This window comes from Cynocephalus volans, chromosome 10, assembly GCF_027409185.1.
Source record: "Cynocephalus volans isolate mCynVol1 chromosome 10, mCynVol1.pri, whole genome shotgun sequence".
Lineage (NCBI taxonomy): Eukaryota > Metazoa > Chordata > Mammalia > Dermoptera > Cynocephalidae > Cynocephalus > Cynocephalus volans.
The window spans coordinates 14,345,667-14,406,614 of record NC_084469.1 but is presented as its reverse complement, the minus strand read 5'-3'; the positions used below and the strand labels follow the sequence as shown (position 1 = coordinate 14,406,614).

The 60,948-nt window shown below is 45.2% G+C and overlaps 1 protein-coding gene across 1 annotated transcript; it reads left to right on the top strand.

Annotated features, from left to right (window-relative positions):
* The first annotated feature begins 3,780 nt into the window (after positions 1 to 3,780).
* On the top strand, positions 3,781 to 28,170 carry C10H17orf67 (chromosome 10 C17orf67 homolog). Its single transcript, XM_063109765.1, has 4 exons — positions 3,781 to 3,835; positions 4,670 to 4,770; positions 24,082 to 24,218; positions 28,090 to 28,170. Exons 1-3 carry the CDS (start codon positions 3,781 to 3,783, stop codon positions 24,196 to 24,198), a joined length of 273 nt encoding a protein of 90 aa, XP_062965835.1. The 3' UTR covers positions 24,199 to 24,218; positions 28,090 to 28,170.
* The last annotated feature ends 32,778 nt before the right edge of the window (positions 28,171 to 60,948 follow it).

The window sequence follows — 60,948 nt, the reverse complement described above, 5'->3', positions numbered from 1 at the left end:
TACAGGGTGGTAGTGAAGAATTGATGCTAATAATTTGGTCTACTACACCTGCCCAAACCTAACATATACCTGCACAGTGTGCCTCTAAATTAATGTGTATATTTGTGTACATGCAAGTTATGGAGTTACTATCATTGCTTTAAAAATTATAATTATTTGTACCTTTAAAAAATATAGAGTTTATAGTTTAGTTGGAAAGGTAGATAATAAAAAAGATGAAAACAACTATGGGAAGGACTGTTAGAATTTGTTTAATTGACCCTGGGCCTAAAGAATGTGGACACATTATAATTCTCTTGGTGGGACAGATTCAGCATCTTTCTGTAGTCAAAAAGAAGTGTTGGTCCCTAGCCTCTGAAGTTTCTTTAGCTCATAGAATTTGAAATCACTGTCTTTTCTTGTTGAAAACAATGTCCAGTGTGATGATGTTGAGAACCTTATAGTGTTGACTTTATCAATGATCCTTAAATATCTGTGTAATTTGAGAATTCCTTCTAAAAAGATATGGGAAGATCACACAAATTAAAATATTAGTTACGTTCAGGAGCTGTGAATATGGGCGATAGCATTCTTCCTTCATATGTTCTTAAATGTTGTCAAATTGGTAATACAGCTTTCCTAGGCCTCAGCGCCTGATGAAGACCTTCAAATGGTGCACCAAGTAAAATAATAGGGAAATAGTCTCAGGAAATGCAGCACTCTCTCTCTCCACCCCTTCTCCACCTCCAGTAGATTCACTGGGACCCCCGGCAACTTCTTACATGGTTAACCTTGGTGGCCTTGAGTTTCTTTCCACAGTCCTCGGTTGCCCCTGGTTCTGCTCTCTATTCTCCCACCTTGTGGATTTATTGGGAATTGCATCTTCTTCTGAGAGCCTGACCTAGTTTTCTGATTACTGCTTTCATTTGGAATGGGGCATAGGATAGAAGAGAATTCTTCCTACCAGAGCGACACACAAAAAGGGACCTTGCTCTTTCATTCTTCTTATAGAAACCCCCCAAACCCCACCCACTTTGGGGACTATATCTCCAGATGCCAAACCGCAGGGCATTTGAATGTCTCTGCCATTGTCACACCCGAAGGGCTCTCTCTGCCTGAGACTGAGCACCAGCATTCAGGATTTGATACAGGCCCAGAATCTCTCCGGCCTACCAGATGTTCCTGTGTCTTTTAAGAAAAAATTTATAAAAGTAATACAAGCTTACTCAGAGTTTGCAGTGCAGTGGAGGAGACAGATTTTAAAAAGTAAAAAAATAAATACAATATTTACACATTATGGTGAGTGCTATGAGATGGAGACTAACGGCAGTGGTGGAGGGTAGGGAACTATTATTAAGTAGGCTGGTAATGGCAGGCCTGCCTGAGCTGGAGAAATTTCAAATTGAAACCTGAAGAACGAGAAGGAGCCAGTCATTAAAAGAGCACGTGCAAAGGTCCTGAGGTGGGAAAGAGCTTGTTAGGTTGAAGGTGACTGCATGTAGCTTGATTGCAGCATGCTGGAGGGGAGTGGTCAGAGTGGGGTTGGAAAGAGCAGGAGGCACAGATAACTCAGGGTCCTATAGTGCTTGGTAAGGATTCTGATTTTGTTCTCAGTCCAGTGAAAAGATAATGAAGGTTCTTAAGCAGAGATATATAACAAGGTCCAACTTATATTGTCTATTTCTGTTTTACAAAGATCATCTATCATTGCTGCTGCACGGATAATGGATTGAAGCGAATGGGAGGGAAGCTGGGAGACCAGTTGGGAGCCTGGTGCAGGAAGCTGGGAGAGAGACAGCTTGGGTGAGACAGAGCTGGGTGGTGGCAATAGAGATAGAAGGATCTAGATCCATACTGTTTAATATGGGAAGCACTAGCCACAAATGGCTACTGAACATCTGAAATGTATAAGTGTAAAATATACACCAGATATTAAAGACTTGGATGAAAAAATGTAAAATATCTCATTAATAATTTGTTCATATGGATTACATGTTGAAATAATATTTTGGATATTTCATTGTATTAAATAAAAAATAATATTAAAATTTTAACTTTTTTTAGTCTTTTTTTTTTACTTTTAAAAAATGTGGCTACTAGAGAAATTTAAATTACATATATGCTTGCATCTGTGGCTCATATTTTGTTTTTATTGGACAGTGCCGATATAGACAAAAGTTACTAAAGTAAAAATATTTTTTCGTAGTAAATTTACATTGGACATGTTGGAAATTTCTACCAAGGTCTAGATTTTTTTTTCCTCTGGGCCATGGAGGATGTTTGTTTGACATAACAAAACAATACAGTTAGTGTTCTATCTAACCACAAAGAGCAGAAGGAATAAAAAATTTGAGAGTCCACATAAAACCCCCAAGATGTTTAATGTGACAAATACATATTCCTAAAATAATACTCTTAAAATTCCTCAATTATTGAAAACTACATGAAAACAGAAGGATGTTAATGGCAACAGAGTACATAAAACCAAACGTCAAAATCTGAGACAATTAACACACGAGGCAGCTTTGCTAACAATGCATGATTTTTTTTCCTTGTTTACAATCTGCTCAAAATATCTTTATACCAACTGAGTGGGCAGAACATTTAGCTTTAATATCAGTTACACAGTATTAGCATAAACTTGGACAACTACAGATAGGGTATTGTTTTGAGCTGGCAAAGTGACCACGGGAACATCAGATCATTTCTCTGAATTGAGAATTTTATTCAAACAAATGCCAGATGCCTTCCAGTCATACTTAAAATTTAATAATTTTAAGAATTAAAAATTAATTAAGTAATTAAAATTTCATAATTTCTTCCTGTGATATTTATGGATGGTTTCAATTGAAAAGGTCTTCAGCTTGTTGGGATTTTGTTGTCTTTATAAAAATAATCTTAAGACTGGAGTAAGGCTGGTTGGTCTTAGTGACAGCATACAGCACGAGGCCTTTTATCAGGGATGCCCCTGAGGTCATGGAGCACACATTCTGGGTTTGAAGACAGAAGACTTAGACTCTCCCCCAGCATTCATAATGTGTAAACGTGAACTTGATTTCACATCTCTGAATCTCACTTCTCTTATTTGTAAAATGGAGGTGGGTAATGGTCATTGGTACTAGCTGCCATGACGTTCGTAGCTTATCCCTCATTGTATCACACCCCGTGAGTTAGGTACTGTTACCTCTTTTTTACAGAGGAGGAAACTGAGGTTCAGAAAGGGTAAGTGACTTACTTAAGGTTATGTTGCTAAAAAGAGGAGAAAGCCAGGATTTGAACCCTGGTCTTTCTGACTCCAAATTCAGCTGACAAAAAATTTTTTTCCCCTTATCTTGCCCCTTGTTAATCTCCCTGCCTACCTCTGAAATTACTGGGAGGGTCAATATCATCCGATTAGATTGGCGAAAGGGCTTTGGAAAAAATGTCATAAAATATGCAAATGTAAGATTATTAATTCTTGATGAAACGAACATAAACTGAAGCTACAGATAAAACTCATACATGAGTCTGTGGTGCACACATACATCTGTGTAACCGAAATGAACATTGCATGTTGCTTTCTCAAATTCAAGCTCTGAAAATCGTATTAGAGAGAATTTCCTTCCTTAGGATGAACATTTACAGGAATTCAGAGGAAAATATTTTAGCGGTCATTACTAAAAACTCGGAGTCAGATGCGTTTAGCGTCATACCGTAAGTCCTGTTAGTCACAGCGTAAACAAGTGCTGGGCCTGACTTGGCTTCCTTCAAGTGGGCTGGCTCAGTCTGGGAGAACTCACTCTGCTGAGGAACCGAGGCAGGATGAAGAAGTCGCTTGTGCTTGTGCTGTGTCCAATCCTCCTGGCTCTCTTCTTAGGTGGGCATTCAATCCAGAAGCACAGCCTCTTTCTGTGCTGACATGATAAGCTGGAATAACTGTCTGTTTGAATTTTTCAGTTTTTTTTCATTTCAAATGATATATAGTATATAATGTATAGATATTTCAATGCTTTTTCTTTTTCTTTTTTTTCTGTAAGAGCAGGCTTCTAGAATTACTGTTAGAGATATATTACTTTAAAAAACCAAAAAAAATCTTTAAATGTATTTGAGCACTAAATCTCTGATAAATCGTCAACATCCCTTCTTTTAGAGTTCATATGAGATCGCCAACATTTGATGTACTTTTATTAGGATACTATCTTTTACAATTTGCGTGTGATTATCAAAACAGTATAATAATTTTATTATCATCATATCTTCTTTGAGGGGTTAATGGGATTATCAAGTGTAACATAATCTTATTGTCACTGGGCATCTTCCAGTAACAACTTTAAACTTTATTTAGTTATTGAGGATTAAAAAAAAATCCCACTAAAGCAAACCTAAAGGATTAGAGACACAGACCAGAGAACTAAAGAAACTGTGTTTTAAAAAACATATTCATTAAATTAATACCCACTTTTAAAGGAATGGGTCATTGCAATAGGTAAATATATTTAAGTTATGCAGTTTTTGCTTTGAGGTTAACCATATTAGAAACAATTTGAAATTTATCTCTGAGCCCTCTGGCAGACCGTGTCCTTTGGGACAGGTCCCTGGGAAAGAACTTTTGTGTTTTAACCAAAATTGAACTTGCAAATACTTTGCTTTGGATGGTGTAGATGGAGTCCTGTGTCTGAGAGTCCCTAAGGAACCTTCCTGACTGTTTCAGAGGCCTCCCCAATTCTGATGGAAAAGCAGGCCAAACAGCTCCTGAGATCCCGGAGACAGGACAGGCCAAGCAAACCTGGATTCCCCGACGAGCCAATGCGGGTGAGTGTGTGGCTTTGGCAATTTTAAAGAAAACGTGGTCATTTGAATGCTCACTCATTGTGAAACTAAACTAGGTGCTGGTGTCAACTATGTGGGCTGCTAGTTGGGGCTTCTGTTAGTGTCTCAGGTATGGGATATGTGTAATTGCAAGCCTTTACCTACATGTCTTCTCTGGAGGTGCCAGCTCGACTCACCTATTATGAACAGGGTATTTAAAATAGAAATAGTGGGGCCGACAGTAGGAGTCCCAGAATTCTGAGTGGGCTACTGAGCATCACCCCTGAACGGGTTGCCAGGGAGCTGTTCCTATTAGCCAATGATGCCAACCCCATCTTCCTTCTTGGGCTTGGAAGGGCTGGACCAGCTTCCTCAGCTAATGCTGCTCTGTTTAGGCCTGCATAATCTCTGCCCCAGCTGCCTGTGGGGTCTGCCCTGATCTCATCTCTTGGATTTTGGTCTTTGACCTCAGCTGTGGGTTCATGGTGTCCACCTACCTAGTCTTTCTGAACCAGGGCACCCTTTCCTGCCTTTATTTTGTGAGTTTAGTGGATGCTACTAGACCCTGCCATGCTGGCCCAGATGCAGATCAGGCCGGGCTTGGCTCCTCCCACGGCTGAAGCAGCACTGACATTCGTGGTGTTTCTGCCCCACCCAGGTAAGTAGCAGTGACCCCACAAAGGTGGAATGTGGAGCTCCCGCCCTGTGCCCCTTAAGCTGGGTGCCATGCTCATCTCTTCCCACCTCATCTCCACGTGGAGGCCCAGAAGGGTCTGCAGTGAATTTCCCTTCACTCACTACAGAATTATGAGCATAATTCGATTATTTCACTGAAAAGTCTCTTATTAAGAAGTGGTATCGCACAGTGATAAAGAGTGCTGGCTCTGGGGTCAGATTGGGTTTGAATCTCCCCATTTTCTAACTTTGTAAACCTGGGGAAATTTCCTCACATTTCTGCCCTTAGTACTCTCATCTGTAAAATGGGGATGATAATGAATATTATTACTTATATTACTGTAATATTATTGTTATAAATAATACTGTAAAAGAACGATGTCAGGAGGATAAAATAAAGTAAATAGTAAAGCACATAGAACAGCACTCAGCAGACGGTGTCTACTCCTCTGAGCATTATGTAGCAGCTGCAGGTCAGGCATTGAGGCCGCAGAGAGGATTCACCCAGGTTTCTGCTCAGAGTCTGTGGTGCAGACTGAGAAGTAAGCAAAAAGCTGTTACGCAGAGTGGCTTAAAAACAAACAAGTTCTCCAGGCTGTTAAGGGTGGCTCAGAATATCTAGGTGTGGGGTGGGAGGGGACGGGAGGTGGACCAAGATCAAGAAAGGTTTGAGTACCTTGGGCTTTATCTTATGTTCAGCAGAGAGCAACTGAAGGATTTTTCAGTGCAGATCCAGGCTTTAGATAGATGCTTCTAGAAGCAGTTAGATGAGAAGAGGTGTGGGTTTGAGGACTGGAGACACCAACCCCCAGAGATGGGCAGAGGAACTGCGAAGGGGCTGAGACGTTTGTGGAGAGACGTAGAGGGAAGCCAGGAGAGTGGGGGTCGCAGAGCAGCGGGGAGAGGGTCAGGAAGCAGGAACCTCTCACTGGCCCCTGTGCTTCTGGCATGATGTCTGGAGGAGCCATTCTGAAGGCCTTTCTTCAGAGACCCAGGGATGCTGGGGAAAGCTGGTCACAGGGAAAGCTGATTAGAGAGCTTGCTGCTGCTCCCAGTGCTCAGGTTGCAGGCAACAGTGGACTCCAAAGTCTGCCCCTTGATGTCTTCTCTACCAGTGGGCCCACCTGTCCCTCTGAACTCTGACTGGAGTAATGGCCTTTGCCCTCCCTAAGGGTATTTTAGACATCAGACAGCAGGTGGGCTGGGACTGTTGCTGCCTGGCTTCCTGCTCCCGTCCCCTCCTCATCCTGTCCCAGTCCAGACTACACACCATCCTAGACATGTGTCCCTAAAACTCTGCTTTGTGGGGTCCTTCCCCTGTGCTAAACTTCCGAGAGCTCCTTCTTTGACTGTTTGCCTTTTCCCAGCTTTGGTTACCACCTTCGTCAATCCTTGACAATCCTCTGCTTGCCTCCAATTTTGTAATTTTACTGAGGGTCTGGCTTTCTTCTTGTTTTGGTTATCTTCACAGGTTTGCCCACCACCTACTCCTCTAAACTGCCTTGAGCCCACCTGACCCAGTTTCTTTGCGACCCCTTCCTGCTTCAGAACCTCCTGCAAATCTCACCCATTGCTTCCCATCCCACCCTGTGTGTAGTCAGTCCCATATGTCCCTCGCCAAGACACTTGACCCCAATGTTCACAATCCTCAGGCACTCAGTCCAGTTTGGAGAAGTGGTCTTGTGACTTATGACTGAAATGTGAAATAAATGTGCAATCAATTACTTGGTGGCTAGTCTGCACTAGTAATTCTTATGCAGGTCTGATTTGCTCCCTTATCCCCAGGGACATTTGACAATGTCTGGAGACATTTTTGGTTGTCACAACTGTGGCAGGCGCGCTATTGGCATCTGGCAGGTGGAGCCCATGGATGCTACTAAATATCCTGCAGTGCACAGGGCAGCCTCCACAGCACAGAATCATCTGGCCCAAAGTGTCAGTAGTGCCGAGGATGAGGGACCCAGCCTACACATACCGAGTAGCCTCTTTCTCGTTTCCTCTGTCTTACCGTGTGTCTCTCTCATTTTTGTTCACACTCACTCGTATGCACACAGAATTGGCTGAATCAACAAACAGCTTCTGGCATATTTTTCTAGGAATGTGTTCCTTAACCTTGGCTGCATACTGGAATTATCTGGGGAATTAAAAAATCTGATGTCTGGATCCCACTCCCAGAAGGGCAGCCTGGGGTGTAGCCTTGACATGGGGGGATGGGATTAAAGCCCCCAGTGGCACCAACATGCAGCCAAAGCTGGGCCTTCAGGAGAACTAAGCCATGTGTGGTGCCAGCTGCTGGGGTCTAGCCGGCAACACAAAAGAATTCAGAACACAGCTAAAGGTTGAACTGAGTGGTATGGAGAGTGAGCATCTTAGTCATTTAGACGCAGTTTGGACAGAGACAGTCAGAGGGTCAAGTGGTGGGTGCTGATCAGAACATGCATTTCATTCAATTATACAAGGACTGTGCCCTACCACGCACCAGGCACTGAGAATGCATGATGAACTAGACATTCCTCCCTCATTCGAGTATGGAGATGGAGCCAGAACATTCCAGCCTGACTCAAGTCCTCTAATGACATTATCTGGGACAAGGGACTGTGGGCTCTGAGAGGAGAGAGACTTGAGCTCTAACTGGAGGGAGGAGGGAGGCCAGGAAGGCTTCCCAGAGGAGGTGTCCACCCAGCTGAGGCTTGAAGGGTGAGAAGGAGTTTTCAGGCAGTGCAGGGGTGGAGGTGAGGTGGGAGGAGTATTCCACCCAGTGCTATTCCTGTCCATATTCTGCCACTAACTCGTTTGGACTTTGAGCTTTGGACTTTGGGTGAATCATTTCCTCTTTTGGGATCCCAGTTTTCTCATCTGTAAAATGCGGTTTGGCCCAGAACCTGGCCTAGAAGGTTCATTCCAGGTCTCATATTCTAGGGTTCTAGTTGGTGCATTGGGAGTGACACAGGTTTCCTGGTGCCAGTCTGCAACTTGGAGGAAGAACGGCGGGCAGCAGGACATCAACTTGGGGAAGGGGCCAGGGTGGTCTATTTAGAGGCTCCTGGAGGGGTCTGTCTAAAAAGCCAGGGCCTCCTCTCCTCCCACAGCCCAGACGCCTGCAGTATTCAGCACCCGAGACTCACTGCTCAACCTGTTCCCTCCCCTTGGGTCTTGTTGACTCTTCCTCTTTATGGATTTACTGAAAGCAAAATTAATAATACCGATCACTGGCATCATATATAAACAGGTGACTCACTCCCTTGAGTTGAGCAGGCGACAGGCAAAGTGATCCCAGCCAAGCACTCACAGTTGGATCTGAGGGTATGGTATGGTGGCTGCCTTTGTGAGCAGGTTGTGAAGAGCTGGCGAGGCTGGACCTTTGGCCGGGGGAGGCCAGGGCTGGCCGTTAGAACAGGCTTACATTTGGGCCGACCCCGTGGCTCACTCGGGAGAGTGCGGCGCTGGGAGCGCAGCGGTGCTTCCGCCGCGGGTTCGGATCCCATATAGGGATGGCTGGTGCGCTCACTGGCTGAGCGTGGTGCGCGTGACACCAAGCCAAGGGTTGCAATCCCCTTACTGGTCACACACACACACACACACACACACACACACACACACACACACACAAAGAACAGGTTTACATTTAAGAGCATGGGAACGAAGGAGTTAAAAGTCTTTGGACCCATGGTTTGTGGAGAACCACACCTGCCTGCTCTGCCTTTAGCCAAGACCTCTTCCTTTTCCTTTGTGTAAGCTGAGAATTATCTGCTTGCAGATGTCCCTTTTCTAGGGAAAATGGCAGCATTATGCACCACCCTGTATATTTGGGATTGTTAATATAGTGTATGTGTGTGTGTGTGTGATGGTGTGTGTATGTGAGGGCCATGTGTGTGTTTTGAAAAAGACCTTGTAGAATATACTTTTCAGAAGGTTAGAATTCCACTTTGACCTTGACTCGAGTACCTGGACTATACAGAGTAATGGGAGATGGCAATGGAAGGTTGTCTTGGGGCTGGGCTGGAAGACCCTTGGATGTCACAGCAGGATTGGATTTCACTCCATACACAGTAGGGAGCCATCAGGGGATTTTAAGCAGGGGAATGATGTGATTAGATCTGGTTCACAGGAGCCATTTAGAGGTTCAGGACACAGAGCTTCTTAAATGCTGGCCTTCAGACACTGTTATACATGGGAAATGGGAAGTGACATTTCTGGACACATTATTGCACCTGCTCGCCATGCATGCAGGAGACAAACAAGTAGACTTGGGCCAATGAGTGAGGTTATGATCTTTGGGGAATGCATCTGCCCTTGGGAACTGAATCTTGAGACTCATGTACTCACTGCTGACTCTAAATCAACAAGAAATGACTGGTCGTGTTATTTTATTTTGCTTCTCCCCTCCAAGGGACTGTGCAAAAGAAAACCCTTTCACAGAGGGGAGAGGCTATTGGTGAGGGTAAACAGTGGTGTTTCAGGAGGTATGAAGAATTCAAAACGACAACAAGTATGAAGTCTTGCAGTAGTCTCTCCCCATGAAGAACTATTAAGCCATTCTTATAATCTTAACACTTGGCTTAAATATTGGCAGAAGTTGGCTTCTGTGGAATTACAAGCTTTTTGGAAATAGATTCAGACAAGCTGTGCCCATGCACACATGGGGCTTGACTGACATAGATTAGGCTTATTCACTGCAGCATGGGTTGTTTTCTTACTTGTGGTAGGAAGGACCATGTGCTATTGAAAAGATCACCGGTGTGCTTCTGTAGTGTGGGGAGGGCCAGCATCCATCCCAGAAGAGCAGGAACACCTTGCCTAAATAGAGAAAGGTATTTCCCCAGATGGGACGGAGAGACAGAGTAGAAGGGAGATAGATGGCTCTGGATAAGAAAGTAGGAGGAATTTAGAATGTACAGAGGCAGCTGGGGAGGAAGAGGATGAAAGGCCTGGGGGGGAGGGCAGGGATGTAAAGAGGGGTCAGAGAGAGTGGCAGGTGGGAAGGTGGCACCTAAGGAGGACACCCCACTGAAATGCCAGCAGTATAAAAAGAGCTGATACATTTATTTTATGATAACGCTTGACGTTGACTTTGAAGTTTCCTGTTCTGTGCTGTTTTCTGCTCTGCTAGCTGTAAACCTTATGAAAAGTCTGCTACACACAGCACTTGTGTTAGTGGTTGTTTGTGGGAATGGCGGATGGCAGGTTTTGTGTCCTGTGGGGTGTTGGTGGCTGACAAGAGAGGAAGGTGATCGCTAGAATCTGGAAGCCACAGTGGTAGAGAAACTGGTTATGAGACCAATTCAGGATAAACCCAGCCCCAAATCTTGAGATTTTGTTCACCTTTTAAATTTTTAATTTTTTTTCCAGCAGCTGGCCTGTATGGGGATCTGAACCCTTGACCTTGGTATTATAACCAACTGAGCTAAATGGCCAGCCCTTCAGAGATTTTAGAGAGCAGGGTTCTAGACTTCGCAGAAATGGGATGAGCACTCCCCTAAGGCTGGAATTTGCTTGGGGACATCCTATCTGGAGACATTTATAGACAATTGACTTTGTACTTTAGGTAAAGTGGCCTATAGTGTTAGACAGTTCATAGGTGTAATGAAGCCTCAGGATCTTAATGGAGAAAAAAATACCTGCTTGGGGAGAAATTGATAAAGATATGGCTCTGTGAAAAGAAGGGCTGGGTTTGTGTTTAGAGGAAAGAAGGTGGAAAAATATTCTGAGTTTTCTTTGGAATGTTTCCTCAGTTATGAGTGTGCTTGCGTTGATTTTCACAGTTTTAGTTTTAAACTCTTGCTACTCAAAATGTGGTCCCTAGCCAGGCAGCCTGAGCTTCACCTGGTAGCGATGGGATGTGCAGAACTCAGGCTCCTCCTGCACCTTCTGAGAGAGAATCTGCCTCCACAGGACCCCAGGTGGTCCCTTTGCACATTCAAGTTAAGAAGCGCTGCCCCAGGGAACTGCAGACGTGGCCCAGCCTCTGTTTCCAGAGTCCTGGGACTAGGAATCAGCCCAGTGCGCTGTTTTGACTCAGCTGATCTCCCTTCCCTCCTCCTGGGTGCTCTGATCGCTTGGTATCCAGTCTTCCAGGATGCCTCACCCAGCTTTCCTCCCACTTCGTGGTCCCTGCTGTTAGGTTTCCCATGCCGGATTCTTAGCTTCTGACAGTCTTTAGATGCTGGAGCATCCCAGGGCTCTGCCCTCCAGCCTCCTCCTGTCCCCTAGTTTTATGTCTCGCCTCTGTGCTGAAGGCTGCACATGACCTCTTCCTGGGAGCCCCAGACTCACTGACATGACTGTGCACTCCACTGTTTGTACTTGATACTTAACAGGTATCTCTGATCTAACAGCCCAAACAGAATTCCTGATTTTACCCTCACAATGGCTCCTGCCTTTGCCTTCCATATGGGGGTAAATGGGACCACCCCCAAATCTGGAACCTGACCACTTCTCACCCTCCACTGCCACCGCTATTGCCCCTACAGGGGACTAAGCAATAATCTTTTAACCGGTCTCTCTGCTTCCTGTCTTGCTCTGTCTGCATCTGTTCTCAGCAGAGTCATTTCTTAAAAGTGTAAACCAGATACCATCCCTTCCCTGCTCAAAACCTGCCAATGATTTCCTATCTTAATCTGCACAAAATCCACAAGTCCTTCAAGGATCTGCAGGCCCCGGAGGTCTGTCTATTCCCTTGCCCCTGCTTTGGTGAGCTCATCCTTCCTCACACGGCTCCAGCCATGCTGGCTTCCCCATGGTGCTTTGAATGTGTCAAGCACAAGGAGCTCCTCTCCCTGGCTTTCCTGCCTGTATGGATGAAGTGCAGGCTGTGTGCAAAGAAAGCAGGGTTGCTTTATGTTTATTCTGCACCTTGGTTTTTTCCATTCAATGCTTATTCTAGCTCTTTTTTTTTTTTCTTTCTTTCTTTCCTTTTTTCTTGGTGGCTGGCCAGTACCGGGATCTGAACCCTTCATCTTGGTGTTCTCAGCACCATGCTCTACCCAAATGAACTAAACTAGTCAGGCCCTCTAGCTCATTTTTAACTGATGCATAGTATAAATGTATCACAGCTTATTTATTTAGCCTTTTCCTGAGCAATGGGCATTTTGGCTCTTTCCCATGTGTGATGAAAATTCTCATACACGTGTGTTTTGCTGAGTTTGATGATAAAAATGAAATTGCTGACTCAGATGGTTTATGCACTTTCAATTGTAATAGTTACCACCAAATTGATTGTATCAACTCCTGCCAGCAGTAGCTATATCTGTTGTCTATACTCTTGCCAATTACTTGATATTATCAAACTGCGTGTACAACTTTCAAAATGAAAAGAAATAAAGTTTTAAAAGAAAACTCACTATCCACTGTTCTCTACGTCTATATGTGTATAGAGACATGTTGCCAAACAAAATGGAAATATTTTCTGGGTGATAAGATCAGGGGCAAACTTTTAGATTCATCTTTATGCTTTTTGCTGTTACTCAGTATGTGTTTCCTAGTGCTGCCATAACAAAGCATCACAAACTGTCTGGCTTGAAACAATAGAAATGTATTCTCTCAGTTTGGGAGGCTAGAAGTTTGAAATCAAAGTATTGGCAAGGTTGATTCCTTCTAGGGGCGCTGAAGGAGACTCTGTTCATCTGTTCCATACCTCTTTCCTAGTTTTGGCAATGTTTGAGGTTTCTTGACTTGTAGCTGCATTACTCCAATCTCTGCGTCTGTCACCACACGGCCTTCTTCTTTGTGCATCCCTGTGTCTGAATTTTTATTTTCTTATAATGACACCAGCCATTGGATTTAGGACCCACCCTTATCCAGTATGACCTTATTTTAACTTGATAACATCTGCAAAGACCCTATTTCCAACTAAGGTCACGTTCGTAGGTTCTAAGTGGACATAGATTTTTGGGGGACACTATTCAAACACTCAGTTTTTTATTTTTAATAACCTTATGTCTGATTTTCACGTAAATAGCACAGGAGAGTGGTTAAGAGCAGGGCAGCAGATAGCCTCATCTGAACCCCAGCTCGCCACTTAGTGACTGTCACATCTTGACCAACTTGCTTCAGCTCTCTGAGTATCGACATTCTCATCTATAAAATGCAGTATGATAGCAATACCTGCCTGCTAGGCTTCCTGTGAGGATGAAATGAAAGAATTATGCAAAGTGCTTAGCACAGTGGCTGCCATTTAGTAATGGCGTTAGCTCTCATTCTTCCTTTTAAAAAAGTAGCAGCTTAATACGTACCTCTTAAATACAACAAAATAAAAACGTCCATGGCTTCTCACTGCTTGTAGGATAAAGGCCAAGTGTCCTGGCCTGGAGACACACTAGCCCCAAGCCCTCCCTGGGTTTACTGCCGCTCCTCAAGGCAATTTATGCTTCAATCACACAGAACTTCTCATTGCTTTTCAAATGAGATCTCTTTCTGGTCTCAGCACCTTTTCACAAATGGTTCTCATTTCCTGCAATACCCTTCTCCCTTCTCTCTGCCTGGTACCCTCCTCTTCATTCTTAAAGTCACCGTCCTTATCTTTCGAGTTGGTCCCACCCTCCTCGTATTCACACACAAAACAACACAATATATTTGTATAGGTACATGTATATGCATGTAAATTTCTAGAAAAAGGTCTAGAGAGATAATCAGTTGGCTGCTAACTGTTTCATCTCATTGAGGAAACTGGGATTGCAGGTGATAATCTTAGCAACCTTTATATTTGACGTTTGAATTTTAAATACCAATAAGGTGTTTGTGTATTACTTGTGCAAATAAAAAACTTAAACCATTCACATTTATTATCAAAAAATTGGAAACCAAGAAAGAGTCAAAAGAAAAAAGGAAAATAAGCTGTAGTTCAACTCCCCCTCCCCAGAGACAGCTGTGGCACTTTAAAATGTATCTCTTTTTAGTCTTTTTGTATATATTTAGAAAAAAGTGTACCTACGATTTTGTATCCTGGTTTTTCTCTTCGTAGGGTAGCATACACATTTCCTCATATTATTATAAATTGTTTGTAGCCATACTGAATTATCCTCTTTTGTTAGACAGTTGGATTATTTCCAATATTTTTCTATTATAAACAACACTGAACATTTTTGTGTGTAAAGTGCTTTTAATATTTTAAATTATTTGCTATGGCTATATTCTCAAAAAATAAATTGCTGGGTCCGAGGATATGAATATTTTAAAAGCTTTTAGTATGTATTATGAAGTTGCTTTCCAAAAGAGTTGTAACAGTTTATGTTCCTCTGTTCCGACAGAGTATGCCAGTAGAGGTTATAAGGTAAACGTATTATGGGAGCATGATTATGGTCCCTTAAATTGGAAACCAGTTGGCTGTTGCTGGGGCCGGAAGAGCTGATGCAGTGAGGGAAGACTAGGAATAAGAAATGAGGAGGGTTCTGATGGACAACTTAGTGCCATGCATTGGCATTAGAAGTCTATGAGGAGAAGCAGCTTCTGTGGGAGAGATGGTGTGTTTCAAGTTCTTCTTTCATGGCATCTGCCTTTGTATTTGTTTCTTCTGCCCCCTCCCCCCCCCTTTCTTTTGCAGCTGGCCAGTATGGGGATCAGAACCCTTGATGTCGGTGTTACCAGCACCACCCTCTAACAAAGTGAGCTAACCGGCCAGCCCTGTTTCTTCTGCTCTTGTCTACCTGGTTAGCTCTTATTCAGCTGGAGAAACCCACCTTAAATGATGCCTTGTTTGAGAGGGCTTCCTGATGTCTCTTCTCACCTAATGGATCAGAACATCCCTCTAGAACAGCACATGTAGCACAAGATGGCTATTTTTGGCTTTTTTTTTTTTATGTCTCCCTTACTATACCATTCTAAATTGCTTGAGAAGATGGACTATTTCACTTCTGGGTCTGCAGCACCAAACACAGTATTTGTATTTACTAAATATTCATTATACTTAATTCCATTTCTTTCTTTGCTTCTCTTTAGGGGAGAAATTTTATGGGACATAACTGCTATAGAACCTGAAGGTTATTTCAAAGAAATCTTTTTTATTGCCTTGCTTAAACTCATTAAAATTCTCTTAATCTTCCCAAATTGAAGGAACAAATTGTTTGCCAATTGCTAGAGTGAACCATGGAAATTCTTGAAAGAGGTGACATGCAAGCTCAAATGATGTCTTTTGTGATTGTATTCATAAGTGCTTGTGTACCCTGGGGATACGCCTTCCTAGGAAGCTTTCCATTCTGGCTTGTGTTCCTTTAAAGAATGTTCTCGCCGGGCAAGTATAAATCATATTAGCTTTATTGCAAGTAGTCTTTATAAAATATGCTTTCATGTCTAGCCCCTTGACAAATGCATGTGTTAACTCCATTACTCTTTTGTTTGCTATGATCTCAAAGACCAGTTTGGAGTGACTGAGATGTAAATTGTACACATCACTGATCATTTTCTTTAGGACTGAGCTTTCAGTTAAGTTCTGAGCCACCTTCTCTGTGTGATTACCTTTTTTTTTTTACTAATAAGTGAAATAATTCTTCCAAGTGTTGACGGACCTTTAATTCCATGAAAATGTCACAGGAAGGATTTTGCCTTCTTTTAAAAAGTTCCTGCCTTGATAGATTAACTGTCCACTTTATGATTCTCAGCTTAGATCAGGTTCCAGTGAATATTTAATTTCATTATCACTCCAGTGCTATAATAAAGGACGACTTCCAGTTTCTGCTTTAATTACTAGGAAAATATTTACTTAAATCATTACAGTTAGCATTTGACATGGGACACAGATATTGGTTTTTGTTTTCATTTTCTTCCCTCCTTGAAGAAAGGAATCTTAAGAAATTAAAACCTATTTTCCATCTACTGCTTCTTTCTCGATCCAAGAACATTTGAGGTGATCATTAATGCTGGGTCGTTTTTAACTCAGCCAATGTAATTGTTGAATTTGTGGTTTTGAGCAGATTTGCAGTTTGACTTTTCATCTTTGACTAATGATTCCTTTTAGGCCTTTGTGGCATATTCATTTCCCTAACATTTTAAATAAATAGTGGAATGTCATGGAAACCGGTGCTGGTTTCTTTCTTGTGTTATGTGTGTGTCTGTTCTGGTTGTTTTTTCTTCAATGATGATTTCAGCTGGTGTTTAGGAGTGTGAAGTATATATTACTTTTTGATGCTTTTTATAGACGTCTGTCTTGGGCCATTATAATGAGCAGGTTGACACAGATGTTGCGGAGCTTTCCAAGGATGATGTAGGAAGATCACGGAAAAAGAAAGAACAGTCATTTCACTTCTTCATTTGCTCATTTATACATTTCTCCAATGATTTTTACTGAGGTCCTACTGAGTGCCAAACACTAAGCTGTTTACTACATATACCTTGCTCACCGCTAGCAAAAAACCCACTGAATATTTGGCTGAGAGGGATAGGGATGAAATGAGCAAGGATGCAAATAAGCATTTAATTATAAAAGGTACTGTGTATCAGTGGTGACATTTGTTAATACCACCAATGATTTCCTTAGCAAAATCTTCAAGTATCAGGATGCTGTCAGCCTCAGGGCAGCAGATGCAAGTTTTCCAAAATTTTAATTTTCCCTTGAAAGCTCAAATTGTATCATTTAGCATCAAATACGAGGGCACTTCAGAAAGTTCACAGAAAGATTGGTATTATCTTCTAATTCTATTTTTCCACCAACTTTCTGAAGTACCCTGTACTGTCTATTATTTCCCTTGAGGTGAGAGGCTCACTTCGTTCATTTTGGAGACATCTGCCAAACGCCCCCATAAAACACAGCTAGTTCCACCCTTGACTTTGACTACTGCAGAAATGCTTTTCCTTGTGAAAACGCTGCACTCTGCCTTGCTGCACAAGTGCTGTCTGCACACTCCCTGCTGGGTCACTCTCTGCTGCTTTATCAGAAAATCTGCAGTGACACCGACATTGTGAGAATATCTTATTTTGGTTTTGTAACTGTGAGTGTGTGGTGGTGAGGGATAGAATGGCCACGTGTACAGTCGGGCACTGTTGCCTAGATTCCTGCCAAGGCTCCAGTATTTTACCCACCACTGCCTCAGCACCATCAGTGCAAATGCCAGTCCAGTGAGAAGGCAAGACTTCTGTGTATTATTCTAAAAATAATGCTATTCTAAAAATAGCTTTGACCTCATGGACCCCTGAGGGGAGCACGGATCACACTTTGAGAAATGCTGCTCTAGTCTTTTATTTGACAAGCCTTTACTGAAGGTTTCCTGTATGCCAGTTCCTGGGAGAGATGCTAGACTCTGCAGCCTCACAGTGTGCTCAGATCTTTCCTATTGGATGGTAACCAACATTAACGGTGACATTTACTGGATTCCTCCTGTGTGCCAGCTGTGGTGAACCAAGCCCCTGTAGCCTCTGGGTCCCAATGGGAAACTGGGTAACTCAGGAGAGTTTAATAAAGAGACTTTTAAACAAAAGTGTGGGCAGGATTCAGGTAAACCAACAGGAAATGATAGAGGTTCGAGGGCTAACAACCCCTATAGGCATGGAGGGGTCAGGAAACAGAGTGGGCCCCTAGGAGCTGTGGCCTTCAGGAGAGGGGTGCACCAACCTGATGCGACTCCTCTGGGAGGAGCCAAGGGAATAAATACTCCAGACTCTCTCTGCCCCTACTCTCTAATACGCTGCTGGTGCCTACTAGTCAAACCCAACTGGAAGCCTCAGGACAAGGGAGTCTCTGGTTACAGTTCATCTGGGTCACAGGGCCTGGTGAAAAAGGGGAGAGAATGGATCTGGAGGGACAACTGCAGGCTACTTATCTGGTACAGAACTTTATTTGTGTCATCTCATTTAATCTTACTAACCCGATGAGGTAAGCACTAGTGCAGTCCCCATCTTATGGATGGGCAAATTGAGGCTGGAGAGGTAAAGCAATATTGACAGGGTCTGAATTTGAAGAGAGGCAGGCCTCTTAGCCCCTACACCACACCACCTGGCAAACAGGTAGGCAAGAAAAGGCAACATAGTTTTCCTCAAGCATGTGGCTCCCATGAATATTTGGACAAGTAAAGCTATGTGCTGGGGAATTGTTGTTCCTTATTTATAAGACTCTATACTACCTTCCTGTTTTTCCTAATTACTCTTCTTCTGGCCAAGGACTCCCTGGACAGGGCAGGAACTCAGCTCCAAACTCGCAAACATGTCCAGCAAGCAGCCAGCGAATCACTGTTAGGTCCCACAAGGAGCCCTCTCACTGTCCACCCCCACCCCAGCTGACCCACACTCCTTTCCAGGATACGGAGTGTATTTTGTTCAGTTAAAGAAAAACGATGACAATAACCAAAACAAATTCAAACTACATGGGTCCTGGGAGAAAGAAAAAAAATTCAGGAAAGTTGGACACTTTGTAATTTATTTTTTTGTACATCCTTTTTTTTGGATGACTATTTTTAATACAGGATGCAGAGTTTCTAGAGAATGTTCTAGAAACTATAAAACTTAAAGTTCTAAACTGGATTCTGTTAAAGCTTTATCAATGACGTAGGAGGGTTTCCATGATTTAAGATTTTTTATGGGCTGGCCCTGTGGCTCACTAGGGAGTGTGTGGAGCTGATGGCGCTGAGGCCGCGGGTTTGGATCCTATATAGGGGTGGACGGTGCGCTCACTGGCTGAGCGTGGTGTGGACGACACCGAGCCAAGGGTTGTGGTCCCCTTACCGGTCAAAAAAAAAAAAAAGAAAAAAAAAAAGATTTTTTATGGTATCAATACGCACCAAAATAATTTAATCTTGACACAAATATTACCGAATATGTCTGCTGTCTTCCGAGGTGAAATGCCACTTCTCTACTAATGGACTGCTGTTTTGGGTTACTTAAATATGTTTCTATGGGTCCACTTCATGCGTACTTTGCAATGACTCACATCCTATAATTACAGCACCCAGACTTCTTTCATGGCAACGTCAACAGCATACATCCTCCTACTTAAAAATCATTTCCATCTCTATCTGCTGTCTTTTGGAGGGAGCATCACGTTCATATGCCAATGTGTGAATCTACCCACATTCCACCTCTGCTAAAAAATAGGAAGGAGGCCTGTCAAGTCCCTAATCTCAGGGAAGGGTCACTGCCAAACAGAGTGACCAGAGCTATGCTGGGAGAAGCCCAGGGAGCTCTGGGGACCCAGAGAGGTGGGTCACAGGGAATCTGAGAAGACTTCCTGGAGGGAGAAACATATAAGCTGAGGCCTGAAAAGTCAGATAAGAGTGAGACAGGAAAAAGAGAAGGCACTGGGTGTTCTAGGTAGAGGAGACAGCAGGTGCTAAGAAAGGAACAGAGAGGCAAGCAAGCATGGCCCGTTCAGGGAAAGATGGAGAACAAAGCTCAATTGGGTTGATGGTGAGAGAAGAGGCTCAGGAGATGGGTGAGGCCGGACCTGTAAGCCACATGAAGGAATTGGAGCTTTCTTCTGAGCCCAATGGGAGGCATTCAAGTATTTTAAGTGAAGAAATGAAAAGGGTAAATTTCTTTCTTTTTTTTAAACATCACTTTGCAACAGCATAAAGAGATAGACAAAAAAATCAAGAGAGGTTTTTCAGCCTCTTCTTTATAACTTCATATTTTTACATAACCAGAGAAGTAATATGTATCACTTGTAATAAAAATAAAATCAGTGAAGACATTTCCATTTTTCTTATTTTAAAAACCCACCGTTGCAAAAGATCTGAACAGACACCTCACCAAAGAAGAGGAAGATGGCAAAAAAGCATATGGGAAGATGCTCAACATCACATGTTGTTAGGTAGAAAAATGCAAAAATGAGATATGAATACACACTTATTAGAATGGCCAAAATCCAGACCATTGACAACCCCAAATGCTGGGGAGAATGTGGAGCAACAGGAATTCTCACTCACTGTTGGCAGGAATGCAAAATGGTACAGCCACTTTGGAAGACAGTTCGGCAGTTTCTTATGAACTAAACACGCTCTTAGTATATGATCTAGCAATTGTGCTTCTTGGTATTGATCCAAAGGAGTTGAAAGTTATGTCCACACAAAAACCTGCACACAGATGTTTATAGCAGCTTTTTTCATAATTGCCCAAACTTGGAAGCAGCCAAGATGTCCTTTAGTAGGCGAATGAATAAATACACTGGGGTACATCCAGATTACGGAATATAATTCAGTGCTAAAAAGAAAGGACCTACTATGCCATGAAAAGACATGGAGGAAACTAATATGCATATTAATAAGTGAAAGAAGCCATTCTGAAAAGGCTACATATCTATGACTCCAACCATACAACATTCTGGAAAAGGCAAAATAATGGAGGAGGTAGAAGATCAGTGGTTGCCAGGGGTCAGGTAGATGAACAGGCAGAGCAGAGAGGGTTTTGGGGGCAGTGAAACTATCTGTATGATACTACAATGGTAGGTACATGTCAATAAATGTTTGGACCCATAGAATGTACAACACCAAGAGAGAGCCCTAGTGTCAACTACAGACTCTGGGTGATAATGCTGAGTCAGTGTAGGACTGTAACGAATGTGCCATGCTGGTGGGGGATGTTGATAGTGGGGGAGGCTGTGCATGTGTGGGGGCAGAGGGTGTATGGGAACTCTCTACTTTGTTCTGAATTTTGCTGTGAACCTAAAACTGCCCTAAGAATAGTCTACTAAGAATAAAGCAAACAAACAAAAACTCCCATTAGAGGGAGGAGGTAAGACAAGAGGCAGGGAGAGCCCTCCGGAGGCCATGGCAGAGATCTAGCCCGAGAGATGGGGCCTGAGCCAGAGCAGAGGCAGTGGGAGTTGGTGGCTGCTTGGATGGTGGGGTGGAGGGTAAGGAAGAGGCACACGCTGAAGCTTCTGGTTAACCAGCTCTGTGGTGCTATGAACAGAGATTTGATGAACCACCTCTTATAGTCTGGGCAGTGCCCATGGGCCAGAGATTGCACCAGAAGATGGAGAGACAAGATGGAGAGGGAAGGAAGAGAATTTGTAACTGATTAAGACAAGAGAAGTAATACTTCATTCTCTTATTTAAGAAGCATCTTGTTAATTTATCATTTTTCTGTTTCATGCATCATTTATATGAGATAATGCAACCAGTGACAATATACAGAAAACTCAGCCTGAACTAGCTTTGCAGAAGACCAAGGCACATTTGGGATGAGAAAGCCTGCCCTAAGGCTGGAAGTGACATTCACGCTGATAAAAGGCAGAGCATGAGCAAACTTGAGAGAGAGGAGCAGAAAATACAACAATTGCATGCAAAGGAAACAATTGTCCCTTCCCCGGGCGCATCAATGCATTCAGTGGCTGATGAGCTGCAGGTTGCAGAGGAGCCGAGTGGCAGTCACGGCCATCTGTTGGGGGTGTTGTCTGCTCCTTCTGGCAACAGTACATGCCTCACTCCTGATTGTCCTGGAATGGATGCTGGTTTTCTCGCTTGGACCCAGCCCATGGCCATTCTGCTGTGCCCTCTCTGTGCTCTAGGAGGCTGAGCCCTGTGGACAGCATCACCCAGATCCCTGGCCGGCTAGCTTCTGACTGGGTTCTGCAAGGAGGGACCCAAGCAGCCTGCCCCCACAGCTCTAGCTCTAACGGGCTCCTCCAACACAGTCTGCCCTTGGCCCTGCAGGCCTAGGCATGGTCATGGTTTCCCTCTGTTGCTAGCCCCTGGATGCCAGAATATTCTTGGATGGTTCCCTTGACCCTGCTCACCTGGCTATGAATGGTCTGTCCCTTCATTAAAGTCCCTTCAGGTGAACTATCTGAGGGAGGAACCGGGGTTCTAGAGAAGCTCAAAGATTAACAAAGGCCAAATGACAGCCGTGGACGAGGTGGGGGGCAGGGCCTCTCCCTAATGTTGTGAGGAGAGGGGGAAGGTGCTAGAACCTACAAGGGGCTGCCCTCACCTGTGGGCTTACATCATCTGCTCTATTATCAAGAGCTGCAGACAAATGCAAGGGCCACAGGTATTTGCCACCTCTCCTCTGTGCAGGAGAACAGTGGCCCTTTTGGGAGTGCATTTGGGACAGATCACTCTGGGTTGGGGGAAAGGGCAAGGGGTGGGTGGAATGTGAGACAGAGTGACGGATGGAGGTGTGAGGAGGTGCTGTAGGCTTAGTGGACAATGGCAAAGACCTGAGCTACAGAAGTGGCAGGGACGGAGGGAGGGCATTTGAGAACTATCCAGGAGGTTGACTCTAAGTGACGATTCTCATGCTTATGTTGAGCTGGGGGGTGAGGGAGACAAGGACAGTCATGTTCTGTCTTGGGTTCCTGAGTACGTGGAGATGCTGGTCACAGAGATGGGCAGGATGGGGCAAGGAGCTCCTTTCTGTTGCAGACACTTCAACGTGTAGGGTTGGCTTCATTATCATACAATATGTGGCCTTTTGCTGGCCTCTTTCACTTAGCATAACGTTTTCAAGGTCCATCCGTGTTGTAGCACATGTCGTACTTCATTCCTTTTAGTTGCCACATTATATTCCACTGTAGGGAAGTACCACATTTTATTTACCCGTTCATCCATTGATGGACATTTGGGTTCTTTCTGCTTTTCATCTATAATTAGCAACACTGCTGTGAACATCTGTGTACCAGCTTTTGTGTGGACGTCCATTTCATGCCTCTTGGGTATATACCCACGAGTACAAATGGCAACTCTGTTTAACATTTTGAAGAACTGCCAGACTCTTTTTACAAAATGCTCCTCTATCTCTAGTAACATTTTTTTTAAAAAAGTTATTTTATTTAATATTAGTAGGCGACTCTAGCTTTCTTCTGCGTATCCCTTGCCTTTTATTTTATTTTTTTTGTCAGCTGGCCAGTATTCCCTTGCCTTTTAAAAAAGATGATTTTTATCATAAATGCATGCAACCATAAGTACTACATTATTTAGTTATGCATGTTTTGAGCTTTACAAAAATGATGTCACACTATAAATGCAGTCTACGTGGATTTGCTCTTTTCACTCAACATGTTTCTAAGACCCACCTGTGTCGTTGTGTGTAGGTATAATTAATGTTGTATGATATTCTACTGTGTGCCCTTACCATAACCTATTCATCCATTCTCCTGCCAGTGGACATTTGGCATGTTTCCAGTGTTTTGCTCCTACAGGTTTATTGTTGCTATGAACATTCTCATGCACCTCTCCTGGTATAAGAGTTTCTCTTGTTCTCAAAGTGACTAGCAGCATCAGCATCAGCTGGGAACTTGTCAGAAATACAAATTCCTGGTCCCCACCCCTGACCCAGTGAGTCAGAAACTGTAGGGGTGGGCCTAGCAGTCTGTGTTTAAATAAGTCCTCCAGGTAACTCTGATACCTGATAAAGTCTCAGGTCCACTGCTTTAGAGTATAATAAAGGAATGAAATCTATGGATTGCAGCAATCAATTGTTTTCCAAAGGGGTTGTTCCATGTTACGCTCACCCGCAGTGTATATGGGCTCCCATGGAGACACACCTCTTAGCACGTTGTGTTGCCGGACTTTATTTTGCCCCCCGAGTGGGTGGGTCTGACTGGCTTTTCCTACAGAGAAACATGGGTGTGACAGTTGGTTTCTCCACCTCGTCTGTCCTCCCACATTACCTCGGCCAGGCTGAACCCTGTCTCGGGAACCAGTGACACACACACCATGCACACGGCAGCTCGGCTGCCGTGGGATAAAGCCTCTCTTCAGTGTGGGTTTGTTTCCACAGGAGTACATGCACCACCTGCTTGCCCTGGAGCACCGCGCTGAGGAGCAGTTCCTGGAGCACTGGCTGAACCCTCACTGCAAGCCCCACTGTGACAGGAATGGGGTCCATCCTGTGTAGGGGGATTGGGACCAGCCTCGGTATGTTTTCTTCTCCTAGGCCTTCTGTCCAAGGATGATGGTGGTGGACAGAATATGCATGGGCTGGTATCAGACATGGTATCAGGGGACCAGCTGATTAGCTGGGTATGGATTGGGGGATGACAAGAGCAAGGCAGGAGAGATGGTGGGAGACAGGCTATAAGGAGCACTGGGGGACACTGTTGCTGAACAGTGATGACTCAACACCGAAGCCTGTTGAGTCATCACGAGATCCCTCTGGAATCCAAATCTGTGATCACTCTGGAATCCAAATCTGGAGAAGCATGGCTTGTTGAGATTTGTGTCTCTCTAGCTGGGGTCAGCATCCATAGCCTTGATTTGTGACATCCACCCAATCATCACTATTGTCACCAGGATCAGAAACTCCTCTCCTGGGTCTCACTTCCACTGCCCACTGCCTTCCCACAGCTTTGAGGCTGGGGTCTGCCCTGCCACCCTTCTGTCTTCCCTCTTGCCCTGGGCTTACTCTTTTTGTCCACCTGCAGGGGCTGCGCAGGCTCCTCCTCTGCTCCTAGATGAGGCTCTTTGCTTTTCCCTGCCTGTCTGTCTGTCTGTCCTCATCACCTTTCCCCCTTTCCAAATTCTGTCGGATAACCTCCTTCAGAGGCCAGCGAATTTCATTCCTCCTCTGTAACTTTTATGGACCAAGCAGGACAGCATATAATCAGGTAGTTTATCATCTGTGGTTAAGAGAAATCTCATGTTTTTGTTGCTGTTATTGTTGATTTTGTGCTACTGTGAATTGACATAGGGACATTGCCTTTAGAATAGTGCTCCTTATAATTTTCAGGGTGCTGCTGTCATATAAATTCTCTCATTTGATCCTCTGAACACCCCGTGTCATTGCAGGGCATGCATTTTAACCCCATTTTATAGAGGAGCTGACTGAGCACGATTAAGCTACTAACTCATGCTAGAGGGTGGTGGGTGTGCCAGTCTTCTGACAACTCTGAAGCCGGCCAGCTTTACAGGGACTGTACTGCTCAGTCCTGTGGGGAGTGGGGGGGTGGGAGTGGGGGCAGAGGACATAGAACCGCTCTGAGGGAGCTGTCACAGATAGTGAGAGGATCATTTACTGGGAGTGAGGTAAAAGTTCTACTTTTGAGGGGTAGAGGGTGGGCTGACATCCCTCCTCTGGTCCTTCCAGCCTCGGAGGCCCTGTTCTAGGTTAGGGTGCATGTGTGCCTGGGACCAGCTCCCGATTCCCAGACTGCTGGCCTCCCCTGCACTGAGGACCTTGGTATTCCAGCCCTGGAAGCCCACACATGGCTTCTTCCAGAAAACAGAACCGTGAAGTAGTTAGATACTCAGACTCTTGATTCTCTGTGTTCCAGCTCTTTGGCCATGGGCAAGCTGCCTAATCTTTCCAAGTTTCTGTTTCTGCATCTGTAAATTGGGGGTAATAATGATGTCTATGGATCCTGGTACATAGTAAATGACTCCATAAATTGAAGCACTTACTACCGTTCTGTAGACCAGGCAAGAGGAGAGATATGTGGGTTACGTGAGCCCCATGGCAGCACCCTCCAAGGGGTGACTGAGGCCTTGGCCTCCTGGTAGGACAGGCCCTCCTGACAAGCCAGAGGCCTGGCTCCTACAAACACAGGGTTCCACAGGAGACCTCAGTCCAGGCAGCTCCCGCTTCATGAAGACAAGGAAGAGTGGCTGGAAAGATGTGTCAACTGGGAATTTGGAGTCAGACACCTTTCAGATCCTGAGTCCACCAGTCACCAGTCAAATAATCTTGGGGAAAAAATGCTAACTACTCTCTCAGTTTTTTTTAATCTGTAAAATGAGGACAGTAATAGCTACTACTTCATGGTTATACTGAGGATTAAAAAAAGTCAGTGTGTGGAAAATAGTTAGTGTTACCCTGGCATACACTCAGAAAGTACTCAGGAAATAATAGCCAGATGGATGTTTCCTCCTCCCTAATCTCCTCCTTTTCCCCCTTAGTTTCCTTCTTCTACCCTCTTCTCTTCTTCCTTCTTGTTCTTCATCATCTTCATCATCATTACCACCACCACCACCACCACCACCACCACCGCCACCACGACCACCACCGCCACCATCACAATCACCACCACCACCATCACCACTACCACCATCACGACCACCACCACCACCACCACTACCACCATCGCCACCACCACCACCACCACCACGACCACCACCACCACCACCACCACCACCACCATCACCAACATCACCATCACTACCACCACCATCACAATCACCACGACCATCACCACCACCACCACCATCGCCACCACCATCACCAACATCACCATCACTACCACTACCATCACAATCACCACCACCACCACCACCATCACCACCGCCACCACCACCACCACCACCACCACTACCAACATCACCATCACTACCACCACCATCACAATCACTACCACCACCATCACAATCACCACCACCACCACCACCACCACCACCAGCATCACCATCACCATCACCAACATCATCACCACCACCATCACAATCACCACCACCATCACCATCACCACCACCATCACCATCACCAACATCATCACCACCACCATCATCACCACCACCATCACAATCACCACCACCATCACCACCATCACCATCGCCACCACCACCACCACCACCATCATCACCACCACCATCACAATCACCACCACCATCACCACCATCACCATCGCCGCCGCCACCACCACCACCACCATCACCATCACTAACATCATCACCACCACCATCACAATCACCATCACCACCATCACAATCACCACCACCACCATCACCATCGCCACCACCACCACCACCATCACCACCACCACCATCACTACCACTACCACCGCCACCACGACCACCACCACCACCACCACCATAGCCACCACCATCACCAACATCACCATCACTACCACTACCATCACAATCACCACCACCACCACCACCACCATCACCGCCGCCACCAACATCACCATCACTACCACCACCATCACAATCACTACCGCCACCACCATCGCCACCATCACCACCACCACCACCACCACCACCATCACCACCACCACCAGCATCACCACCACCATCGCCACCATCACCACCACCACCACCACCACCACCACCACCACCACCATCACAATTGCCAACACCACCACCACTACCACCATCGCCGCCACCACCACCACCACCACCACCACCACCATCACCACCACCATCACAATCACCACCACCATCACCACCATCACCATCGCCACCACCACCACCACCACCACCACCCTCACCATCACCAACATCATCACCACCACCATCACAATCACCACCACCATCACCATCGCCGCCACCACCACCACCACCATCACCACCACCATCACAATCACCACCACCATCACCACCATCACCATCGCCACCACCACCACCACCACCATCACAATCACCAACATCATCACCACCACCACCACCATCACCGCCACCACCACCACCACCACCACCACCACCACCACCACCACCACCATCATCACCACCACCATCACAATCACCACCACCACCACCACCATCACCATCGCCACCACCACCACCACCATCATCACCACCACCACCACAATCACCACCACCATCACCACCATCACCATCACCACCACCACCACCACCACCACCATCACCACCACCATCACCATCACCACCACCATCACCACCATCACCATCGCCACCACCAACATCATCATCACCAACATCACCATCACCACCACCACCATCACAATCACCATCACCACCACCACCACCACTGCCACCACCACCACCACCATCAGCACCACCACCATTATCACCACCACCATCATCATCCTAACCTTATTTTCTTGTTCTTTTCCAGGAAGCATTTTGTTGGCAATGACCCGGAGAATGGCAAAACAGAATGAGATTCCTTCTTTCATTTGTTTTTAAACTGCGGAAATGGATATCCTCAGACCTTATGAACTGTGGGCATGCCAAAAGCTATCTTGGGAATTGATGGCAAATATTTATGTTGCTTCATTTTACTAACTTGCAGAAATCATTAAAACCAATAGCTTAAAGTATAGAGCTCCCAAATGGCCTTCCTATTAGTTTGTAAGGGGTGGGCAGAACCAGAATCTTAGCTGGTGCTGATGGAGCTGGGACTTCCAGACCAGGAACTGGGGCAGGCCACCTGCCCTAAGGACTTTGGGGAAGTCTTGTTCAGAGTAGTGAAGCACACCACTTGGGGTCACTTAGTTTTCTGATCATCTGTTTTTTTTCCCCCGTGTTTTCTGCCATAATAAACATTGGTGTTAAATTTGTTTTCTGCAGTGTCCACTTTTCTTTCCCTACAAAAAAGAAGAGATTTCCTTTCTTTTATGATCTTTATGAATTCAGCATGAGAAAACTTACTGTTCTTTGAATAAATGAATGGATGAAAATACAAACACCCAGCAATTTTGCACAAGAGCCATCTTTTTTTGTAAAGAGTTGATTTGCCCAAGGCCAACTCTGGAAATGAGGTCATAACTCAATATCAGGTGCACACCCTGGTCTTCTAGCAAAGGAGACATTTCTTGTGGAAAGTGGGTTGCAGGTGCTGTGTTTCAGCACCCCTCACCTGCCACACAACCTTAGAATCCCCAGAGTGGACAACCAAAGACCAACAAAAGCAGAAATTCAGAGGGCAAGAGAAGAGAACTGAATGATTCTATGGAAATGAGAATCTAGTATCCTCAAAAAAAAGGTAAGGAAGGTTGCCCATACACTCTGGGCATGGATCAGGGCCTGTCTCAAGGGAGGCTGGGAGAGGCTTGTCTAGGGAGAAAGTTACTGCGCCTCTCTATAATAATGACACCAACCTTTACTTTATGCTCAGTATGTGCCAAATCCTATGCTAAGTTTTTTACATATTATATACCTCACTTAATCATCACACCTAATGTATGCAGGGATATGGTCATTATCCCCACTTTATAGATGAGGAAACTGAGGTTTATAAAATATAGGTTGTGTATTAGTTTTCTCCCTTGGTTATAACAGGTTACAGTCCTGACAGTGGGAGAGAGCAGTGGTTTAGAATCCAGGCATGGAGCCAGGCTTCCCATGTTCAAATCTTGGCTCCACCACTGACTAGCTGTGTGCCCTTGGGTAAGCTGATTAACCTCTCTGGGTCTCAATTCTCTTACCTGTAAAATGGGAATAATAGTAATGTTTAATTCAAAATGTTGTGATAATTACTTTATTGAGTAACCACTCCATAAAGCTAGCTCTTACTATTTTTTAAAAATCTTGGGCATAATTATATTAATCAAGATAAAGTCTCTCTCTCTCCATCTATATATATTTATAATTTTTTATTTAGAAAAGAGTTTGGAGAGGTGGGGAATAAATATTCTTGTCATTTTCTAGGCTATTTTTTTTTATGTCCATCATTACAATTTCTTTGTAAAGATCACGCATATCTTTTGTTAGCATTAATTCTAGATACCTTATAGGACTTTTAAAATTATAACTGGAATATTCTCATAATTACATTTTCTAGTTGGTTATTCTGGTGTGTATGGGAAAAATATTGATTTTTTGTATATTGATTGTATCCAGAAGCATCCCTCCTAGGAAGGTTCCACAGACAACTTTACTGACGTTATTTCCAATGGGAGGCAGCTCATAGGCCTCCCAGCTACCTGAAGGAGGAGCAGAGACCCATGTCTGGTGTCTGATGGCCTGGGTTTGGGGTCAGAAAGATGGATGTAAGGGTTTCCAGAGGGAATTGCATTTCATATTTCATTTAACCAGCACCGAGCCCCTTGCAGTGAAGTGTGCTTATTCCTTTTAGAGGTTCAAAGATGAATAAGATCCCAGTTTAAATGAACTCCCCATCCATCGGCGGAGACAGACATAAGAGCAGGCAGCTGCACTGTAAATCAGGGGTTGGCAAACTTTTTCTGTAAAGGGCCTGATAGTAAGCATTTCTGTCTTGTGGGCCATATAGTCTCTGTCTTATATAGTCTCTATCTACTATTGTACTCATAAAGCAGCCATAGAGAGTAAATAAATGAATGGGTGTGGCTGGCTTTGGCCCATGGGCTATAGCTTAAGGACCCTACTGTAGACTGATAAGAGCCGTGGGACAAGATGGGGACAAGGTGGTGGGAAGAAACCTCGTTTTGGAGTGAGACAGATTCTAATTGCAACTTAACCTTGTTCTGAGTTGCGTGACTAGGTGAGCCTGTTAGTCTCCTGTCTTTATTTGGGATAACAACATGGACCTCTAGATTGCTGGCAGTATCACATGAGGTAGCCACTAACGTATTAACGCGCACTTCAAATATGCCAGGCACCATGCTGAATGCTTTCACTGCATTGAAATTCAATCATTTAGTCTTCAAAATAACCCTGTGAGGTAAGTACCATTGTTATCTACATTTTACAGATGTGGCCCCTTGAGGTTTAGTTATGTGCCCAAAGTCAGAAAGTCACAAAATTCTGCAGAGACTTGCCCCAGAGCCCACAGTGTGAACCCCACGCTGGGTTCTTCCCTAAGGCCTGTGGGAAGTGCCCACACCAGGGCCTGGCTCTGGGAGCTGGTGGAGAGGTACAGCTGTGCTGGAGCCACAGCCCGGGGGTGCGGGTGATTCTGTGCATTGGGTCTCCATGCCTTGCTCAGTGCTCGGCCAGGTGATGGGGCGGGAGGGTGAACACTCAACGAGTATCCACTTGCTGGGGGCTGAATTCTCTCCCTGCCTTGCCTAACACAGGAGGTACCTGTCTCTCTGAGGGGAGGTTGGGGATGGCTTCGAGGGGAGGTGCCACTTGCAGCGGAGGCAGAAAGGGTAACAAGCCGAGAACCAGGTGGAAAAGGGGAGGAAAGGCATTTCAGGCCAAGGGAAAAGCTCTATGCAAATATGTCTTGCATTGCACTTTGCTCTGAATCCCTGCTCCTTCTTCCTGCAGCTTTCTGTCGCAGACAGTGCCCCGATGCCAGATGCTGGCCTTTATTGCTCTTGGTTTCTGGACCCAGTTCACTTTTGCTCATTTATTCCCTGTGTCAGGCACTGTGCTAGGCACTGGGGACTCTGTGGACTAGACAGACCCAGTCCTGACCTTGTGGAACTTCCACTCGAGCAGAAGCCGGCTGTGGAAGAACACATAGTGTGCTGCAAGCTATGAAGAAGTCAAGATGCCCAGGTGTGTGTGGCATCAATGGGTACCCCACCTAGTGAGGCTTGCCAGGGAAAGCTTCCTGCAGGGGGCATCTTTGATGACGGTGAAGGAATTAGCTTGAAAAGGAGATGGAAGTGGGGATGAAAGGTGGGGTGGGATGGATAGAGTTGTGGCAGCAGGGGTAGCAGCAGGTGCAGAGGCCCTGAGGTGGGGAAGGAGCTGGAATGTTCTAGGAGCTTCCGGAAGGCCCTCATGGCCTCACCTGAAGAATGAGGACAGAGTGTCTGCAACAAGGCTGGGAGGCAGGCAGGGGCCAGGTTGATGGGCCTCGCAAACCTCAGTAAGAAATTTGGATGTTATCACAGGGACACAGAGAAACAGATGGGAATGGGGGCAGAAAGCCACATCCAGGACCCTTAACTTCAAATCAGAATGTGGGCAGCCCCACGGAGCTAGCCAGCAAGTCTCACAAAGCCCAGTTACCATCCCTCCAAACCTGTAAACTCACCTATTCGAAAACAAGTCCCTGCTTCAGGGATTTTTCAATTGATTAAAATTGACAACTCATTTTTGTGTGTGGTTCAATTTTTTGGGTGGTTCAAATCTTGCTTTCTTTTTAACTAGATGGGGCCCTGCCTTTCCTCTGTCCTGCTCATGTCAAAGGTTTTCTCTTCCTCTCTTTTGGTTTAATGGACAAAATACAGCTGTCTTCTCAAAGTGTGGCCCTGGGGGCCACCAGGCCATGTGTTAGATATGCAAATTCTCAGGCCCCACTCAGACCTTCTGAATCAGAAACTCTGGTCCTGAAGCCCAGTGATCTGTGTTTTAGCAAGGCCTCCCAGTGATTCTGATGCATGCTGGAGTTCGGGAACCACTGGCCTAGAGCTTCCTGAAACTTCATGGTGTTGTAGGAAGAACCTGAGATCAGGACCTGGGAGACCTCAGTTCCTGTCCACTTTACTAATTTCTCCAGTAAATATGTTCTGAGGGCCTACTGTGTTCCTTGCCCTGTTCTAGGCCCTGGGGATGCAGAGATGAACAAGATAGACATGGCTGACTTTTTAAAAAAGTGTTGCGGTAAGATTCATATAATATAAAATTCACCATTTTAAAGTATACAATTCAGTGGTGTTTAGTACATTCACAATGTTGTGCAACCACCACCACTGTCTAGTTCCAGAACATTTTGTTACCCCCCAGATAAGACCCTGTAGCCATTAATCAGTCACTCCCTATTTCTCCCTCCTTCCAGCCCCTGGCAACCACCAGTCTGCTTTCTGTCTCTATGGATTTGCCTATATGTAGGCTTTTGTATCTGGCTTCTTTCACTTAGCAGATGTTTTTAAGTGTATCAGTGTAGCATGTATCAGTACTTCATTCCTATTTTTTTTTTTTTTTTTTTTACTTTATATTTATTAATATTTTGGCTGGCTGGTATAGGGATCCAAACCCTTGACCTTGGTGGCACTCTAACCAACTGAGCTAACTGGCCAGCCAGCATTTCATTCCTTCTTATGGCTAAATAACATTCCACTGTGTGGATAACCACATTTTCTTCATCCATTCATCAGTTGATGAACATTTGGGTTGCTTCTACCTTCTGGTTGTCGTGAGTAGTGCTGCTATGAACATTCATGTACAAGTTTTTGTTTGAACACCTGTTTTCGATTCCTTTGGGTGTATACCTAGAAGTATGTTTTAGTCTGTTTTGTGTTGCTATAACAGAATACCTGAACTGGGTAATTTATAAAGAACAGAGGTTTATCTGGCTTATGATTCTGGGACAGCTACATCTGGCACGGGCCTCAGGCTGCTTCTACTCATGGCAGAAAGTGGCAGGCAGCTGGCAGGTACAAGCAGATCACATGGTGACAGGAAGCGAGGGAGAGAGGGGAGGTGCCAGGGTCTTTTAAACAACCAGCTCTTGCAGGAACTAATAGAGCGAGAACTCACTCATGACTCCCCCGACCTAGGGAGAGAACCAATCCATTCATGAGGGATCCGCCCCCATGACTCAATCAGTTCCCAACACTGCCACGTTGGGGATCACATTTCCACATGCGTTCTGGGAGGACAATACATCCAAACTCCATCAGAGTAGACCTGCCAGATCATATTGTTAATTCTGTTGAACTTTTTGAGGAACCAGCAAACTTTTTTGCATAGTGGCTTCCCCATTTAACATCCCCACCAACAATGTACAATCTTTCTCCACATCCTTGCCAACAACTCATTATTCTCCATTAAAAAAAAAAATTAAGCTATTCTACTGGGTGTGAAGCAGTAGCTTATTGTGGTTTTGATTTGCATTTCCCTAATGACTAATAACGTTGAGCACCTTTTCATGTTCTTGTTGGCTGTTTATATAGCTCCTTTGGAGAAATGTCTAAGTCCTTTTCCCATTTAAAAATTTGGTTGTCTTTTTGTTGTTGAAGGGCTGATGTTTTTGCAGTGACTAGAACACAGCTTACTAAGGGTAAAATTTTGTACAAGTTACTGAACCTCTCCTGCCTCAGTTTCCTCTTCTGTGCAGTGGGGATAATGGTAGAACATATGATAAAGGGTGATTGTGAAGATGAAATGATTTACTGTGAAGCTTCTGGATTGCTTGGCACACGGTAGGTCTCTGCTGTGTAACTGATAGTCCTCATTATACGTGGGATGAGGCTAACAATAGTAACTAAACAAGAAATTAGCAGAGCTTAATAACTGCTGGGAAGTAAATAAAACCGTGATGCAATAGAGGGTGACTGGAAGGCTATTTTAGGTTGGGTGGACAAGGAAGGCTTTTCGGAGGAGGTGACACTTGAGCTGACACCGGAATGACAGGAAGGAGCCAACCGCGTGAAGATCCATGTACAGGAAGGGCATTCCAGGCTGCGAATGGCTAGGGTAAAGGTCTAAGGCAGGAACAAGCCCAGCCAATTCAAGGAACTGCTGGAGGGAAGTCCAGCTGCTTGGGCAGGGGTGGGGAAGGCTGAGCTTTCCCTGTGTGAGGATCCAGGCTGACAGTGACAGTGTGAGAAGTGATAGCCTTTGGAATCAGGAAGCCAGGATGTGTGGGTCTCTGCTTATTAGCTAAGAAACATAAGACAACTCACTGAGCCCCCTTGAAAAGGCCTCCGTTTTCTTATGTTAAAATTGAGGCTGGTTATACCTACTTCTTAGGGCTACTCCAAAACTCAAATGAGATAAAGTAAGGCGGAGGGGCATACATTTGAGGCAGTATTAATTGCATCAGTGTGGGTAGGGGGTGCTCAGTTGCAGCTCAGCTAATCCCCTGGTATGGGCTAAAGAAGAGGACGTGCAGAGTGGGTGCGTTTGAAAATACCTTTTTGTAAGGGTGGTCGTGGAGAACATGACCTAGGTTCTTCTACCTCAGTGTCATGGTTCCTGCAACCTTCTTAGCCTCCCTCCTGCCTTCCCACCTTCCTTGAATCATCCTTCAAGGTCCAGTCCAGTTGAACTCCTATTGAGCACCTCCCACGTGCCAGGCACGAATGACACGGTCCGTGTCTTCAAGGAGCTTACAGTACCACCAACCCCACAAGGTTTCTTCCTTTTGTGGTAGCTAGAATCCTTGCTCCCTCTCCTGCATTGCTGTAGCACTTCGTCCTGAGGGCATAGAGGAGGTCCACAGAGAGGAGCTTGGGTTTTGGAGCTCATTGCGTGTGGAGTAGAATCCTGGTCTCCTTACTAGTATCCATTGTCCATACAGCCCGGTGCAGTGGCTGAGAGCACGCTGAAGACAGACTGCCTGGTTTAATGCCAGGCTCACCAATCACTTGTCACTTAAACCTCTCTGTGCCTCGGTGTTCTCAACATGGAGTGGTACTTACCTCATAGGGTTGTGATGAGGGTTTCACAGAGGTAATTTTACTTTGGTAAAGTGCTAGAAGAATGCCTGGCAGACAAGTGCTATGTAAATATTTATCTATTAAAATTAATAAAATTATTAAAAACATCAGCTTTGCGACCTAGCCGTTTGGGGGTCAGAGCCTCAGTTTCCAAATCTGCACATTGGGGCTATTGTGAGGCTCCAGTGGGATAACTGCGTGCACGATGTCTGGCACTAAGAGTCTCCCCATTAACGCCAGCTCCCTTATTCTCTCTCAGCCGTGTGTCACGCTGGGACCCTGTCTGCCTTTCCCAAGAACGTCCCCAGAGCAGGGAAACATACCTTCTCTGTGGCCCAGGGGTGCACCACTTAAAGTTCTTAGGAATCTGTGCTCTTTGGAATTGGAAAAGGAGAGGAGAAATCACTTCCCTGGTTTGGAAAAGAAAATGGACATGGTGTGTGCGCGCGCGTGTGTGGCAGGGCCGGCGGTGGGACACTGCACCGGCCACACCCCCGCCAGCCCACACAGAGCTGCTCTGTGGCGGGAGCGATTTATGGAGACTCGGGCCGCCCGGAGCCAGGGCAGGGCACTGGGGCTGCGAGGGCCCGACCGGCCACTAGGGGCCAGTGTGTCCCCGCCGCAGGAGCCAGCGGACCGCTGATTGGGGCAGGAGCCCGCTGACAGTTCCTGACAGTTTGCAACATCTCCTGCCTAACATTAAAAAAAAAAAAAAAGTTAATGTATCTTTCTCCGTAGCAGAGAAGGGAGCCCAGACAACCGAAATAACAAGCCGACTCTCCTCGCAGGAAATGCAGAAGGTGGTTAAACCGTCCCGTCCTCTGCATTCCCGGACTGAAGGAGTAAGGATCTAATTGTGGTTTCTGCTCTGGTTATCTTGGTGCCGCCGAGGGTGCCACGGGGAAAATCTGCTGAATTCTTCCTTTTCTATTTTCTGCCTCGGCGAGCAGGAGGGCGTTAATGCCGGCTGGCAGCTACATGAAACTGAGATGAGTGGTAACGGGCTGTGTTAACAAACAAGGGCAGGAAATAGAGTGTCATATTTTCTGGAGGGCGAACCGCTCCCCGGAGACAGATCTGCAGGATTTTACTGAGGAGACACTTGGAAGAAGGAAAAAGCCCTGCATAATCTCCCCTCCCTCTGTCTCTCCCCAGGCCTTCACTTTCTGATGCCTCTTTGGTGAGACATAAATTCAGTTTCAGCCCCAGTCTGGCTAACAGGCAAATAACTGGTCACAAAAGAGAATAAAAGAGAAAAGAACCCACTTAGATTCCCATTCAATGTGTAGTTACTCTTTTGTCTCCAGTGTAGTCTGGAGATAGAGAACTGGACTTGCAGGTACACTTTACATCAGAGCTACCTGCTTGGGACTTGGAACGGAATCCCATCTGTGCACCGTCAGCACCGTCCTTAAACCCACCACCCTGGCAGATCAGATGTCCTGATGCTGCCTCCTTGCTGGTGCTTTGCACATGCTGGAAACATCCTCACCCTCTTCCGAATCCTTGTTATCCTCCTCCAAAGCAGTTTCTCTGATGCCTGCTTCAAGGACCTGGAACTGCCACCTGCCTGGCAGCCCGCCTCCCCCACTGTCTTTCTCTGAACCTATATCACAGCTTTCCTCAAACAACGAGCTCTTTGAAAGCCTTGGCTGCTGTCTCATTCTTCTTTATCTCCCTAGCACCTGGCACGGTGCCTGGGTACATTGTTAGGTGCTTGATATATGTTGGTGAATGAATAAACGATGATATCCTGACCTCCTCTGCTAGAAATATTAATGGCCAATGTATACTGAAAACACCCCCTGAACTAATGCTTTGCTTCTCTGTGAGACCGGAACTAGCATGACATCATCCCCATTTTACAGATTTGAAGTTGAACCTCAGTGGGGGTAATGGGCTCTCCTGAAGTCACAGAACCTGGCAGCTGGAGAGCAGGGGTGTGGATCTGGTGATCCACACTTCAGGACATCTCCCTCCTTGGACAGCCTACTCGACAGCACCTGGATCCCTCGCACGGCATTTCACACTTGCTAACTTGTGTTACTATAAATCATGTATGCTCTTGTGTGATCTCCCTGCAAAAGTGTAAGCTCCCTGGAAGCTAGGACTGTGCCTGCAGCTTCTCTGTAGCCCTCAAGAGAGAAAAGACTAGTTCAGGGCGGGGGCCCAAGTCCTCTGGAAGCAGGCCTCTGGGTTTGGTTTTGGTTTGGACTGAATGGATCCCATGGGGCCTGACTACTTCTGGACTCTGGAACCTGGCTGCCTGGGTTCAAATTCCAGCTCTGCTGCTTACTTACTGGGCCAGTCACTTAACCTGTCTGGACCTTGGTTTCCTCACTTGCAAAATAAGTTTAATAGTAGCACTCATCTCACAGATCTGTCATGAAGATTAAATGAGTTAACATATTTGCTTTGAATGATGCTTGGCACAAATATCCACTAAGTGTCTGTGGTTCTAATTTTGAGACACTGGACACAGAATCTGTACTCTTTGATGCTACTTCTGAAATGTATGTTGATCCCTACAGAGCTCATTAAATGACTGTGGGCCTTATAACTTCCTACTTTTCATTTAAAAAGTAACCATTCCAATAAAAACAATATACCAAATCAGCAACCTTGCGCCTTTGAGAAGACATGGGAAGATAAACATTTGGCATTCCATCTTAGCCATCTACTGCATGTCACTTGTTAACAACTATAAATCCACGAGAGATGCCCATATAAGGCCTGGTATTCAATACATTTGGTGTATGGCAGCTTTGGGTGGACATACGCTCACAATTAATGAAGCCAGCCGCTTCTCCGGATGGATATAAATACTCTAGGAAGAGAAACCCAAGACCAAAGGCCTGGGACACCCTGCTCTGTCGGCACCAGCTCACTCTCTTCCTGTGTGTGATGCAGCATGACTCGATACTTATTCCTTCCTGAGAGCTGGTGAGCCCACTACGGCCACATTTTTGTCAGTGTTCCCAGTGGTGTCACCAGATACCACGTTCTCTAAGACCAGAATGCATACTATTGAGTTCTCTTCAGAAGGTGGATAGCGAGGAGGACACAGATCTCTGTGTGGGTGGGGGACTCAGACTGCTTGCGAGTGATTCTTGTAGAATCATTCTCACTCAGACTCCAAATATTAATGGAGCACTCGCTCCATATCCTTGGGCACAGTACTAGGTGTGGGGATACTGGTGGGTCCCTGTCTCCACGGAGGGTGCAGCCTACTAGGAAACAAGAATTATTGTTATGCTGATTGTTGTGAAGGAGGAGGTCAGGGTGCGCAGGGTGCTTTGGAGTTTGTATGTGGGTGAGGAGGCCCTACCTTGGCTTCGGGATCAGGGAAGTCTTCCCAGAGGAGTGCTGTCTAAGCTGAGCAATGAAGAATGAATAGGAGGTAGTTGGGCAGAGAGAGGTGATGGCCTATTCCAAGCTTGTGTAAGACCCTGAGGTCAAGAACATGGAAGGTTTGAGAGATGGGCTGGAATGGAGAGAACAAAAGGGCAGGGAGAGTGAGCTGAGGTGGGTTTGCAGAGGTAGGGAGGGGCAGGTCATCCGGAGCCTTGGCAGTCATGGTAAGGATCTGAAGATTCATTACAAGGGTAATAGGATACAGCTGAAGGATTCTAAGCAAGGAAAAATAAGGTAATGAGAATACGTTAAACAAAAACAAAAACAAAACACCACTGATAGCTATCTGTAGTGTGGATTGGAGAGGATTAGAGAGAAGCAAAGGTGGCTGTGGGAGACCAATTAGGAACCTCTTTAATAGGAAGGGAGAGATGAGGGTGACCTGGAGTAGGGTGGGAGGGGTGAAGGTGGAGAAGGTGGAGAAGGTGGATAGATCCTATAAACCTTTAGGTGATAGAATTGATAGAATTGGTTAACAGACACAAAGAATGACTGTGTATTGTAATGATGAATAAGCTAACTATCCTGATCTAACCATCACACATCGTACACAACTATTGAAAATCAACATTGTACCCTACATGTATATATAATAAATTATCTTTAAAAATTAAAAAAAAAATCCAAACAGACAATAATTCATAGGATTGGATGTGCGGTTGAGGGAGAAAGAGGAATCACAGAGGACTCCATGTTTTGGGTGTGAAAAAAGGAGTGGTTCGGGGAGGAGGAATGAATGGGTTTGGGGCAGAGCAGATCATATGTTCAATACTGGACATGCTGAGTTTGAGGTTCTGGTGAGATGTCCAAAGGCAGGGATTAGGTAGGGTCTGGGGTGCAGCAGACAGGCTGGGCCGGTGTTACACAGTGGGAGCCATCGGCTCATAGATGGAATTTAAAGTCATGGAGTGAGTGAGGTGGCCTCACCGAGTGAGCAGTCAGTCCTGGAATGGAGAAAGGAAATGGAGCTTGTGGAATTGGAGGGGCTGAATGAGGGCAGGAGACTACACATGGTTGGGTTGGGCTCATCTGCAGGACAACCTGGCGTTTGTCTGGGTAACCGATCTTAGGTATCAAACCATTTTTTGCACTTTTATGTTTTTGGAAGAAATAGCAGTGACAGGAGCCATTGAAATGTCAGCCACATGAGTCTTCACAGTCATTTTTGGCCTGCTCTGGGGAGCTGGCTGAACCTCGTAGAGGTTGAAGAGTCACGGCCTTGTGCTGCTGCTTTGCTGACATTCTTCCCACCTGATCTCATTGGAACAAGGACCTCTCTTGGGTGCTTCTCTGCCTCTCGGCCTGTTGTAGCACTCCCGGGGCAGCCTTTGGGGCAAGGTGGGGATTCCTGAAAAATGCCAAGTTGTGGAGGTGGGTTGGTCTTCTCCTAGCCTGTGGGCTGATTTGGTATTAGCTGGTGGGAAGAGCTGCTTTGGAGGGAGGGATGCCTCTCTAGGACCTGACAATTTAAAAGCATGGCCTGGCCCTTGTACTTTTACTTTCACTCTCTGATTTTGTCTTCCTCAATGTGTGCAATATGCTCTGCAGGTGGCAGGGAGATGATTTTAGGTGGTAGACAGACATGACCTTAAATTACACTGAATCACAGAGTGATAAACTTACTTCTTGTTCAATCCTGCTACTGAAAGGAGAAAATTCCAGGATGTTTTTCAATTTTACTAATCTCTTCTTTTGACAAAGAGTGAGCAGGCCCCTGGGGCTGGACAGAGCCTCAGCCAGCACCGCTCTCTAGTGACAATTGTTTGATCTTCATTGACATTTATTTTTCTGCCTTACCGCAAGCGATGCTGGTTTGTCAGGTGCAGCACCATTCACCGCGTATCCCAGCTCTCTGCTTTGTGGGGTTGTTTGTTGCCTCAGCTAACTTGTCCTATCCTGACTGACTGTGGCAGTAATGATGCAAAATACTCTCTCGAAATAAATGGGTTTGAGTAATTTTACAGTTCCACAGGTCTATGACAAAATATATGAAGGTGGTACCATGAGCTGCAAAGTTTGGAAAATGATGGACTTGATTATGGATTTTAAAAATGGGCTGACCTAATTAGGGTGATCCGCCATCCTGGTTTTCCTGGAATTGTGTTCCTGGGGGGTAGGACTTTCACTTTTAAAAATGGGAAAGTTCTGGGCAAATCACGATGAGGTGGTCAGCCTGATCCTAAGTGAAACTAACTGGTCACCTTTGCCAGCCAGCGTTAATCGAAGTGGTGTGGCTGGTGCACTCCTACAGTCTCCAGGGGCATTGGGTCTCAGCCAAGCCTCCCCTACCCAATCTGGTTGAACTATCTCACCTGACAGGTGAGGAAACCAAAGAGGAGTAAAGTGACTGAAATGTTTAAGGTTGCACAGATGGTAAGAGGCAGAATGGGAAGTGGAACCACATCTCCTGTTAGTTCCAGTAGTTCTTTTCCTCCTGGGTCCCAGCTAGAGCTCTTCACTCTGCCCTTCCCTTTATAGCCTCTGCTTGTTCTATAATAATGTTAAAACAATGAACCATTAGACAGCACGTATTAAATCGAGACACTGTCCTAAGAGCTTTCTACCGTATATATAAATCTTTGATCTTCAAACAATCTTATGAGGTAGGTACTATTATTATTCCCTTTTGTTGATTTTCTTTCTTTTTTTTTTTTCTGTGGCTGGCCAGTATGGGGAACTGAACCCTTAACCTTGGAATGACTAAAGCTGTGCTCTAACCATCTGAGCTAACCAGCCAGCCCCTTGTTATTCCCTTTTTACCCATTAGGAAAGGGAGGCATCAAGAGGTTAAGTCACTTGCCCAAGGTCGTCCAGCTGGCAAGTGGCAGACGCTCAAGAATCCACGTGCTTAATCACCAGGCGATCCTGCCTCTCTGTGCTGCTGTGCTTGTGCCAGTGCTGCCTGTTAGATGGTGGCCCCCAGAGGGCGACGTTCACATTTATGTTGCATGCTGTCGTGGGAAGGGTTCAGATTCAGACATTACAAGATCCGGGTTTGAATTCTGGCTCCAGCATTTACTTAAAAGGACCGGGCCTTTTTACTCACGTGTAAAAATGGGAAAATAATAACAATAAATAATATTATATCTGCTTTTCTTTTCTTTGCTAGGTTGTCATAAGAATCACACATGAGTTAGTCTATGTAAAAGGAACCAGTGAAGAGCAAAGTACAAAACAGGTATCAGGTTTTGTAAGGCAGACAGCGGCGTAATCTGATGATTGTCAAAGGCCTGACAGTGATGTGTACGGCCTACTGTGAACTGGCAGCACATTGGCTGATAAAAAGGCCCTCATGAAAAAGCTGGATGGCAGTGACCTAAACAGTAAGGGCTCAAAGATACTTGTTGAATGGACAAATGAATAATGAGAGTTGGAAATGAGAACTATGTCCGCAATGCTGATGTGAAGCACACAGACCTGTTCAAAAGAGACAAAAGAAAAATGCAAAAAACCCCCCGAAACAAAAAACAAGCCTTAGTATCATACTATTGTTATTAAATCCACACTTCACAGATGAGGAAACCAAGGCATAGTGAGCCCCAAGAGACCAGCACAAAATCAGGGCTCCCAGCCCTGTCCTTCCCAGCGGCTGACTCTGGGTGAGCCCGTGAGCTCTCAGGATGGTGAGGATTAGGTGATACTTTTCATCAGGAGCACAGTGCCGGGCACCTGGGCTTCCCTCAGTCAATATTAGCTGTTATTAGTAGTGGTGGAAGGACCTGGTGTAAGTGAACCAGCAGGTACTACACAGGAGATGTTGATTTGTATTTCTCCCTGTCTGCTGAGATGCTGAAAAGAGTTGCTAAGGGAGGCTGTGAAATCTGCTGGTTTCAAACCCTCTTTGATCCTTTCTGGAGGCAGAAGGACACCCTTCAAGGCCCATTTCAGCCTCTCTTTGATTCCGGCCCATCCTCTGGGTTTGAAGCTCTCTTTCAGACAGTCCTTTAACATCTTCGTGCTTTAGCAAAGGGGCTACCCAATAAAGAAATCAGCATTCACCCAGACTCCTTGCTGCTTCCCTTCATGCTGGGTGCTAACAAAGTGTCTTTCAGATGACCAGAGGCACAGAAAGCCCAGAGCTGAGCACTGGTTTCCCGTTTCTGGGAGCAATGGCAGCCCTTCCCCCTCTCCCTCCACCCCCAGCGTGTTATCTGTGGGGATTGGAAAACATTATCAAAACAGTCCCCATCTGTTCCTGAAGTCGTGGAAGAATACTTGTGTGATAAATTTACAGGGTCACTGGAAGACCCTCTAATTTTCTGGGAAATGACAAGGCGTCTGTGGCCACGTTGTGTAAAATTTCCTCTTTTATACCCAAGTTACATGCCGTGGACTATTTACTTGGAGTCTGAGGATATATTTACTATTCAGGCAACATCACAAGCTGTCAAAGAAATCTACTCAGAGTAGGATGTGTTGGGTGTCTCGCCTTTCTAAAAATGACACAGCTCCTTTTTTTTTTTGAATAAATCTTTTTAGTCGCTATGTTCACAGTGCAAATAGCTCAGAAAGGACACTGGTAGGGAGTCAAAGTTTAAGTCAGGGCAGACGTGTTGCATGGAAACAAAACTCGACCCAGCCGCTTTGCCAAGAAAGGAAGCTGGCTATGTATTGGATTCCCTCCGTGGTGCTCCACCAAACCAGATTATTGGGCACGATGATAAATTGACCTGCCATTTAAGCCCCTCATGTGTTTGAGGGCTCAGTGTGTCATTGAGAGCAAACAACAGACAGCCGCATGGTATAGAGAAATTGCCTCCAAAGTCAATAGTTGAAGGAATGCTTGGGGGAGAGATGGGAGAACATGTTTTTCCAAATTTAGAACCCACTCACATTTCGTGGGTTCTGACATTAATATTGAACTTGAACATAAAGTTCTGGCAAAATACAATTTTCTAATTCAAAACAAGACCCTGTCTCAGGGAGACGGTGCGGGTGTCTTGGAAGTCCACAGTCTCTTACAAAACAGCCTGTTTGAGGGTTCAAGCGTGAATGAACCAGGACCAGACTGATTCCACTTCCCTTGAAATCCATGTGGCTTTTAGAATTAAGGAGCAGTGGGGTGGTAGTGGGGGTGTGGAGAGGAGGAGAGAACTCTAGAAAAAGTGCATTTGAGGTTTTGCTGACCTGAAGACATTTGAAAATTAGTATGAATTCCTCTACTAGGTCCCAATAGGCCATGAATCTTGCATACTTAGTTTTTGGATTGATCACAAATACCCATGAAGAACAGAATTCTCTGTTGGAGAACAGAGTGAGCATTAGGCCACCTCCGCAGGACACCAGGACAGCCAGCCACCCTGGGGCTCTGACTACCTGTTTCTATAGCAACTCCTTATTCCCCAGAATTTCTCTGGTCTCACACATGCTCCCTGGGATGGTTTTGGCCCTCAGTTCCAGGTTCTCACAGCCTTAGGTTGAGGCCGAGTGAGCCCATGTCCCAGCCCCTACAATTTATCTAAAATTCTCTAATCATGTCACTTCTAGTCTTAAGAAGCCCTGCCTGCCTTCCTCTCTAGTGCTGTCTCTTGTGCTCCTCGTACTGGATTCTCTAACCCTGTTGAGCCTCTTTTGTTCCCCCCAAAGCACCATGCCTCTCTGGCTTCTCTGTCCTTGTCATTTGTTCTGCTTGAAATATCCTCTCCTTATCTCCCCTCTTTATCCAGGAATCCTTCCTAGAATGCCCTCCCCAAGCCCTGGGCTAGGTCAGGTGCCCCGTTTGTATGCCCCCTCCGTGTGGGCACTCTGAGCTTACCTCTGTTGTAGCGCTCACTGCTGTCTGTATCGTAGTGGTCTATTTACGTGTGTGGTGAGTTGGAACACATTATATTCACCAGATTTTGGGGACAGTCACAGTAGGGACTGAGGAGTAGATTACACTCCTAGGGGGTTGTGCAATAGAGAGGATCCCATGCTAATTGCATGGGCTTTTAGGAAGTGGGTGCTTATTGGCAGGAAACCAGCAAGACGGTGGAAAGCTGTAGTGTGTAGGATGCTACACAACACTTCAGATCTACAGTAAAGTCACCTGATCCGTGAAATCACCATGGGTTTGTATTTTTTGTGGAAAATGGTAAAGGGGATTACAACTGTGTCCCTATCAGCTCTATGCCATCCTGAGATGGCATCTATGGACACAGGAATGGAGACAGGATCAGGAGAAAAAATGGGAATTTCCATAAATTGTGGGGAGTGGGTCTTGCTTCACAGAGGTTATAAAATTGGGGATTTGGGCCGGCCCGTGGCTCACTCGGGAGAGCCTGGTGCTGACAACACCAAGTTAAGAGTTAAGATCCCCTTACCGCTCATCTTTAAAAAAAAAAAAAAAATTGGGGATTTGAGTTATGGGTGACGCTTGCTTGTCTTTCCATTGGGCTGTGAGCTCTTTGGGGGTGGGAAGTGTAGCTTATTCATCTCTGGATCCCAGTGCCTAACATAGTGCCTTGCAGATAGCATATGAGGCTCAGTGAATAATTGTTGGATGGATAAAAGGATGGATGGAGGGATGGATGGAAGGGTGGATGGATGGATGGACGGAAGAGTAGATGGATGCAGACAGGTTAGTCACGATTTTCCCTCTGCCTCAGCTGCTGTTCCTCATCCTGCTCTCTTCCTCAGCTGGCTAACTTGCAGTTAGTTACCCTTCCTAACAGCATCTGAAACAGAGCGAGTAGTATAGCAAAGACCTGGAGGCCAGAAGGAGCAAGACCTAGCTGGAAGACGGTGAGAAGGAGTGTGTGGTTGGAAAGCACATTTTGAGGGAGGGGTCAGAGGTAGGGGGTGTGCAGCTGGAGAATTTCAGTCAGGGGTCAGACCCTGAAAGGACGCTGTGCATCGGTCTAAGCCTTTGGACTTTGTCCTGAGAGCAATGGGAACTGTTGAAAGGTTTTGCGCAGGGCAGCATCCTGAGCATTTGCATTCTGCTTCTTCGTCTGTGTCATTTTTAAACAGATGCTTAGAACAGCCCTGCCAAGAACACCGCAACCCACAGCAGAGATCAGACCAATCCTATTTCAGCAGGAAGAGTCCTGGAGCTAGAATGAAAAGGACTGGGTTTATTTCAAGGCCTCACTCTCTCAGGTGCTAGCTGAGTGACACTGACAGAGTCACTTGACCTTGTGCCTCAGTTTTATCATCTGTAAGTGAATAAAATAGAATCCCCCAGGGCTGACTTCATGCCTGTGCAACCTGTGCAGTCACACAGGGCCCCGTGCTGACAGCATTCCTGTGCTTGGTCAAATGCTCTGCCGTCACTGCCTTGAAGTTCTTATTCATATTTGAACAAAGAGTTCCCCATTTCATTCTGCACTGGGCCCCACAAATTAGGTAAAATAAGATCCAGTAGGTGAAAGGTCTTTAAAGACTATAAAGCACTAAACAAATATAAGGCCTTGTTGATGTTATCCAAGGTTCCATGATCATTGTGTTTATCGATCCTCCTGTGTGCTAGGTGCTGGGGACCCAAAGATAATTAAACTCAGTCACTGTCCTCAAGGAACTCTGGGTTTTTCCGTGAGGGGCAGAGCTGGAATGTGAACTTATGTCTTCAATATCCCAATCAATGCTCTTTCTTCTGCAATCAACTGTCACTAACATGTCTGTCTGCGCCACTATTCCATAACAGCCTTAGTGGCTGGGGCATCTCCCCTATCTTCACAGGGCCTGGAACAGTGTGTTATACATACAGAGTGCCCCGTAAGTGTTTGTTGAATGGATTAATACATTTACAAGTCTGACAAGATTATGTTCCAAGCACCTATGTTCCAAGCTTTAATAAATCTCCTTGAACACTTCCTTCTATTCTCAGGATAAAAACCAAACTCCTCATCTGGACACAAGACCCTCAATGGTCCAGCCTTTGCATGTACATCCATCTTCCTCTCCTGGTGGGCCCTGCTCTCTGGCGGCCACTCTGGCTTCCTTTCAGTCACTCATATCCACCATGGTCCTGACACTCCAGGGCCTTGGCACATGGCTTTTCTTCTGCCTGGAATACTGTCCTTTGCTCTTGTCCACCACCTGGTCACCCCCCACTCATCGTTCATGTTGTGTCCCAAGCTTTGCTTTCTCAGGGAGGCCTGTGCTGACCTCCCCAACCAGCCACCCCCTCCAAGTGGTCTCCTGAAGTGCTGCAAGCCCCTGTGCTGCTACTTCTTGCAGCTGCAACTTTGCACCTCTCTGTGTGGTTACGTCGATAGTTGCCCGTCTCCTGCACTAGCAGGACCACATCTGTTTTCATTCCCTGTGCTATTCCCAGGGATTGGCGCAGTGCCTGTCACAGAACAGGTGCTCAGTAGATATTTCACGAGTGCGTGAATAAGCTTAACGTGTTTGCAGCGTTTGTGCTTGGGCGTTTTCTCCAGCACAATGGGGGGAGCTCCTTTAGGCCAGGGACTATGGAACAGTCGTATAACAATGAATGTGTAACTGAGGCTTGTTATATGCACCAGACACTGCCACGTCCTCTAAATGCACCATCACACCTGATCCCCACTGCACATCTGTGGGGTGGTACTGTATTGTCTCACTTCACAGATGGTAGAGTTGAGGCTCAGAGAGATTAAACTACATTCCCAAGGTCATAGGTCTAGTAGGGGACTGTCTGAACTTGAGGTCAGCTCTGGCTAACACTGAAGTCTGGGCTCTTCATTCTTCTCTTTTACCACCTCCTGTTGCTCTTGCCTTTTTCCACCCTGACTCTCCCCATGAAGTGCCATGCTGGTCCCCATGGGCACTAAATGTGCAGAGATGTAAATCTGCAGAGCCCGTGTGGCACACACATGTCCTAGTGGAACAAACATTGGGCCTGAGTGTCAGCAGGCACAGGGACCTGTCCTGCGTCTACTCTCAATTGCTGGGTCACCCTGAGCAAGTCAAGTATATTCTGTGAGCCTCAGATTTTCCAACTTGTAAATCTGAGAATTGGACCCAGTGAGCTCTAAATTTCTAGTTGATGTTAATTCTAGGTTAAGTCCCAACTGGATCTACAGGTTGAATATCTCTAATTCAAAAATCTGAAAATCTGAAATCCAAAATGCTCCAAAATCTGAAACATTTTGAGCGTTGACATGATGTTCAAAAGAAATGCTCACTGGAACATTTTGGATTTTGGTTTTTCAGATTACGGATGCTCAACCAGCAGAATATTCTGCAAATGTTCTCAAATCCATAATACTTCTGGTCCCAAGCATTTCGGATAAGGGACACTCAACCTGTATATGGTTCCTTTCAGTTCTGCTCTACCCTGTGCCCAGCCACACTGCCTTTCTTCCTGTTCCTTGACCACGCCGAGCTCCGTCTCGCCCTAGGGTCTTGGCACCCTCTAGACCCTCTGCCTGGAACATGCTCCCCTGATTTTCAGGGGCTGGGCTGGCTCCTGGTCACGCAGATTTCAGTTTCAGTGTCACAGAGAGGCCTTTTTCACCTCCCTGAGCTAATGTGGGGCCCCACCCCAATCATTCTCTGTTACCTGGGCCTGGTTTGTTTACTGCATAGCTCTCGTTACTGTTTGAAATGCTATCTATCTGTCCATAGATATATACTTAAATGTGAAAATCTTTCAATCAACAATAAATATAAACAGTCATGTAACAATGAACATGTCATGTAGCAATGAACGCAGGACTATTGTCTCTCTCTCTCTCTCTATCACATATCATGGTTCATTGCTTCTGGGTCTCTCATCACTAGAATGTGAGGCCCACAGGAGCAGGTTAGTGGGCATCTTGTTCATTGCTGCATTTTTAGCTCTTGGGAAGAGTGCAATGAATATTTACAGAATGCATTGACTGACTGACAGACTGAATGAATGAATGAATGAGTGAGTGAGTGGGCGAGTGAATAGTTCTGTGCTCTCTAAAGCACCAAGGGCAGGGATATAGCAGGGAGAGAAGGTCAGATTGGGGCAGGGCCACTGGTGTCATTGTCAGAAGCCCTGCACCAATCCCATAGCTCACTCCCAGGAGTGATGGAAATGCCCAATGAATATTAAACATGTGAACTCATTTAACTAAATAGGCTGCAGTATCTACCCTGTGTGGCAATCATGCTTGCAAACTCAGTTAAAATTATCCTGGAGAAGGATCCCAAATCCCAAACAGCCCAGATGAAAGGGCTCCATCCTATCCCCCCTGCCCCCTTTCTCCCTTCTTCAAACCAGGGAATGTGAGTGTCCAAGCTGCTGGAGACACAGCCTGTTTGTGTCTGACCTGTCACCCTGGGAGTTTGTGTTCAGATTTTGGGGGCATTTCCAAAGCTATCAGACATTCTGCTGATAGAAAATCTACAGTTCTCCAGGGACTCTGAAGGTTCAGATCAGATATTAAAAAAAAAAAAAAATGTTCCACAACAGGAAGAAAATGCACTCTGTGCCCCACCTTTGCCTGCCACACCCCGTCCCCACCTCCCACCTCCCACCCCCTTCTTACCATTTAACCCTCCGGAGTTGCCTGGACTCTGGAAAGGATTTTGTTTTACATCCTACAGCTGTCATAAAGCTAGAGAAGCCCCACATATTTAAAATATTAAAATGGCTTCCAGGCTGAATATATTTCTTATTTAGTATTTGAAGATTTGGAGCCTGCTACCCAGTCGACTCATGTCTGGAAAATGAAATAAAAAAGTAAGACATGAAGGCTTTATTCCACTCTTGTCGCCCCCAAGTATGTAAGAGCAATTCAGGCAGAATTAAATATTTGTTGCCTCGTTTGCCTTCTGGACCCAACTTCTCACCCAGAAAAGGGGGAAACCTCTGTTCTTAGACAGGAAAGTGCCTCCTGGGGTAAGATGAAGGGGCTTGAGAATTCATCAAAACTCTCTGCCTGCCTCTGGGCTGGCCCTCAATCCACCGCCCCAAAGAAACAAGAATCTGAAAAACTTTGAGAGAAGTTGATTTCACAGTCTCTCTAGGAGGCCTCTTTCATGGTCCAATAAGCCCTTACAGTCAGGAAGTCATTTCTTGGTCTGACCTAAGGCTCTTGTGCTGCATTAAACCGTGCTGATCTTAAAGAGTCCGCGTTTCCTGGATGGCACCTATCTTGGGCTTTCCTGGGGCCCATGAAGGTAAATGAGCTGCCTTTAAAGGCACATTTTAGAGGAAATCTGTCTTCCACTGTCTAATGGCTGGAGCGTTCCTGCTGCTGGAGCCTTTGATGATTTCCTTGCTCGCCAAGGATGCCTGCCCCACAGCAGGGAGGCCGCCCCGAGTTCCACGGTGTTTGGGATGATCTCTTAGGCAAGGTTCACACGAGGCTCCCTGTGCTATATTCCAGTCCTTAACCCTCCTTGGGGGCCAGTGCTTAGAATGGTCTTCATTTTGTTCTTTAATTGCTTTACTAACCCACTGGCTCCAGCAGATTCTTCATGCCACTTTTTAAGATACCCCTGCTGGATAAGGTCTCAAATAGACACCTGGCCTCCAGGCTATACTCGATGGTGGTAGACTGAAGGCACTTTCCCCCTCTTTTAACCACTCTGACCACCATTGGTTATCCTTTCCATTTTTGAATGAAACTCCTAGACCTGAAGGCCCTCACACTAGTGTGGACAGGCAATAGATATTTGTGAATGGAGAGATTAATGAATGAATAGGAGAGTGCATTACCATGTCCCAGACTAGACATGTTGGCATTTTGGCTTTGCAGTTGCTTCCCTGTTTAGCAGTGGGTTTTCTGCCTCCCACTGACTGAGATCACAAAGCACATTGAGTAAGGAGAGAAGATGCCAGTAACCCAGGACAGGGAAGACCGAGCTAGGAATCCGGGAAAGAGTTTGACCAAATTTTGGCTTCGGCACTCAGCCATAAACCAGGCAGGACACAGGCTGAGAAGACAAAACTGCCTCTTGTATTGGTGGCCTCAGCTCCAAAGTGCTTTTAAAAACATCACCTTGGGGATCCAGCAAATTTTGTCTTCCTTTCTCTGATCCCTCACCTCCACCTCAAGCCCAACAAAGCTGAGCTGAGGAGAGTACAGTCATATTCAAGGTAGCTCTGAACTGAGAGGACAGCTCACTTTTCTGGAAATCCTAATGAGGAATGTGCTATGAATATGATGTGTGCATCTCCCTGTCCTCCCCTGACAAAGTCGCCCCCAGAGCTTTGAAGCCTGGCTTCTAGAACAAAATGTAAGGATAGAAACTACTGGAACGCAGGGGTTGACACTTTTACAAAGACCGTGAATAAGCAATGAGTTTGGAAACTGATCATCCCAGGAACCAAATCTTACTCCATATGGTAAAGGGAATTTTGCAGAAGAAGCTTCTCACTTTAACATTTTCTATTATTGACATCATAACTTCTTCTCCATACACCCTGCCCCTCTGGACCCGAGAGGACAATACAGCCTCTTGCTCATAAAGCCCACGGACTAGAGGGGATGACCCTTCCCTAGACCTCATGTGGGAGCACCTGGGATCTCCACTCCCCAACACACTAAAAAAAATCCCCCCATCAGCCCTTAGCTATCAGACCAAATAACACCCCGCAAAACACCAGAGTATGAACAATGAAATTGGCAAATTAGCAAGTCAAGGAATTACTGAAATAACACATTTTCCTCCTGCTTTCTAGTTAACTGAGCTAATTAACTTATGATTCTCCTTTATTTTTTGCACTTGAAAAGCAAAATAAATTACAGTTGGGTAAATCTTGAGTTTCTCTCTCTTGGAAGGTGCTTTAAACATCCTCTCTTTTCTCCCCACTCAGACTTCCTCTCTTTCCCAAGAAACAGGATGCTGTCTTTAGGGTATGACGCTCTTGCTTGATGTCCAAACAAGCTCTGACAGACCCTCCTTTTTAACCCCAAGATCACTGTTGAGTTCTCAGGTCTCTGGGAAGTTTTCGTCACTGTAGGAAGTTTTCTCCATCTGAATTTTACCCTGCTTACTGTACTTGATGGTCTCTAGGAAAAAAGGTGTCTTGTCTGACAAACTAGCATGCATCTTTTAATTATGTACATTATCATGTTTTCCTTTGTGCCTTGGCCACCAGCAAACTCAATGGAACTTTTTGCTATTTGCACTTGTTTTTCCTAGCTTAAGTTTTTGAATCTGACCTTCACTAAGCTGCAGCTACTTTGAGGACAGGGAGTGTCTGTGCATCCTTTCAGGTGGACCAAAGGACTCCTAGAAAAATTAAGGGTGTGAGTCTAGAGAAAAAGAGTCTTCAAAAAAATTGTGGATGTGGATTTTGGTGCCTGGAAGTGAATGAAATTAAACTCACAGAAAACGAATAAAGTTGCTGAGAGAGCTTATTGTCAAAACTGCCACCAGACTGATCTAAAAGAAAATGAGACTGTTGGACATGGCAACAAATTTCTGGGTCCCCACTGCCTGTAGAAAGTCCCCCACTTTCTACAGGCAGGAAGCAGACTGACAGCATTGCCATCATATTCTCCATGTGAACTTCGGAAGTGGTCAGGCTGATGGGAAGGGAAGACCTCTCAGAAGGCAGAGCCAAGATCCCAGAGAAGAAAGGACTGGGGGCTCCTTGGAGAGTGTGGAATAGGGGCCAAATCAAGGAACATCCTTAACTCACAGGTTGGAGGACCCGGCAAAGCATTCCCACAGAATATCTGCTTTTTTTTTTTTAATTTTTACTTTTCTATTATTGAAACATAATTGATTGTACATATCTGTGAGATGCAGCATTGAATATCAATACCCCCACAGTGTATCTGAACTGCTGCAGACCAGTGAGTGCTGTGTGCCCCCAGCCTTTCCATTCTGCAATGATTCTGTACCTGTTCCACCATTAGATGTTGGATGTACATGGGAAAACAGTATGTTTTTTTGATTTTTAGGTTGCTATCAAATCAAGAGAAGCCTCAGTGAGATCTGGTGTAGGTCAGGAGATTCTGGATTTCCAGCTCAATACCAGGACTGGATAAAAATTTTGGAGTGTCTTAGAGATGGACTGAATGTATTTTGCATGTGGGAAAGTAGTGAATACTTGTGACCAAAAGGGCAGAGTGTGGATATTGTCTGTGAATATTTACCCCTTCCCATCTGATGGAGTTTGGATGTGTTGTCTGCTCCAAAACTCATGAGGAATTTTGATCTCCATGTGGCAGTGTTGGAAACTGATTGAGTCATGGGGCAGATCCCTCATGAATGGATTAATGCTCTCCCTGGGGAAGGGGGGATTAATGAGTGAGTTCTTGCTGTATTAGTTCCCATGAGAGCTTGTTGCTTAAAAAGACCCTGGCACCTTCTCTCTCTCTCTCTCTTTCTCTCTTCCTCTTGCCATGTGATCTGCTTGTACCCACCGGCTGCCTGCCACTTTCCACCATGAGTAGAAGTGGACTGAGGCCCATGCCAGATGCAGTTGTCTCAGAATCATAAGCCAAATAAACCTCTCTTCTTTATGAATCACCCAGTCTCAGGTATTTCTTTTATAGCAACACAAACGGACTAAAACAGAAAATTGATACCAGAAGTGGGGTGTTGTTATACAGATACTTGAAAATGTGGATGCAGCTTTGGTACTGGGTAATGGGCAAAGGTTGAAGGAGTTTGAAGGACTTAGAAGAAGAGAAAAAGATGAGGGAAAGTTTGGAATGTCTTAGAGACTTATATGGTGGCAAGCAGAATGCTGATAGAAATGTGGACAGTAAAGGCCATGCGGATGATGAGATCTCAGATAGGAATGAGGAACTTATTGGGAATTGGACAAAAGATAACACTTGCTACACCATAGCAAGGAACCTGGCTGCATTGTGTTGATGCCCTTGGACTTTTTGGAAGTTGGAACTTAAGAGTTGTGAACCAGAGCATTTAGCCAAAGAAATTTCTAAGCAGCAAAGCATTAAGGAAGCTGTATGGTTGCTTTTTAAAGAGCCTATTCTGACTTATGGTGGCAAAATGATGATGTAAAGCCAGAATTTAAAAGGGAAGCAGAGAGTAAAGGTTTGGAAAATTTGCAGCCTGGCCATGTGGTAAAGAAGCAGAGAACAGGTGAACAATGCAAGGGTGAAGGAGATAAATTGGTTGCTAAAGACATTATCTTGGCAGTGAGGCAGCCAGATGCTAATAGCGGAGAAAATGAGAGGAAAGCCCAGCAGGCATTTCAGAAGTCTGGAAGGGTGCCCCACCCATCAGAGAACCTCAGGCCTAGAAGGACTGAGTTATTATACTGGAGGACAGACCTGGGGTGCAGCAGCCCTCAGGATACTGCTCCCCACATCCCAGCTGCTCCTGCTGGAGCAGCCCCAAGTGTGGTTCATGCAGCAGCCCTGGAGAGTAGAGGCCCGAAGCCTCAGTGGTGTCCATGTTGTGTTAAGTCTGCAGGCTGGCAGGACATGAGAGCAGTGGAGGTGTGGCATCCTCCACCCAGATTTCAGAGGATGTATGGAAAAGTCTGGGGATCCAGGCAAAGACCTGCCGCAGGGGTGGAGCCACCACAGAGACCATCTACTAGAGCAATGCCAATCAGGAAAGTGGAGTCAGAGCCCCCGTAGAAAGCCCCCACAAGTGAAATGTCTAGTAGAGCCAAGGCAGTGGGGCTGCTGCCAGGATGCCAGAACTTCAGGGCCACTGGTAATGTGCAACCCAGGCCTGGAAAAGCCACAGGCACCAGCACGGCCCACCGTGCTGCACCTGGCAGAGCTGTGGGAGTGAGGCTGCCTGATACTTTGGGGGCCCAGGTGAACCATCGTGTCCAGGATGCAGGACTTGGAGTCAAAGGAGATTATTTTGGAGCTTTAAGACATAATGTCTGCTCTGCTGGGTTTTGAACTTGTTTGGGGCCCGTTTTTCCTTTCTTTTGGCCTATTCCTCCCTTTTGGAATGGGAATATGTACTGAATGTCTGTTCCACCATTATATCTTGGCAGTAAATAAATTTGGTCTTGTTTTTCAGGTTCACAGCTGGAAGGACTTTTACTTTTGGTCTCAGAGGAGACTCTGGACTTTTAAGTTGGTGCTGGAACAAGCTAAGACTTTGGGGACTGTTGGGATAGAATGATTGTATTTTGTATGTGAGAGGAACATGAGTTTTGGGGGGCCAGGGGCAGAATGATGGAGTTTGGATGTGTTGTCCCCTCTGAAACTCATGTGGAAATTTGATCTCCAATGTGGCAGTATTGGAAACTGATTGAGTCATAGGGGCGGATCCCTCATGAATGTATTAATGCTCTCCCTGGGGGGGGGGTAATGAGTGAGTTCTTGCTCTATTAGTTCTCCCGAGAGCTCATTGCTTAAAAAGACCCTAGCACTTTCTCTCTCTCTCTCTCTCTTGCTTCCTCTCGCCATGTGATCTGTTTGTACCTGACGGCTGCCTGCCACTCTCCGCCATGAGTAGAAACAGCCTGAGGCCCATGCCAGAGGCAACTGTCCCAGAATCGTAAGCCAAATAATCCTCTTTTCCTTATAAATTACCCAGTCTCAGGTATTCTGTTATAGCAACACAAAACGGACTAAAACATCATCCATCTCCAAGGGGCAAGTACACTTCCTTGCCTTTGACTTCAGGATTTGCCATTTCACTTGTTTTGGTAAATGATATGTTAATGAACGTGACATGAGCAGGGGCTGAAATGTGCTTGTGCTGCTGAGCTTGCTGTCTTACATTTCTGTCACTGCCATGAGAAAACCATGACATGGGCCCAGTAGAATGAAAGCTATGTGGAGCAGAGTTTCCCCAGGTGACCTGTAGACCTGTAGCCAGAAGCCAAGCCACCCCATCTGACCCTCGGGCATATGGGTGAGAAATACTTTGTGTTGTATGCCACTGTGATGTTTGTGGTTGTTCGTGACATGGCCGTAGCTGTCTGAAACAACCACAATAGCAACCTGGAGCTCCATGGCTTCCAGAAAGGTAGGAGTGTGCAAATAAATGCCTAACAAATTGGGAGTGGGCCAGTGTCAACGGAAAGGGGAAATGATAATAGTGCTTGGATGAGAAAGTTCTCCTGATTGCTTTGAAAACTCAGCATAGCTGGTAGGTCCTGGGAAAGGTGCAAGGCTGTCCAGAAGCAAGCGAACCTCAAAGCCTCCCATGCCAGTTGGAGCAAAGGGATAAAGGGCTGGGTGAAGTTGTGGGCGAGGTGAATGGGTTTACAGACTGAGGTTGCCCAGGAATTCTTAGTGTATATATACAGGGTACATACTTAATGTTTGATATATTTATTATACAGTCATTTTCTGATAATTAAACTTCTTAATATAACTTTGTGGTAAGAGTGCTTTTCCCACATTCCAGAGATTACCAGGAGTCTGACTTTTTAAAAAAAACTTGTTGTATTGTACGTATTTTTAGAAAGAGGTAGAGCGAAAATAAATAGATTAACTAGGAGTGGTGGGAAAGGGGATTGGGAGGGAAAGAAAAATGCCATTCAGAAATAGACTGTGAAACTACCTGGATAAGCCAATGTAAAAAAATGTATTGTTTAAGACAGGGGTCATAAAGCCAAATATCTTAGGTGCCAGGCAAATGACATAAACAAGTGAAGCAAGATGTGTGGGGAGTGTGGTGATCCAGAGACCGTGTGATTGTCCAAGAGGCGCAGCTATGACTTGGCTCCCTCCAACTGTTGACATATAGGAATGGAGCTAAGCGTTGCCAAATCTTCCAGGGAATCAGGGCTGTCATGTATGCTTGTGCAGGTTGTACACTGCACAAGGGTGCTTACCTGAGAGGGTAACTGGAGGCTAAATGCAGTCCAAGCTGCCCCTGGGCCAGTATGTGTGACTTGGGGAGTAGAGGTGGGCTGGACTTAGCCCTCACTCGCCCTCTTGTTTCCTTCTGTGTAGCATACACTCATGTAGGGTGGCCCTGGAATGCAGGATCCTGCTTGCCATTGAGGAAGCTGAGTAAGGGACTCCTCCTTATCTCTGCTCCTGGCACCAGCCCATGTGCTCTTCCTGGACTCAGCCAACTAGACGCTCCTTCTCAGAGTCCGGAATCTTGTGTGGGTGACAATAGCGCAGAGGTGGAGTAAACATGGGATGGCATCTGCTGTGTTTAGGTGTGTTTGAATGGTGACAGATGCAGCACTTTTGAAAACACTTCCCTGCTAAACAACTCTCTGGCATGCCGATTGACCCAGTGGGTGTCTAGTTAGCCAGCTCTGGATTAAGACATTTCAAGTACAGGAAGGGGGTTGTGAGTATACTCACCTGTTCATAGTAACCTTGGCATATGCATAGTGTATTAGTCCATTTTCTGTCACTCATAACAGAATACCTGAAACTGAGTAATTCATAAAGAAATGAAATTTATTTCTTGTAGTTTTAGAGGCCAGGAAATCCAATGTCCAGAGGGCACAGCTGGTAAGGGTCTTGTTCCTGGTGGGAACCCTCTACAGACTCCCATGGAGCCTTAGGCAATCACATGGTGAGAATGGCAAGAGAGATTGTTAATATGCTCACATGCTCTCCTTATAAAGCCTTCAGCCTACCTCTGATAACCCATTAAACATTAACTCACTACTCCATAAGTAGATTCATCCACTCCTGAGAACTTAGCCCTCACTGTCCAATCACCTCTTAAAGGCCACACTTTGCAACACTGCCACATTGTGTATCAAGCTTCCACAGGAGCTTTGGAGGGGACTTTCAACCCATATCGCATAGGTTTCTGCTTCATGAAGGCCTCCTACGTTGTATGTTTCACCATAGTGAAGTGCTCTTTCTTGCATTACAGTGCAGGGTAGTGAAAAGCTACCTGTCTCAGAAGGTTTGCGTTTGATCCCAGTTCTACTAGAGCTTGGTCCCAGAGCTTGCTGGCTCTGTGATCTTGGTCAGGTTTTCAGCACACTGACTCTCAGTTTCCTCATCTGCAAAATGGCAATTTGAATGCTGGTTGTCTCCCAGGGATATTGGAAGGATCAAATCCAATAGGATAGTACATGAGAAAACCCTTTGCAAGCTCTAACACATCACATAAATATAAAGCATCATTAAAGTGCTGTGGAAACATGAGAATTCATGTTGCTGGTGCTTTAACATGAAGGGAATCTGGCATGGAGCAGGTCCATTTGATTATTTTTAAAATGCTGAAAAAAGGACTTTGCGATCGTTGCCTCCCTGGCACCCATCCTGTCCACTGCTGCAAACCTGTACCTTTCCCGTAATAGTAAATACTTGTATTGCACCTTAATGTTATTTTATTTGATCCTCACAACTGTCTTATGGGGTAAGGGTTATTATTCCCATCTGCTGATAAGGAAACAGGTTCAGGGAGCTTACTAAGATTATGTAGCTGGCAAGGAGCAGAACTAGGGAGTAAATCCAAGTCTTCTGCTTCTAGTTCACAGGTGCCTCCAAATAGAGCCTGCTGAGACCATCAGAGGTCAACCTGCAAGCTCAACAGCACCTTGACGGTAATAAAGACTCTTATCAAGTGCTCAAAGGCTCTGGAGGGGATCACTAAATGTCTGATGAGTGGAGGAGATCCAGCTCAGCACCCCCCCCCCTCTATTTTCTGGAAACAATAGTCTCCAACCTCAACTTTTAGAGAACTGCCTCATTTCCTATTTGATGTAGTTCTAAGCTGCCTTTCCCATGCTAGAGAGGGGCATGTGATGTAATGTAGACTAATGACACACATGTTCCCATGCATTTGAATCTTGAGAGGTTACATGTAGGAATGGTAGGAAATTGCAGCTGGGTCATTCCAAGGCTGAGCCTTAGAGCAGTGGTTCTCAAGCTTGAATGAGCATCAGAATCACCCACAGACGGCTGGGCCCACCCCACTGTATCTGATTCAGCAGGTCTAGGGTGGAGCCTGAGAATCTGCATTTCTAACAAGTTCCTAGGTGATGCTGCTGCTGCTGCTAAGGAGACTATATTCAGAGGTTCTCCACCAGGGGTGATCCCCTCCAGGGGACATTTGGCTGTGTCTGGAGACATCTTTGATCATCAAGATTGGAGGGCTGCTACTAGAATCTAGTGGGTAAAGGTCAGAGATGCTGCTAAACATCCTACAATGCACAGGACAGCCCCCCACAAGAAGGAATTATCCAGCCCCAAATCTCAATAGCACAGTTTGAGAAACTCTGCTATAGAGGAATGGTCTATGTGCTTCTACACTGGGGTTCCAGAGATGTCTGGTCCCTGTATCTCTCCAAACTGTTTCATTGAATCTGTGGGCTATCTCAGTATCCTTCCAAAACATTAATTTTTATTTAATCAGAGTCAATTTCTGTTAGCTGCAACCAAAGATCTGATAGAGATGAAGATTTAATTTTTCTGGAGGCGTCAGGCAGGTGCTAAGGCAGAGCATGGGCTGGTTTCTGGGTGGAATGGCACATGGGCCACATTCGTTTCTTTCCTTCCCTCCTATGACTCCCCTCCCTCCACTTTAACTGCGGTTAATGATGCTTTTTATAAATTACCGTAATTTGTTTATCCATTCTCCTAATCTTGAACATATAGGCCATTTCTTTTTTGTTGTTGTTGTTATAGACAGTGTCGCAAAGAACACTCATACAGAAGTGCTCACCTCACATGTAAGAGTTTTCATAAGGTTCGTACCCAAGAGATGAAATTGCTGGTCTGTGCCATGTGAACATCTTCTGTTTTACTGAATATTGATAAATTGCCCTCCAAAAGGGTTTCATCAATGCACCCTTCCATCAGCAGTATATCAATACCTCCCCACATTTTCAACACTCAGTGTAGACAGCTGAAATAATTTTTGCCGTCTGTTGAATGACCCATTGTTTTAATTTGCATTTTCCTGGCCGTTAGAGTGGTTGATCACTTGGGCTTTTCTTTTTGGAGATAACCACATTCTTTGCTCTTCCCTTTTTTATTTTACTTTTTTCTTTTCTTGCTTGTTTAATTCTTAGTCATTTGTAGGTGGTATTTATGTCTTCCAGGTACCAATACATTATCAGTCATGTGACCTGAACATCTCTTCTATGACTTGCCTTTTATCTTTGCTTATGGTGTCATTTGTTGTATAGAGCTTTAAACTGTACTTCAGTCAAATGTATTAATCATTTTCTTTCTGGATTCTTTTTTTCCATCCTGTATTAAGAATCATTCCATATGCCAATATAATAAAAACTCTCTCTTCTATTTTTTTTCTTTTTTCAAATTCAGTCTTTAACCCATCTGGAATTTATTTCTATTTGTAGAGTGTGTCAGAAATCTAATTTTAATCTTTCCATATGTATAGTTAATTGGCCTAGCATCAATTATCAAACAACCCATTTTCTCCCCACTGATCTATAATTCCATCATTGTATGTGGTTAGTTTCCATTTGTTTGTGAGTCTGTTTCTGGGCTCTCTGTTCTGTTCTATTGGTCTATTTGTTTCTGCACCAATATCACACTGACTACTGTAAATTTATAATGTGTCATGATATCTGAAACCATGACTATTTCCTCCCTTTTTGTCTTCTTCAAAATTATCTAGGTGGGGCTGGTCAGTTGCTCATTTGGTTAGAGCGCAGGGCTGATAACACCAAGCAGCAAGGCCAAGGGTTTGGATCCTGTACCAGCCAGCTGCCAGAAACAAAAACCACAAAATTATCTTGCCTAATTATACTCCTTTACTATATATCTATATAAAATCAGTGTATCAAAATTCATTAAAAAATCCCATTGAAATTTTGATCTGAAATATCAAATATACAGATTAAGTTAGGAAAAAATATCTTCATGTTATTTTTGCCGTATTTTAAAATGTGAAGAGATACCCAAGAATCACCTAATATTTGAGAAATAACTGTAACAAGCAGGGGAGGAGAAAAGGAGAGAGAGAGATACAATAAGATTGACTTGGGAAGATACAATTTAGAGATCAGAAAAGAATTAAAACTTTTTAAAAAATTAATTAAAATTTTTTCCTAATTAATATTCTCAGAGACCTGAGAAGATACTGTGTCATGAAAACCTACATACTGGGCCGGCCCCGTGGCTCACTCGGGGGAGTGCAGCGCTGGTAGCGCTGAGGCCGCGGGTTCGGATCCTATATAGGGGTGGCCGGTGCACTCGCTGGCTGAGCGTGGTGCAGACCACACCGTGCCAAGGGTTGCGATCCCCTTACCGGTCATAAAATGAAAAAAAAAAAAAAAAGAAAACCTACATACCAAAAAAGTGACAATTATGATATAAGATATAGCTCTTAGAGATTAAAAATATAAGTAATATGAAAAGATTGGTCTGGATGATGAGGACACACATTTGGATTTGGCAATTGATAAAATGCTTCTTACATTTTATTTATTTATTTATATATTTTTAATTGAAACATAATTGATTGTACATATCTTTGGGGTACCGTGTTGACCATTAATACCTGTGTGCAATATGTGATGTTCAAATCAGTATAATTAGTATATGCAACAACAC

What these genes read in the sequence shown, in the direction of transcription:
- C10H17orf67 (XM_063109765.1), top strand. Translation starts at nt 3,781, where the DNA reads ATGAAGAAGTCGCTTGTGCTTGTGCTGTGTCCAATCCTCCTGGCTCTC. An exon ending in CCTCCTGGCTCTCTTCTTAG is followed by an intron (nt 3,836 to 4,669) that starts GTGGGCATTCAA and finishes TGACTGTTTCAG; the next exon opens with AGGCCTCCCCAATTCTGATG. An exon ending in TCCCCGACGAGCCAATGCGG is followed by an intron (nt 4,771 to 24,081) that starts GTGAGTGTGTGG and finishes TTGTTTCCACAG; the next exon opens with GAGTACATGCACCACCTGCT.